Here is a 72,089-nt window from a genome sequence, read left to right on the forward strand (position 1 = left end):
CCTGTATCTGGGGTGGGGGGGTCTTGAGTCCTCCTTGAGGGTCTCGCCTTACCTCCTCACAGAGCCTGGGCCCGCTTCCCTCCACCGATATCAACCCACCCCTCAGAGCGAGGCCCCCGCTACTCTCTGACCCCTCAAGTGCAAGTCACTGGTCTTACATCCGGGCACCTGGGGCTTCCCTGGGTTGACAGCAGGGGCGGAATGAGATTCTGGCGCGGGGGGAGTTGGGGGTGGGGTGGAGTCTCTGGTGGGGTGGAGTGGAGAGTGGGGCCGAGGATGGGGCTAGGGAACCTGGGGCCGTAGGTCATGGTGGGGTGGGGGGGGCCAGCCCTCCCTCAGGGACGCCCCGCAGAGCCTGGGCCCTGCCCTCTCCTAACCAGCCCTGCCCTGGTCACACAGAGCTCTCACTCCAGAGTGCCCAGCAGCTTGAGCGGCAGACGGAGGGAGTGGGTCCAACCTCACAAGTCAGCCCCAGATCGGTCCCCGGGTGGTCCAGGGCTGGGAGCAGAGACGGCACTTGGTTCTCTATCTGGGGTGGGGACGTCCTCAGTCTTTCCTCAGCACCTCACCTTGCCTCCTCACAGAGCCTGGGCCCGCTTCCCTCCACCGGTATCAAGCCGCCCCTCAGAAGGAGGCGTGTCCCTTCTCTCTGCCCCCCAGTGCGCGCGTCAGTGACGTCACATCCGGCCTCCAAGCCTGGGCCTTCCCTGGGTCGACAGTAGGGGCTGAACCCGGTTCTGGCGGAGTAGGGGTGGGGATGGGGATAGGGGCCCTCAGTCATCCCTCAGGGGGTCCTGACCTTGATGCCTGGGTCTGGATCCCCATCCTCTGCCGATTGGGTCTGCTCCTCTGGGACCAAGTCTCTGACTCCCAGTCACATGAGGTGGCAGTGAGGGGAGGGGTGTGGTCGGGGTGACAACATTGCCAAGGTCTTCCAGGGCTGACAGGAGGGGCTGAGCTGGATTCTGTGGCCCCTCTATGTGGGGAGGGTGAACCTTCAGTCCCCACTCAGGAGGGTTCTCCTGGCTCCTGCTCTTTGGTGAAGTGATGGGTGGGAGATGATCTGTTCATGTCACCTTTGAGCATCTGCTCAGCTGCACGCATTGCAGAGAATGGCTGTGGGTCCAAGGCTAGATGCTCCCTGGGGGGCTGCAGCACCTGTGATTGTAGGACCTCTGAGCGAAGATGCACACCTTCCCATGGGGGCTCCTCCCCAGCCAGAGCTAGACTTTGCAAACCTTTTGTCCTAAAAGATTTATTTTTACAGGGAAGAGGCTGAGCAGCAGCAAGAGATTTGGAGAAGCCATGTGTTTTGAAGGTATCCGACATATCAGAGTCCAGATCAGTGATTTTCATATTTTAATCCTCATTCATATGGTAATAAATTTTACATTGTATATGTACATTATATATGTTATATGTACGTTTTGTTTATATACATACCTGTTTTAGACATCATATACATTTATGCTTATAGGTATATATACATGCATCTATATCTTTATATCATATATGTATAATTATCTGTACTTATATGTATATATCTTTAGATACATATTCGTTTGTATTTGTAGACTTTATACTATATATATGCACACATATTTTATTAATATCTACTCATAGTATGTGGGTTTCACACATACTTACTATTCTATTCCTAGTTCATTCTTTATATTCCATTAAAATAATAAGTTTTTGGAAGGCGGGTCTTCTCCTACTAAGTTTGTTTCAGGTGGCTGTTAGCAGAACTCTGGAGCCATAGTGTCTAAATCAACTCAAATTTCCTGGTGTCCTGATATTACCCCAGGGCGACTGGCACCAGATTTTGTGGTGTTGCCTCAGGCTTTGCGATGATATGGGGTGGAATGTTAAACACTTTCTCCTACCTATCCTGTAATCTGCCATCTATGCAGGGTACAGACCTCCTCGATTTCCCTGCTGCTCCCTGGACCCAAACACAAGTACTAGTTGAGCACAGTCTTAAGTCATCCCCAGGGCTTTCTCTGTTTTGATGTTGATGTGTGTGTGTATACACACACACACACACACACACACACACACATATATATATATATATTTTGTCTTTTCCCTTCTATATTTTTCTGGGGTTGATTTGGGGAGCAGAGCACAGCAACCTGAGCTTGGTTGTCACTTTGGCAATGACAGTTAAGGCACTCACTCTGTATTTAAGTGGCATTTACATCTTTGCCGTATTCTGTTCCCCATCAAGGAATATGGTATACAGATCCATTTACTTGAATTTATTCCCTGAGTCTATCAGCAACTTCGCACAGTTGCTTCCATAAAGGTCTTGTTAGGCTCTTCTTATTCACATTGTGGATTTTAATGCTGTTGTGAATGGTATATTTTCTATTTTCTATTTTATGCACTAAGTTCCTTTTGTGTGGCAAGGCTCTTGACTTTGCTGTAATGATCTTCTATATGATGTTTTCTGAAGTCTTTTACTCATTTGAATAATCAATGTGTCTATTCCTTTGAATTTTCCATGCAGACAATCATATAGTTAACACATACTATCTCTTTCTTTGCAGTCTTCGTATCTCATTTTCATTTTGTCATCCATAGCTCTGGCTCTTCTTCATTTTGATATTCACTGCAGATGTGGATGGTAATGGTGACAGCATATGTCAATGACTGGTCACTGCCGTGAATGGCAGAGCTTCTGACATTTCACATTTACCTATGCTTGCTGCTGATTTTAGGAAATGGAAGTTCCTTTTAATGTTAGTTTGCTAAACGTTGTTAATTTGTACTTACATAGAATTTCTTTCAGAGCCTTTTCCTGTACCCATTGTCATGACTGTTTTTTTTCTTCTAGTCTACCTTGTACGCAGGGAATTAGAATTGAATTTTTTGCTAACATTTAATCGTATTCTTATTCCATGCATACAGGTGGTTAATCCACTGTTGTGTTGGATATGTGATTATCTGTTTATGAGATGTGCTGCGATATGAGTGAACACTTGCCTCACAAATTCTTTTCATGAGTGCTTGGGTGCCTTCATCTGTTTTTGAATCCAGGAGAGCGAGCCTGGGAGAATGAGTTGAACAATTGCCCTTGTTTTGGATGCATTGGAAGAGTTGAGATAAGATGGTGATTCATTTTCCCTTGCCACTTGGCTGAACTGGCCTCCAAAATTTCCTGTCCTGGAATATTTGAGGGTAGACTGAACTTTGAATACACTTTCAGTTTGTGGATGTCCCATTGGTTTTACCCATTCACCTCTTCAAGGACATCTTGGTTGGTGATTATGAATAAACTACTATATACATTCGTGTACACGATTTTCCATGTGAGAACCCAAGTTTCCAATTCACTTAGGTAAAACCTAGGAGTACGACTGATGGGTCTAATGGTAAGTCTGTTTTACTACCTAAGAAAGGGCCAAAAGGCCTTCTAGAGTGAATGTAACATTTTTCTTGTCTACCAGCTATGAATGAGAATTCCACATCCTCTCCAGAATTTGGAATTCTGAGGTATTTGAATTCTATCCATTGTAAGAGGTGGGTAGAGGAATCTTAGTGCTGTTGACATTTGCATTATTAGTGAATAATTAATGGTGATCATCTTTTCATATGTGTATCTTCATTGGTGAATGTATATGTACTTCTGTGTATCTTCATTGGTGAATGTCTTCCAATGATTTCCATCTTTAATTGGATTCTTTGTTTCCAAATGGTTGAATGTTAAAAGTTTGGTATTTATTTAGCATATGAGTTATCAGACATCAGATTACTAATATTTTCTCTCCATCTATATATTTTTGTCCCTTTCTTCTAACAGTATCTTTTTTTTTTCTTTTTTTGAGACAGAGTCTCACTCTGTCGCCCAGGCTGGAGTGCAGTGGCGTGGTCTTGACTCACTGCAACCTCTGCCCCCCGAGTTCAAGCGATTCTCCTGCCTCCGCCTCCTGAGTAGCTGGGATTACAGGTGCCTGCCAATGTGCCTGGCTAATTTTTGTATTTTTAGCAGAGACAGGGTTTCACCATCTTGGCCAGGCTGGTCTTGAACTCCTGACCTCGTGATCCACCTGCCTCAGTCTCCCATAGTGCTGGGATGACAGGCGTGAGCCACTGCGTCAAGCTGAGATTTACAGGAAAACCAGGATTGGAGTGGTATAAGTTTGTAGGGAAGAGTTTTTGTTTTGTTTTGTTTTTTGAGACGGAGTCTCACTCTATCGCCCAGGCTGGAGTGCAGTGGCGTGATCTCAGCTCACTGCAAACTCCGCCTCCCAAGTTTACACCATTCTTCTGCCTCAGCCTCCCGAGTAGCTGGGACTGCAGGCGCCTGCCACAATGCCTGGCTAATTTTTTATTTTTATTTTTTGTATTTTTAGTAGAGACGGGGTTTCACTGTGTTAGCCAGGATGGTCTCGATCTCCTGACCTCACGATCCACCCACCTCAGCCTCCCAAAGTGCTGGGATTACAGGCATGAGCCACCGCGCCCGGCCAGGAAAGAGGTTTTTAAGTGGCAGCATCTTTGCATGATTCAAACTCTGGAGGCATATGTATAAAGTCCAAGAAATACATGTGAAAATTGTACTTCTTGGAAGCTAAGGAGCTCACAAATGATGAAATGTGATTCACACCAATTTGTAAATGAGCACCCATTTGTAAGTGAGCAGGTCGAGACAGGGAGATCTACCTGCAGACCATGGCTGGACTGTGAATTAATCCATTCCCATGTCTGCATTCTCTTATGGCCTCTTCCCACTTCTCCCAGGGCTCTGCCACCTACTGTCAAATTAAAAATCACAGACAGGTATATGTGTCGGTGTTGGGGCTGTCTGCACACCCTGATTTCAGAGCTGTTTTGATGTCTGTGCCCAGTTGTGTCTACGGTAAGAACTTGAACCTATTTCCTCAGATCATTCAGTCAAAGAGGCTCATTGATGATAGCATGTGTTCTAAGTTGAACACTCCAAGTCACCAGAAAAGGCTGCTCCCTTAGTTAAAACATGACATCTTTTAAATTAATTTTTGACTCAAAAAGAAAGAAAGAGAAGGAAGGAATGGAGGGAGCGAAAGAGACAGAGAGAGAGAGAGAGAGACGGGAAGGAAGGAAGGAAGGAAGGAAGGAAGGAAAAAAAAACAAGAAAGAAAAAGTGGGGGCATAGTGGGGGAAACAAGGAAGGAAGTAAAAAACCCCACCGGCTCCAGTACAGACATAAAAGCCAAACGTAAATCCTGTCCACTAGACACTAATGAGCACCCTCTAAACCGTAAACCTGTAGGACTCCTTGGTAGTATCTGTGACCTCCACAAGTAACAAGGGCACTTTTTAACCCAATGACAAAGCCAGATGTGATCTCATCTGTGTGTAAAGTGAAGATCCTGTTATATAAAGGCACCACCACGACAAGGTATGGCCAGCAACACAGTGACATTGTGAACCCTCGGCCATCAATGCTAGCACCACAATTGGCACTCAGCGAGCAACTCCAGGTAATTTTTTTTTTTTTTTGAGACGGAATCTCCCTCTGTCGCCCAGGCTGGAGTGCAGTGGCGCGATCTCGTCTCGCTACAAGCTCCGCCTCCCGGGTTCACGCCATTCTCCTGCCTCAGCCTCCTGAGTAGCTGGGACTATCTGCGCCTCCCACCACACCCGGCTAATTTTTTGTATTTTTAGTAGAGACAGGGTTTCACCGTGTTAGCCAGGATGGTCTCAATCTCCTGACCTGTGATCCGCCCGCCTCGGCCTCCCGAAGTGCTGGGATTACAGGCGTGAGCCACCACACCTGGCCAGCTCCAGGTAATTTTTAATGAGCAGAGGCAGGATGTCTGCGGGGCTCCCTAAAACCCAGCACCTGCTCGAGTATCTCCTGGGCATTTTTCCGGGGAGGTGTGTTAGGCTGAAGTCTTTATCATGCAAGCCAAAGATGTCGGAGGGGGTACTCGACTGCAAGGAAACAAAAAGGACGGAGACCATGAAGACTCTTTTGTGCAGTCAGAAAATTACTCATTTTGTGACACATTTATTGACCGGCACATTTTCTGCCCAAATGCTCGCCTCTATGTGCGCTGGTCTGCGTAGTCTGGGTATGCATGGGGCCATCGCTAGCTGGCATGTACTGTGATGTGCGGTGGCTGTGGGGGCAATGGTGGTGCAGAGCTAGGGGATGGGGGAACATGGCCATGGAGACAACAGGCTGTGCAGCCCCAGCAGCCACTAGGGTCACCGGCACCCAGAGATGGCAAAAGGGCAGCATGCCAGGCGCAGGAAGTCCTGTGGTCTCCATGGCAAGGGTACTGGGGGATGCTGTGGGAAGGGCCACCACAGGCCCGTAAGAATTCATCTGGGTGGGAGATCCGGGGACAGAGAGGAAGGGCTGCGCTGCAGGCCCAGGGACAGCGGCCACCGGAGTGACGTGAGCCTGGCTGCCCTCTGACCACTCGCCGGCCGGCTGGGTCACTGGAGTGTTGTCACTTGCCATGGCGGGATCGGGCACCATCACAGGACTTGCTGGTAGAGCAGAGACACTTCTGATTTGGGTGTTGGGACCCACCGCTTCCTGGTGTTGCGGCGTGACCTGATCATTCTCATTCGGAGATGTGTGATCTTGTTGCTCAGTGTCTGCTGGTGCCAGACAGGATCCAGCAGCTTCTGGCTTGTCCTCCTCCTGATGTCCTGGTGCAGACTTGACGCCCACTCTTCTCTTCATCCTCACGAGGAGGTGAGGGGAGTTTCTTTGAAAGTAGGGATGGCAGTAGAACTCTAACTATGAGTCCAAGTTTAAATAAAGAAAAGGAAACTGCAAGTCACAAGGATGAACTGCAACTCCCAACCATCTACGCCCCTGTGCAAGAGAACTCTACTGGCCCAGGAGGACTTTCTGGAAAAGGTCCCAGTCCCCAAAGGAAGCTGGGGACTCGCGTTCACATCATCAAGGTTTACCAATTTGTGGCAGGCCTTTCCGTCTTGGAAAAAGCCTCAAAATGGCAGATTAGGGTGGCCACGGCCGGCGGAAAGGGTCTTTGAAGTTGCAGACCAGGAGGGAAGATGATTCTGGGCCTCCCCCACAGTGTCAGCTGGCAACAGAATGCACCCCGGCTGGGCTGGAGGTCCTGGGCACTGGCTCTTCCACACCAGGGGCCCCACCTACCAAGGGCAGCGGGAGCATCTGCACCTCCTGTGCCAGGCGCCCTTCAGCGCTTCAACTTGAGCACTTCTCCGACACCAGCTAGGGTGATAGTGGTACAAATACCGGACTCCCCTGGCCTGCTCACCTCACAGGGTAAAGCGCTATGGAGTCAGGGGGACACAGCAACCACCAGAGGACATGGCTGGTCCCGGGTAGGAGGACATGCAGATACGGCTACTTAGCACCTGTGATATTTTACACACTCCAGAGGGGCCGGCACCATCCTCAGCCCTCTCTCCACATTCACTCTTAGTTCATGTCACCTCCACCCAGAGGGAGACATAGGCCCACAGTGATGGCCCCACACCCTGCCTGAGGTCACCCACTTCCCAGGAGGCAGTCCTGGGACTTCCACCCGACCGGGACCCAGAGCCCACAGACTTAACCCCTCCAGAGGCTTGTCGTTCATTACCTTATTCAAGATGGAGACCGGCCTTTGTGCGGGGAAAACGTGGGTGAGGGTCCTGAAAGAGCATTGACGCCGTTTTCGGAAGCCATACAAGTTTAGCTGGCGGAAGAAGCTCTTTATTGAATCCGTGGCAAACACTTTGTGTGCGACGTCCCTTTTGAGAATCTCCTTTTCAAAGAGTTTTTGATTGATCACTATAGAAGCCCCTCCTTCATCCCACCAGATGGATGAAAACTGATTGCTGCTGACCAGTCTCCACAGTTTCTGCGGAAAAGGGAGGGAGAGGAGATTGTCTTCTCCCTGGGGCGGGATGTCACCATCAGGGCGCGGCCTTCTGAATGAAGCCTCCTCGGCCAGAGCTTGGAAAGCGATTTCTTCTGTCAGCAGCCTGAAGTTAGGGCTCCCAGTGGACACTGGGTCATCCCAGGCAGGGGAAGGATCTGCTGGGTGAAGGTAGGTCTCTGAGTACAACTGGGGAGGAAAAGGCACCCTGTCCAAGCCATGACCCTGTCCTCTCGAATTTCTTTCTTCACAGAGAGCCACACTCAGTGATGGCTTGTCCTCCATCTGGCAAACTTACTAGTGCAGTGTGGCCAGCAGCACCCCTTGGCAGTCATGTAACCAGCCCCACGACATCACAAACGGGCTCTGACTGCTGGGGGGTGACATCTCCACAAACCCAGCAAGTTATGTAATAAAGGGCCAAGACAGACAAGTAGCTGCCCATCTGCATGTGCACATTCTAGTCCTCACAGTCATTTCAATGGGAAAGACGACACTAGTACACAGGAGTGTTGAGGGGCCCTGCCACACCTTAGGTGCAGACCTGGAGCGGCCCCCTTGTCCTAGAGCTCCTGAGCCAGGCAGAACCACAGCAAAGCCCTGGCTCAGGAAGGTCAGAGCTCACCGTCTGAGTCACGAGCCCACAGACACCAGCACGACTGACACTTTGAAGCACAGAATAAAGGGTAGGACGGTGCCCACGGGTCAGGCTGTAGCCACGCCACCCTTTCTACCCTGTCCTAGCCAGCGGCAGCAATGTGCTCCAAACAGATCCACCTAACACACCCCCACTGTCGGTCCCCAGCACGCAGATGCCCGAAGGCCACTTACGCAAAGGGCTTAGCTGACTGCCCCACCAGCGTCTCCATGCAGTCCAGTGGCGAGTCGGAGGCTGCCTTCTTCCCGCCTCTCCTTGGCCCGCTTGTGTCCCCCCACCAAGCAGAGACACTCTTCTACACCCCGGGTCTCTGCAGTCACATCGTGGTGGGGCATGCAGCTGTTGGCCTTCGAGCATGTCTTGTTTTCCTTGGCCAGTGTCTCCAGAGAAACGCACGTGGGTTTGTGCCCAGAGGTCCATCTCTGCAAAAGTTGTTCCTTTGGGATGTGATGCTAAGAGGTCACGGGAGAGGCGTTCCTCCAAAGCAGTGTCTGTGTCACACACTGTCCCCACACACAGGGCCACCTCTCTACAGATTCCCCTGACTCAATTCTGGGCACAGAGCTCAGGGACCTTCCAGAGACTTCCACAAACCAGTGATGCCTCCACGCTTGAGACATCCTGACCCCAGGGCCCAAGACGCACTGGCTCGGGGGTGACAGTGAGGGGTCTGCAAACAGACTGCTGATGCTGGTGTCTCGACCCGGCCGCTGCCAAGCTGTGTGACTTGGGCAGGTCACTTAACCTCTCTCAGCCTCTGTCTCCTCCTGGGGATAAGAGTAGTAGCACCTGCTTCCCAGGGCTGCGAGGATCCAGTGGGACGAATAGGAACTAGCAAGGCACCTGGCAGTTGGGTCATAGCTACTGTTGTCACTTCACAAGGCATTTTCTTGAACAGTAAGTCGGAAATCTCATGAGCCTGAGGCAGAATCCACCTGTGGCCTCTGGTTACAACCCACAGGACTGCAAATCCTTCCAGCCACAGCAACTGGTGGATTTCCTCGTCAATTGCCGCAAGTCATGAGCTGAACCCCACTTGAGTTTCAGTTCAGGCAGAACTCTAGAGACAGCTAGGGCTAGCTAGACAGCAATTGCAGAGCCTTTTGTTGCAGCATGAGCAGTCCTCAGCTGTTGACATGACTGGGGAGCAAACGAGGACCAGCAGCAGTAAAAGGACAGTGTCTGCTGCAGACTGTCTTAGCACCCGAGGAACACTCCAGAAAGCCTCCTAAGCAGTAACAAGTGTGGCACGGTGTAGCCCAGCCAACAGTGGCATCTGCGCAGCGTCCCCTCCTTCCCGCTACCCCATATATCCCTGGGAGCTGTGCACTCAAGGACTCATTCTAAAGGCTGTGTCCCAGCAGCCGCCAGCCTCACTCGGCTGCCTGTGCCAGCTACAGATTTCTTTCCTCTGAGGCTGGCTGAGAGGGCCATTCCAGTTTCCTGGGCCATCCAGCAAATAAGATACACATCGTGCACATGTAAAACGAGGAACCAGTTTATTGAACAGTTTAAGAGAGCAAAAATAGTGGCTTTCGCTACAATTTTTTACACACTGAGCAGGAAAGGCTAAACCATCCTGCTCCCCCGTACCCCAAGAAGAACAGGCTTGCTGGAGGCCAGTGCCAGGGGCGGAGTCATGTTCGCAGCAGAGTTGAATTAACCCCAAGTATGCCGGCGAGCAGTTGGTCGTGTTAAAACGCCACACTCTTCTCCTGGCTGGGAAGATCAGTACTCATTTTTTACCCTTTTTTCAGCATAGGACCTATTTGTTTTCGGGAAGGAGGATGTGAAACTTGTAGCCTCCGGCACACGGCGGAACCTGCAGTGCTTGGAGAAACGGCACGCACACGTGAAAACATCGTGCCTACCCCAAAGCGTTCTTGTTGCTGGCAGGAGGGAAGCCGGAGACTTTCCTAAGCATAATCGTGACCCGCGTGGCCATTTCTGCTCTCAGTGACATTCTCCAGTGTTCCGGCTTCAAGCAGCGCTTGTCAGGTTTTAGGCTAGCCACTATTCTGAGAACGTCAGAAAAGCATGGACCATCTCTTGCTTGGCTTTGCTGTTCTGGCAATAGCAGCTACTACGTACCTGCATGAGTTCCAGGGCAGAAGTGGCAATGTCCCAGGAAGGCATGGCACCCCACTGGGGCGGGGTGGGTGTGCCACGGGTGTCCACTTCTGCAGCAGAAGGCATGTGCCTACAGCACAAGCTTGTAAAAAAAATACTTGAACAGAATGTGCTGTACAGAACTAGGGGTTAACACCGCATATGAAGATGCTAAAACATTTGTATAAATACTCTGTATACAGGCATGGAGTCACTCCCGCAGAAAGGGCTCATCGGTGAGGCTATGAAAAAGTGCTGTCAGCATGCCCAAAGAGAAACTACTTCCACGGTAGGAACAGAAAAAAGGACTGTGCTGTGTCTAAACACGTGGTGCATCAGAGACATAGTTACAGTTCCTACTGACTGCGCCAGCTACGACCTGGGAGTGCTGAGGACCTGGGAGTGCTGAGCGAGCTGCAGGAGGTCACCCCGTAGAGAAACATTTCTAAACAACACTTTTGATTGGGATTTCAGCACCGTGTAGACAGATGTTCCTTTTGGGGACCTGGTAAGCAGCCATCCCCCCGTGGGTCTGACGAGGAAGAGGGGTACCTGGAGCCCCTCCCAGACAGATGGAAATCCCGCCCCTGTTCTCACACTCTTCCTGGCATCCACATCTGCTGGCACACACCCCTGTCACCTGCCACTTCCACGTCCCGTCGTGGTGAGTGGCTGATAGGCGCAGGATGCAAACAAGGCATGAGATGGACGTACCTGGAGACCCAGCTCCAGTACTGGTTCTGGTTTGTGGGGTGAACGAGGGGGCAGAGGAAGGTGGAGAGAGCGCGTCCCAGTCCACTTTAGCTCTGTCCCCGGAAGTGGCATCTAATCTGGCATTTCGATATTTAATTTGGGAGGTGGGAGCACATACTTCCCAGGGCTCTGGGTAATGACCACCCTGGCCTTCTTTCGAAACATGGGTGCGATTTTAGGAGGCTCCGGAACTGGGGTCTCTTCGGTTTCTTCATTATCTTCGTGATGGAGATCATAGGAAATATTTCCATATTCTCGTAGAAATGGGAAGATTTCAAGCAGAAACTGACAGAAATCTTTGCGGATACCAAACCACCCTGAAAAATAAGAATGTTTTGTTTCACACACGAGGCTCAACTGACCTTCCTGTTAACTTTCTTTCCATAACAAGAAGTTTCACTCCTACAACGTCATAATATACTTTATCCAGACTCCTGAGTCACAAAGCCTGAACAGGGCTTGAGTACCCAAAATGGGGGAGAAGTACAAATGCTAGCTCTGTGGTTCTCTGAGTGAGGTTCCCGGACTGGTAGGGACAGCGTCCCCGGGGTCTATTTAGGGATGCCGTTCTCGGGCCCCAGCCCAGACTTCCAGAAACTGAGTCGGGCTAGGGTGGACTCCAGCGGTCCCCTTTTTCTGGCCCTTTTGGGATTCTGCTGGGTGCCCAAGTTTGAGAACTACTGCTCCAGGGAGTCTCAAAATATCTGTGGTGCGTAGACTATGGTGTCTTCCGCTAATCTTCTCCAGCCAGGATAAACTCATGGATGACAGTGCCACCCCAAAACAAGATTTCCATCACCCTCTAGAATCTGCGAGGGCAGTAGTCATGCGTGGGTCCTGGCCAGGTGGGGGCCTGAACTCATGGAGCCACCTTAAAGCCACTTTCCCAGTCCCAATGCTACTGGAGTGTCAGCTCGGTGCAGGCCCTCCCTGCTCCCGGCGGGGCAGAGGCACAAACAGCAAGCATAGCCTGGGCTGCTGGGCTGCAGTGAGGCCCGGCCCCCAAACCCACTGGCTTTCCGAAGGGCAGTGCTCTGGGCTTCCATGCCATGGAGCTCACAGCCTCGCCAGGAAAGCACCCTCTGCAGAGATCATTTTGGCAGTGTCTGCCTCAGCAAGCAGATGGAGGGAATAGAGTGCTAGCAAGGCAAGACAGGCAAGGCTCAGGTGACGGCAGCAAGGATAGGGGGGAGGCAGAGGGGCCAACAGGGACCTAGGATGAATCCCAGGGTTTGGGTGGGAGATGTGGATTTTCCATCAAACCCTCACAGGCCTGGGAAGAATCTATCTTGATCCCCATTTTGCAGAGGAGGGCACGGGATCTCTAGAGAGGTTGCCTGCCTTGTCTGGTTCTACCTCAAATGGCAGCGTGCGCTGCGAGAAAAGTCCCAGTGCAGGCCAGCGGAACACCAGAGTTATGGCATGCCCTTCCCTTAGAGGGTCCCAGAATTTCCCCAGCCCTCGCTTTCCCACACAAGCTTCTAAATTGGGGCCCTCGGAGACTCATCCCTTCCTAGACTTCTATCCATCCCCCACCCCATGGTCCCACCCCACACACACACCAAGGACTTCTCAAATGCTGAGTACATACAGTGGTTTCCTCCCTTCTGTCCAAATGTGGTTGCCATCAGCGTGATCAACGAGAGCCAAAGGGGGACAAAAATCGGGATGCAGGAGAAGGCGTTGTGGCCATCCAGTTTGTGAACCAGCAGAATCTAAAGAGACATAGTCCCTGTTGATGCCAACATCGAAAATGGATAGAGGCGGAAGCCAGACCTCATTAGGCAGCTCCTCCCCACCACCCCACCCCAGCATGGGCTCCCAGAAGAGGGAGCATCAGCACCGCAGGAAAAGGCAGGAAACCACCCATCCATGGGGAAAACTCCAAATGAGCTTTTATGTCCCTCTTCAGAGCTCAGCAGTAGCCTCTCCACTTGAAAAGTTCCCAATGCCAGCAGTTTTATGGCAAACTCTTCCCAGTGTTTGTTCTAAGGAGTCAACAGCTCCCATTCTAGAATTCTCCATGCGACTCCAATACATAAATCCGGCATCCAACTCTGCTCTTCCAAAAGTGGAAACTGGAGCCATACAGAGGCACCATGGCTAAAAACGGTGCACTCTTCTCCCTGCCAGGCCCACACACTGCCCCCAAGAGAAAGGAAGGATGCTTTCCTTTCTCCAAATCTCCCTCCCAGAGATGGCCGTGTTCTCTCCCCTCTCCTGGAGTGGGCTCACTGTGAGCTTGACGGACAGAGGCTGCCTTTCCAGGGGTGCAGAATCCTGTCAGGGGAAGCGCAAGCTTCAGGGGCTGAAGAGGCTTCCCGTGGAACGCTTACCTCAAACGTAAGAAGGGGCACGACGATGGTCATCCAGCTCAGGGCCATGGTTATGTGTGTCCTGCGCTGCTCAGCAATCACATCCATAGAGCGCAAGAACAAGACGGACCACACGATGTAGTAGAGGACCACCAGGCACAGAAAAGACATGAGAATCCACAGCGGGACACACACAACCTGGGAGTGGGGGAGAGAAGAAGTCTCTTTAGAGCTTCCCACCCGGCCTCTGATGGAAGGCACCTTTAGCACCTTGCTGTGTCTCTGCAGTTAAGGCGGTCCCTCCCGCGAGCTGAATAAGGACGTTCTACCTCCCAGGACTGCTGCGAGGATCGCTCAGGACGGAAAAGGTATGGTATGTTCACTATGGGGCCTGCTGCCACCGTTTATGACACAAACGCTCAGTGACTCCTCAGTCCCTCCTCTTTTGGGTGACAGACAGCCCTGCATCTGGCTTCGCAGCCTCTACTCTTCCAGAGGCCCACCCTCTCACACTCGTTCAGGCTCCCCCAGGCTCTGCTGCCATCACAGCTTCCCAGGAAACGGGACACAGCTGTCACCCTGTGCACACACACAAGATCTCACCCCAACAGACTCTCTTCACAGCCAACATTCCCACAACCTGCTGAGGGTACTTTGGCAACACAAATGGGAAAGGGCTCCCCGGAAAGTGTGGCTGCCTGGGCTCCTAAGGATCCCTAACCTCACCCCTACCAAGTTAGTGAGCTTGACAGGTTGATGCTGGATACAGGCTGATGCTGGATACAGGCTGATGCTGGATACATAGGGCTGCCGGGTCCCTGCCTCCACGGCAAGGGTACATTCCAAGTATGTTGCTGTCGTACCAGGTAGACCTTGTCTCATCCACACACAAGCCCAGAGGATGAGTTCTGGGGGCGCCACTTGGCCAAGGCTCCCCTGTGACACGTCGTCACCCTCCTGCCCTGCCCCCTGGGACGACACTTCTCTGTTCTCCCTTTTTATTAATTATCTATCATACAGTAGGAAAAGTGACTGTCTTCCTTTAGTGTGCGTTCCCTGAGTTTTCACCCAAGTGTAGATTCGCACAGCCATAGACAGGATGTGGAAGAGGTCTGTCACCCTGCAAAACTTTCTTGTGCTGTCCCTCCACTATCACACTGTCCCACCATTAGCTCCGGCAAACACTGATCTGTTCTCCGTCACTGTACTTTTGTCTCTGCTGGAACTTTATGTAGATGACATCGCGAGACAAGACTGTTGAGACTGGCTTCCCGCCATCCACATAATGCCTCTGAGATTCATCCAAATTGTTCCCGCCCTGTATCCACAGGTGGACCCTCTCATTGCTGAGTGGTATTTCATTATATCAATGCCTACAGTTTGTTTACCCAACCCTCCGCTGCGGATGGTTTCCAGCCCTTGGCTATCACAAACACGGTGGCTACAAACACTAGAGTGTGGGTTTCTACCTGGCTGCGCCCTTTCACTTCCTAGGGTAAATACTTAGGTGTGGGGCAGCCACATCCCAGGGTAAATGTGCTTTTAACTGCATGAGAAACTGCCAAACCATTTTCCACAATGCCTGTACCATCTGCCTTCCCCCCAGTGACACTGGAGTGTCCCAGTTCCTCTGCATCCTCCTGGGCACATGCCCTTGTCAGTGTTGTTGAGTTTCGTCATTCTGAAGCCATGTGTTTCGGGCCCTCATCCTGGTTGTAGTTTGCCTTGCCTAACCTGTAATGACATTGAGCATCTTTTCCTGTGCTTTTTCCCCATGCATATATCCCATTTGCAAATTGTCAACTCTTTTGCCAATTTTTAAAGTAGTTGTTTCTTTTTGCATTTTTGAGTTTTTAAGAGTTCTCTGTATGTTCTGGGTACAAGTCAGTGTTTTGATGTGTGCTTTGCAAATATTTTCTCCCAGTCTGTGGTCTGTCTTCATTTCAATTTTGAGGAAGTCCAAATTTATGATTTCTTTCTCATATGAACTATATTAACAGTGCCATTTCTAAGTACTCTTTGCCTAATTGCAAACCCCAAAGATTCTGTCCTATGTTATTTCCTAACAGATCCATAGTTTCACATTTTCTTTTAGATCTATGATTTGAGTTGGCATAGGAATTTTACCCCTCCTGACCAGCCTGGAGTTTTTGATCGCAGGTTTTTCTGCAGAGTCCATGCACAGCCTTTCTTCCCCCTTCCCCGTTCTGTGATGAGATTCTCCTTTTTACTGAAGTTCTTTCATGGGTGGAATGTTTGATCTCAATAGCCTTTCTTCTTGTCTCTTGCTCACTATGGGAAACATGTACTCAGACTGCTTCATCAACTGGGATCTACAGAGGATGAAGGGCAGAAAAAAATCTTTCTTCTCATTTGTGGAAAGCACTAAAAATTACTAATCATTTTTTTTTCCCTGACAGTATCTTATACTAAAAAATTTGGTCTTGTTTGGACATGTTTCCTCCATGTCACAACAGAAACAGTTTTGAACCCAATGACCATTCTCCAGATACAGCACTGTGAAGTTGTAGGATGAGTGGCTGAATAAAAACAAAGACTTTGGGCAGAAGTGATTATTCCCATCTTTAAGTATGGAGTGTATTTAGCTTCCCTTCGTTTCTTCTCTGCTCCCAATTCTTTACTGTACTTTTTACTTTTTAAAGGTAACTATATTTAATACATAAAATATATTGTATGCAAAATTATACATCAAACAACAGAGAAAATACAACTGAAACAAAAACACTAGCATGACCTTACCTCCCAGTGGCAATAGAACTCTTCTGCCTTTAGTCTCCATCTTTTTTCCATGCATTTAATAGTGGAAACTATACTGTGTTCTCTAATTTCTGTCTTGCCACTTATCTTTCTGTCTCTGCATCCATCCACCCATTTATTCACGGTTAATTTCAACCAAATGCCCAGTAACTGAAGTCACAGTTTAGAAGCATGACAGATGCCACCACCAGCAAGAGTGTAAATGGGTATGGCTTTTTTTTTTTCTTTTGAGACAGGGTCTCGCTACATTGCACAGGTTAGTCTCGAACTCCTGAGCTCAAGTGATCAGCTCACCTCGGCCTCCCAAAGTGCTGGGACTATAAGTGTAAGCCACTGCGCCTGGCCAGGTATGGCTTTTGGAAAAGCAAGTTGGCAGTGTAGTATATGTATATAGGAATCTCAAACAGTTCCCAACCTGTAGCCCAGTAACACTATTTCTGGACTATTTCCTAAGAAAACAACCAAAAAAAAAAAAATTAAGGCAAAAATTTTAATGCATAAACATATACACTGCAGCATGATTTAAAATCATTCAGTACTGGCAACAATGGAAATACCATATTTTAGAAATAAGAGGATGGTTTGATACATGCACTTGAAGAATATTTTGTATCAATTAAACTTTAGAAGTCATGTTTATAAAGACCTTTTATTAACATGATAAAATGTTTATGATACAACATTAAAACAAAAAAATCAGGATACAAAACGGTACACACAGTTATATCCCAACTGTTTGTATAAAACACAGACATAAAAAACACTAACCATGTTATCTCCCCATAGTGGGATTATGGGTGACTATTAGGCTATTACTTCTGCTTGTCTGTCTTTTCCAAGCTTTCTACAGTGAATATGAATTACTTTTATAATATAAAAAGAAGTTTATTTAAGCATTTTAAAAGTTACATACAAGCCAAGGCCAGTGGATGATCTTGTCCAGTCTTAAGGCAATGAATATAAACTGGAGAATGTTGACAGAACACAGGATTTCTAACTAAAAATGAAGAGAAGAATCAGTTTAACAAAGTATAATTTGCATTTAATATTGCAGTAATTTGGTTAACACACTAAAAGACAATACACATTATAATACAGTGTAACTTGTATAATATTATGTTGCACTGGAAACTCCTGATTTTCGGTACCAGAGGGGCACAGCAGTACTACGGCAAGGGGAAATATGGCTCGGCCTGCTGCCTTGCCCCTCTGCTGCCTTGCCCTTTGTGGCCTGAGGCCTGAGCACAGATGAGAACCTTGTTTCCAGGTTTGCTGGGAACACAGGCTAACTGCAATAGACCACTAAGCTTCCTTCATGCCCCTACCAACAATACTGTCTATTCAAAACCATCCTTGTGCGTCCTCCTTCTCATACCTCAGATTTGCCCTTGGATCCCACCCTTTCCTTTCAGGCTCCTTGAGGACCTTGTCACATCAAGCCATCAATTATAGATTCTTTACTGTATCTTTAACCCCACCTATTCCATTGATCCCTCCTAGCAGCACAGAAATAACTCCTTCTCATTAAAAACAAAAAACCCCAAACCAGATAAACCCACCCCATCCTTTGATCCAAGACCCCTCTTAGCCTCAGGTTTCTCTCTGTGAGACAGTAATGAATATGCAAGCCCCTACTATCTCATTTACCATTCCCAGCTTCCTCCATTGTGATCTGGCCTCCACCCCCCATGACCAACAGTAGACAGCTTTCATCAAAGTCACCAATAACCAGGAGACAGCAAAAACACTTCAGCTGGCATCCTACTGATACTGTGGATGAGTCTTTCCTGTTTGCTCCCCTCCTCCTGGCCTTCTAAGATCCCACCATGCAGTCTTGGAGCCCTCTGGAGTGCTCTGGTAATTCCTTCTGTCTCCTTTTCCCCCTCCTTAAATGGTGATGCTCCCCAGAGCCACAAACAGTCTTCTCTCCCCATTAGGAAGACAGACACAAGAACACACATATTTTCACTCACCCGCTGCACCCTGGACTGGGGGAGAAGAAATTTCAACCAGACCCTTGGCTTCCATTATTACCTCCTTAGTGGTGAGTTCTCTCATCTGTCTCCAACTTAGCCTTCCTGCTGCATAGCAAACCCAGCTGTGCATATGCCACTCGGCTCTCCTAGAGGCACCTCAAATGAAGCCAGTCCCAAACAGAGGTCATTATCGCCTGCACTTAGAACCTTATCTCTCTTCTTTCTATAGCCTCCCATGTCACTTTGAGGCACAACAGTGGTCTCATTTCTCAAGTCATGAGCCCGGGAATCACCCTGTGTTCTTTTTACTACACTGTTGCATTCAGTCACCACATCCTGTCCACTGTAGCGTCCAGACTTCTCCTGAATCCCATGCCCACTTTCTATCCTGATGATGACTGCCTAGTGAGGCCTTCTTCCTCTCCATCCCCCTACCACTTCAGCAACCCCTTACTAACCTCCTGCCTCCAGTTCAAATGCCCTGCAGGCTGCAGGCTGCTCCTCACTCTGGTAAAGTACATTCTTGCCCACAAAATCGAAATCTGGGACCGGGCCCAGAGCTTCCCAAAGTTCTCAGTACATAGGTACATGAGGAATTTAGTAATTCCTCCATAGACCTCTAGGCCAAAAGAAATCCCTAATGTGGCTAGGAATGTCAACCGTTGCATTGATTTAAGTAATTACGTCTAACCTAGTAAGTATTTCTACTTGAAAAAATAATTCATATAAATCTAAAGAAAAATGTTAATATTATAACCAAAACTAATTCCCAGTGGGATGCGTGTGCCTGTCAGGTAGCTCACCATTTCCCACGCCTTGGAATCAGACAAGGTGCTCCCACTCTTGTCACCTGTTCTTCACCTGGATTTTCACACAGCACTAGCCTTTTGAGTTTTCAAAGCAGCTGCCGAAAACCCAGCTTCTTAAAGATACGACGTCACTGAAAGGAATGTAGTGTGGCCTAAAAATAAACCTGTAAACTATTTCAAGCTAGTAGTTTGTATGGTGTCCCAACAAATGTCAGGTATTACTGTTTTCCTCAAAATGTCCACTATCCCCTAGTGCCCTGCGAGTGCACTGGGGTGCCTGGGGCACTTCAGCACATGCTCTGCAGGCTGAGGATGTGGCCCCTATTTGGCCCAATCCCTCTGTAGAGGCTCCCTCTCATCTCAACTCCCACAGTTCCTTCCTTTCCACCTTGTGCTCCCGTCGGATCTGAACTGCCACAGTCCACTCAGCTGATGGAGTGTTTCCTGCCTCTAGGCTTCAATGTGTCCCAAAAATGCCATCCCTTTCCTCCCGACACAGGGCTCCCTGGCAGACCCTCAACTCCTCCTTCCCATCTCTGCATGAGCCTACTCCAAACCACCCCCTTACCAACGTAGGTACTGTTCTTGCGTCACAGGAGGAGGGAGCTCAGCTCCTGGTATGTTGTTTCTTCCAAGGGCAGGAATGCCAAGAGTGTGAATGTATGAAAGACTTACTTTCTGCAATTCAGGCCCAATGCAGTCCTAGCCCTTGTATTGGTTCCAGGACCCCCCGTGGATACCAAAATCCATGGATGCTCAAGTCCCTGATATAAACTGGGAATTCTAGGGAGGGTGAAAGTGGACCACCAGATACTCTCCCTCCATAGCTCACTCCTACCTACCAGTCATACCCATGCTGTGGCCTTTCCACCAGCATGAAAATCAGGGAATATCTCCCCTTGTTCAAGGCCAAACCCTTCCTGGTTCTCCGGGTCCCATTCTCCCTGAGTCCCACAGGGCCTTGCTCCATCACCATCCCTCTGTCTAGGTACCTTCCCCTCACGCCTATACCTGGGGTCCAGGCTTATATGCCTGACCCACCCTACGGCTGCTATGTTTACTTCCTAAGCCAACTGCGGTCTTCTTCCTTCACTCTTTATCCACACAGCTCAAAACCAGGCATCTCTAGCCTCTAGTTCTCCCCTTAACCCATCAGTATTCAGCTTTGGGCCCTCAGCTTCTGTGCAGTTATGTAGTTATGTGCCCAGGCTTTAGAGTTGGGCCGACTCAAATGGAATCCTCGTTCTGCCCCTTCGCATGTGGCCATGAACAAATGACTTATCTTCTCTGGACCTACCTCACAGGGTTGTGAATAGTTAATAAGAAAACTACTGCATGTGATGTGCCTAGCACAATGCCTGGCACACAGTAAGTGCTCAATAAACATTATCTGCAATTATTTTCATTACTACTATTACTAGTCCTGGTATTTTATTCATCTGCATATCCCCTATGCTTAAGGAAAAAGGACTTGGCATCCAGTAAATACTTGATAAATGTTTATTGAATGAATAAACAAACACATGGGCACATCAGTATAAGCTAACCAGAGAGCAGGGGAGGTGCTTAATCATGGGGTCTGAGGTGGGAAGATGGTCAGTTTTGAGTGTCAACTTGGCTGGGCTATAGTACCCAGTTATTTAATCAAACACTAAGCTTGGTGTTGCTATGAAGGTACTGACTGACTTTGAATAAAGGAGACTACCCTCCATAGCATGGGTGGGCCTCACGCAATCAGGTGAAGGCCTTAAAAGCAAAAACTGTGGTTTCCTGGAGAGGAAGAAATTCTGTGCCAGGACTGCAGTGTCAACTCCTCTTAGGTCTCCAGCCTGTTCACCTGCCATGGAGATTTCAGACTTGGCAGCCCCACAGTAATGTGAGCCAGTTCCTTAACTCTCTTTATATGTACATCTGTATCTAACCTATCAGTTCTGTTTCTGTCTGATACAGGATATGAAGCTGAGAGAAGGCTGATGTCCTGGGTGAAAAGCTAGTGTTCTAAGTGAAGAAAGAAAAATGGTTATTTCCATTGTCTTTTGTTGCCTTGTTGTCTCATGATGTAGAGTTGTTAATGATCAAACTCTTCCTAACAAAGGGTAAAAAAACTGACATCTGAATAACTGAGCAAAATATTTTACTTTTGAAAACATTCTTTTTTTTTTTTTCTTTTTAAGATGGAGTTTCACTCTATCACCCAGACTGGAGTGCAATGGTGCAATCTTGGCTCACTGCCACCTCCACCTCCTGGGTTCAAGAGATTCTCCAGCCTCAGCCTCTTGAGAAGCTGGGATTATTGGCACATGCCACCACACCCGGCTAATTTTTGTATTATTAGTAGAGATGGGGTTTCACCACGTTGGCCAGTCTGGTCTCGAACTCCCGACCTCAAGTGATCCGCCTGCCTTGACCTCCCAAAGTGGAAAACATTCTTAAATATATGAAATCTCACCTCTAGTGACCTGTCATGTCGAAAGCCCCAAACACAAGCTGCAACAGACACCGGGGAAACAAAGAACAGCGGCATGAAGACCAGGAGCCAGAAATGGCTTCCTCTCTCGATTCTGTCACAGACTAGAACTTCAAACATCAACAAGAGCAAGTGGATGCCCACTGCAATCAACATGGCTTTAAACTCCACACATGTTTCTCCTTCTGCTCTAAAAAGGGAGAGAAGAAGAAAACACCCTCATTTCAGAATCTCCATTATAAGCAAGCAGTTCAGGGCAAATACCAACTTATACTGATACTTTGAATTTTACTTGAAAATTTGACAAAAGTAAGGGAAATCAGGTAGAAAGCTAACTTAAACCTAAGCTTTGGTAGGCAATCTCTGAAACATCGAAGAACTACTACATAATACCAAATGAACATTACAACCAAACCAGAATTTAATGTTTTAACTGTATAGGCATATTCTCAAAAGTAATAGCCAGTTATTTCCCTGACAATGTACATAAACACTTCTGTTCACATCTTTAAATTCAACAACGAGTTACTTCCAAGAGTATTCAAGCTGATTTGCTTCTGCTGCTAAAACCAGGCAAATACCCCTTAAGTCTCACGATCCTCATTTTTCAATGAATTAAAAACCATGTAAACCATCCTTCACACAATATTATAAAAATAACTCTAGTTCTATGAACAAGTGCCAGTTATATTTCAACAAGATGGTAGTAACTATTGTTAGGTGCTATTTTAAAATGCAAATAAAACATATAAATGATTTTCATTTTCCTTTCTATTCCATTAAGATACATTAACACCTGCAGATGAAAGAGAAAGAAGAACAAGAGTTAAAACTGTTCTCAAACAAAATCAGTTTAATTAGTTAAGTATCATACACAATAAACTTAACAGATCTACAATTGAGCAATGGTAAGGCCAGCAATCAGGAAACGGCTCTATAATGCATTTGAAAGGCCTACAATGTTTATTCAAAATACAGATGAACATTTATGATATACATGTATTGTGGGTGATAAATACACCAGAAGTTAGATCACAGAGAAAATGCTATCAGAGGTTATTCCTGTAGGACCCAACCGTGTTCCACTGGTTAATGTTAACACGAGAATGACCACGCCTGTACATTCCTTATTCAACCCCACATACACAATTCCTTTCCTTGCTCAAAGCATCTTAAATAAGACCAACAAAGAGAAGTTTGAATATATTCTAAATATCAATTAGTAGAACCTAAATGTTTATTTAACTTTGCATTCTTTGAGAAGCAAACATTAGATTATCTGAAATATCTCATAAAAAAAAGAAAACATATACAGCCACACAGGCCATCAATCTTTCAAAACAAAATCTAAGAACCTTGAAACAGCTATACATGAATGTTCCTCATCTGCCAAGGCTCTCTGTGTAACTGTTTTACAGTTCTTAGACATGTATGTGATATGGAATTTACATGATCTGAATCATTTTTATATTTAGTAAACAAAAATTTAAAAAGTTGATGTAGTGGCTGGACGTGGTGGCTCACACCTGTAATCCCAGCACTTTGGGAGGCCAAGGTGGGTGGATCACCTGAGGTCAGGAGTTTGAAACCAGCCTGGCATGGTAAAACCCTATCTCTACTAAAAATACAAAAAATTAGCTGGGCATGGTGGCAGGTGCCGTAATCCCAGCTACTCAGGAGGCTGAGGCAGGAGAATCACTTGAACCCAGGACGTGGAGGTTGCAGTGGGCTGAGATCACGTCATTGCACTCCAGCCTGGACAACAAGAGCGAAACTCCTTCTCAAAAAAAAAAAAAAAAAGTTTCAACTTTACACTTTTCCCACACGAGCAGCTGCCTTCTGGGAATTCCTGTACTCCTCATCTTCCCAGTGAAGGTTCATAATAGCCTCCCAGTCTTAAGTCCCCCTTTTTCCCTTTATGTAGTTACAGTCTCTGTGGCAGAGAAGGGAAAGTCTCTTGCAGGTCCCAGCACCACCAGGCTGCATGCTGGTGTGAGCCAACTCCCAAGAATTTGGGCCAGCAGAGGTATCCAAGAGCAGGGAGGGCAAGAGTTGGAAACAGTAAAGGGTACTCCTCTCCCCTGCCCCCAAAGGCTCTGCTTTCCTTCTTGGCATCCAACCCTTGACTTTCCTCATTCCCCAGCTGCTGTCTCAGGGACTCATGGTCTCCTGGCCAAGCCACCTCCCTTACACTACTAATAGTCCTAAAGCTCTGGGACTAGGAGGGTGGGACAATGGGAGCCCCAGCTTCAAAACTGAATTGGAGACAGATCTTTCATGACCAAACATAATATGAGTGTCTTTTCCTAAAAACAGGGTGGTTTCATGCTGCTTAGTCTAGTATGGCATACCAGTTCTGTATTTTGGGTACATTTTGGATTATACAGGCATTTGTGAGCTGGCTGGCAACTTACCCCCCAAATGGCACTGCTTTTGTAAGAAACTACATACCAAAGACCAAATTTTCAAAAACACAGAAGAGATCTGTTAGCTTATACTATAGTTCTAAGACCCCAGATAGGCAGAAAATAAAATGGTCCTTACTTCATCAAAAGTGAGAAAAGTCAAGATATTGCTCCCTCATGCTAGAGACCAATGAGTTGTATAAAGCAGTATTACCGATATTGAGGATTTCGTGCCCAGACTCCAGTTCCAACTGAAGCTCCAACAATGACCATTAACTTCCACAGCCATATTGGAGCGAAGACAGCCCAGTAACTCCACTGTATGATGCCATCCAAACGAAGGGCCAGCAGCACAGAGAACAGCAGCAGACAGGCATAGATGAGGAATTTACTAGGAGAAAAGTAAAACGATTAAAGAGGATTCACTTTCACAAATATGTGATACTGAAATGGGGAGCAATAAGAGCCATATTTGTCAGCATGTAAAAGGAGTCACTAGCTTAACCAATCATTTATTGAAAAGGTCTATGGGGCAGACATAATGTGTTAGGAATAAGAGAAACATAAAGAAGTCTAAAATAAGTCTCCTGCTTTCCAAGGCTTCCTCATAGAAGGAAGACCACACAGAAACATATAATACAGCATGATGTTTGTGACGAGAGCTTGGAAGAGGAAATACAGATTGTGTCTGAGGCACTCAGAAGCAGAGAGGTGGTGACCCTGGAGCTGGTTCCAGAGGGCAAGCAGAAAGCTGCCAGGCAGGAAAGGAAGTGAGATGAGGAAGTATTCCAGGCAGAAGGAACTAGCTATACCAAGACACAGAGACTGGAAAAGGCTGATGTGCTCTGAAAATGGTCAAGTTCTATCACTGACTGATTCTATTTCTAAAAAGGCAGCCATCTGTCATATTCATATGGCATGAACATTTTAGTATATGTATTATACTTTCTATGAATGAATAAATTACACATACACACATGCTCACGTCTCATATAAAAGGGAATCGCTACTGAAGATGTCCTTGAAATAATTAGAAATTATACTCTTGAGGACCTCTATTTCCAGCCTTGATTTAATAATGGGAATATAATTTACCTTCCCACCTAAATAAGAAACTTGATAGCATCTACAAAAGAACAGTTTTCAGACATTGACAACAGGCAGTGGAGAACACGTGAGAGGGAGGAAACAAAGGAGGTAAACCCCACTATTGCCGCAGTTTGCAGATCAGAGGCAGCTTCCAGGCTGCAGCAAGAAAGTCGTTAAAATTCAACCCTGTCAATAACTATATTAAATATAAATGGCCAACTGAAAGACAAAGATGATCGGATTGGATTAGTAAGCAAGGCACTATATGCTGCCTATAAGAATCCCACTTTATCTATCTATAAAGACACAGACAGATTAAAAGCAAAAGGAAAGAAAAAGTTATACCAAATAAACACTAACCAAAAGAAAGCTGGAATGACTATATTAACATCTGTTTAAGTCTTCCATTGCTGCTATAACAAATTACCACAAACTTAGCAGCTTAAAACAATGTAAATTTATTATCTCACAGTTCTATATGACAGAAGGCCAGATGAGCTTGGTTGGTTTCTCTACTCAGAACCTCACAAGGCTGAAATAAAGATGTCGGTTGGTGGAATGCTTATCAAGGGACTCTGGCAGAATCCACTTCTAAGCTCATTCAGGTTGTTGGCAGAATCCAGTTTCTTGTGGTTGTAGGACTGAGGTACATGTCTCTTTGCTTGCTGTCACCCTGCAGTTGATCTTAGATGGTAGCGGCTTCTATTGGGTCCTTGCAAATAGGCCCCTACATCTCAAAGCCAGTAACAAGCTATAGCATACTGAATCTTTCTCATGCTTGGGATTGTTTTCTCACTTCTTCTGCCATATCGCTTCTGCTTCCAGTGAGAGAAAGTCCTCTGCTTTTAAGAGTTCATGTGATGAAACTGGGTCCACCTGGTTAAGCCAGGCTACTCTCCCTATTTTAAGGTCCATAACTGTGGTAGGCAGAATTCTAAAGAAGTTTTCCAGGATTCCTGTGCCCTGATTATTCAATCAAACAGTAATCTAAGTAATACTGTGAGGGGACTTTGCAGATGGAATTAAGGTTACTAATCAGCTAACTTTACAATAGGGAGATTATACTGGATTATCCAGGTGTGCCCAGTGTAATCACATGAGCCCTTAAGACAGCAGAAGAGTAAGTCAGAGAGATGTGGTGGAAGAGAGATGAGGCAGAAGTCAGAGAGATTCCAGACTTGAGAAGGATTCAGCCTGCTACTTCTACCTTTGAACACGGAGGTAAGGAACCACGAACCAAGGAATGCAGGCAGGCTTCAGAAGCTGAGAATAACTCACAGTTGACAGCCAGCAAGGTAAAGGGGACCTCAGCTCTACAACCCCAAGGAACTAAATTCTGACAATAGCCCAAATGTGCTTGAAAGCAGATGAATCCCTGGAGGCTCCAGAAAGGAACAGAGCCCTCCTAACACTTTGATTTTGACCCTGTGAAACTAGGCAGAAGACCCATCTGAGTCATGCTGTACCCGGACTTCTGACCTAAAGAACTGAGAGATAATAAGCTTGAGTAGTTTCAGTAATTTGTCATGGTAACAGCAGAAACTAATGCTAATAAATATATCTTCAAAGTCCCCTTTGCCATGTAAAATAACATATTCACAAGTTTCAGGGCTTAAGGCCTGAGTATCTGTGTATTTGTGGGGGTGGGGCATTCTGCCTACCACAACATAAGACACAGTATATTTTTGAACAAGGACTATTTCCAGGGACAAATAGAGGCACTTCATAATGATAAAGGGGTCAATTTGTCAAGATCTAACAATCATAAATGTTTATATGCCTAATAACAAAGTTTCACAATACATGTAGAAAATACTGATCAATCTAAAAGGAGAAATAAAAAAAATCAAACTGTAAATGGAAATTAACATTCCTTTCTTACTAACAGAACACAAACAGAAAATTACTAAGGATATATATGACTATAGCAACACTATCAACCAACTTGACCTAATTAATATTAATGAGTTCTTCCCAACAAAAGCAAAATACAGATTCCTTTCAAAAACACATGGAACATTCACCAAGACAGATTGAATTCTGGGCCATAAAACAAGGCTCAACAAATTTAAAAGGACTGAAATCACACAAAGTAAATAAGCACAATGGAGTCAAACTAGAAATCAACAGTAGAAAAATATCTGGAAAATTCTCGAAATACTTGAAAATTAAATGCCACACTGCTAAATACTCCATAGGTCAAAGACTATGAAGAAAATTGAAAAATATTTTGGATTAAATAAAGGCAAAAACACAATATACCAAAATTTGTGAGATACACTAAAGCAGTACTTAAGGGAAATTTTAGCATCAAATACTTACATTAGAAAAGATATCAAGTCAATAATCTAAGATTCTATCTTATGAAAATAGAAAGAACGTGGAGGTAAGGAACCTCCATGTAAGAAAGGGAAGGAAATTTTTAAAAAGTAAACAGAAAGAACAAACTGATAAATATAAGCACATTAATCAATAAAATACAGTAAAAAGGCATTAGAGAAAAAAATCTATGAAACTAAAAGCAGTTTCTTTGAGAAAATAAGAAAATTGGTAAATCTATAGCCAGAGTAATCAGTAAGAAAGAGTAGGCTCAAATTATTAACATCAAGAATGAAAGCAGGGATATCACTACAAATCCTAAAAATACTAAAGGGATAAGTAGGGGATATTATAAACAACTTTATGCCAGGAAATTTCTTGAAACAAAGACATGGAAACTGCAATTCTAGTTAAAACTTTTTTCACAAAGAAAATGTCAGGCCATGGCAAAATCTACCAAACATTTAAAGAGGAAATAGCAGCAATTCTTCACAAACTCTTGCAAAAAAGATGAGGGGGGAACATTTCCCAATTTATTTTATGAAGCCAGCATTACCCTGATACCAAAACTGGCCAAGAAAGAAAACTACAGACCAATATCTCTCATGAACAGAGATGCAAAGATCCTCAAAAGATTTTAGCCAACTGAATTCAGCAATATATAAGGATACTACATTATGACTAAGTCTGGTTTAGCTGGGATTGCAAGATCACAATCCTGGATTAATATCTGAAAATCAGTTAGCAACCTTCGTGGTATTAGTAGGCCGAAAAAGAAAAATCACATGATCATCTCAATAGTTGTTTAAAAAGCATTTGACATAATTTGCTACCCATTCAAGGTAAAAGCTCTAAACAAATTAGGAGTAGAGAAGCATCTATGAAAAACCTGTAGTTATAATGCTTAATGGTGAGACTCAATACTTTCCCCTTAAGACAGGAAACACGGCAAGTTTGTCCACTTCAACGCATCTATTCAACATTGTACTAAAGGTCCTAGCCACAACAATAACATGATAAAAAGAAATTAAAAGAATATAGTTTTGAAAGAAAGAAGTAAACCTGTCATTATCTACAGACAACATGATTTTCTGTGTAGGAAATCCTAAGGAATCTACGAAAAAGCTAGTAGATCTAGTAAGTGAATTTAACAAAATTGAAGGATACAAGGTAAATGTACAAAAATTATTGCATTTCTATATAGTAGCTATGACAAATTGGAAACAGAAACGTAAAAATATATATCATTTACTGCAACTTTCCTATAAATTTAAAACTATTCAAAAATTAAAAGTTTATGAAAAATCCACCATTTACAATAGCATCACAAATATAAAACAGGGATAAACGTAACAACATATATGCAAAACCTATATACTGACAACTACAAAACACTGGTAGGACTGTGGGGAAGCTAATAAACAATAGAAATTTATTCCTCACAGTTTCAGAGGCTGGAAGTTGGAGATCAGGATGCCAGCACGTCTGGGTTCTGGCGAGTGCTGCCTTCTGGGTGGCAGATGGCAGACTTCTCACACCCTTCACATGGTGAAAAGAGAGTGAGCTAGCTCTCTGGTCTCTTCTTATAAGGACACTAGTTCCAACCATGAGGGTTCCACGCTCATAACCTAATCACCTCCCAATGCCCTGTCTCCAAATACCATCACATTGGGGATTAGAGTCAACTTGTGATTTTTGACGGGACACATTCAGTTCACAACTGCCTAGAAAAATTAAAGATCTAAATAAATGGAGAAATATACTGTGTTCATAGAACACTCACTACTGTTAAGATTTACATCCTCCGTGTATTAATTTCCTATGGGTGCTGTAACAAACTACCACAAAATTGGTGACTTAAAATAGCACATATTTATTATCCTGTGGCCAGACGTCCAAAAACGGTTTCTCTGGGCTAAAATCAAGATGTCAGCATGACCTACTCCTGGAGACTCTACGGGAGAATCTATTACTTGTTTTTTCCAGAGCTGTATTCCCTTGGTTCATGGCCCCTTCCTCTATCATCAAAACCAGCAGCATAAAATCTTCAAATCTCTCTGTTTCCACCACACTGCCTTCTCTTAATGTTATCTCCCTCTTTTAAGAGAACCTGTGATTGACTGCATTTATTCCCCACTTGGATAACCCCATCATCTCAAGATCTTTAACAGGTTCCATGGAAGTTGGTATCTTTGAGGGCCATGATTTAGCCTACCACACACACCAAATTAACCAAATTATTTTAAAGAATCAATGCAATACCAATGAAAATTGGAAGCCAGCAGGTTCTTCTGTAGAAATTGACATACTGACTTTAAAAGTCATAATGGAAATGCAAAGGACCTAGAATGGGCAAAACAATTCTGAGAAAAAACAAAGTTGGACAATTTATACTATGTGCTTTCAAAGCTTACTATAAAGCTACAGTAATAAGCACAATGTAGTACTGGCATAAGGATAGATATATAGAACATACTAGAGAGTCGGAAAACAGACCCACACATATTGAGTCAGTTAATTTTCCACAAAGGTGCCAAGGCAATTCAATGGAGAAATAATTATGTTTCAATAAATGGTGGTACAACTGGATAAATGAGGAAAGTATACCTCGACTCTTAAACTCACAACATATACAAAAATTTATGTAACATGGATCATAGACCTAAATGTCATATACACAACTATAAAATGTCCAAAACACATATGAAAAAAATACTTGCAACCTAGGGTTAGGCAAACATTTCTTAGATGGGATATGAAATTGGACTTCTCCAAAATGAAAAACTCTTACTCTCCAAAAGATATCTATCATTAAGAAAATGACAGCCAAGCCACAGACTAGACGACCATACTCTGAAAACACGTATCTGACAAAGTAATCTGTATCCAGTATATAAAAAGGACTTTTACAACTAAAAAAATAAGCAAACAAGCCAATTAAAAATGGCCAAAAAATTCAGAGACATCCCATCAAAGGCGGCATACAAAAAGCAAATAAGCACACAATAGATACTCAGTATTTTCAGGTGTTAGGACAATGCAAATTAAAACCACAATGAGATAAGATTACACACACACTAGAACTCTTACATATGCTGGTGGGAATGCAAAATAGTACAGCCACTTTAGAAAACATTTTGGAAGTTTCTTATACAGTTAAGTGTATACTTATTCTATGGCCCAGCAATCCCACACCTAGGTATTTTACTCAAGAAAAATGAAAACATATGTCCACACAAAGACTTGTAATCAAATATTCAAAGAAGCTTTATTCATAATTGCCACTGGTAACAACTCACATATCCATAACTGGTGAATGGTTAACCCAATTTTGGTATATCCATTCAATGGAATACTAATCAGCAGTAAAAAGTAACAAACTATGGGTGAAAAGAACAACACTGATGAATCTAAAACACACTATAAGTAAAATAATTCAGATTGAAAACACAAGATACTGTACAATGCTACTTATTTGACATTCTGGAAAGGGCAAAACTCTAGACACAGAAAACAGATCAGTGCAGTTACAGATAAGGAACAGAGAAAGCTTAGATGTTAAATAACTTGTCTAAGAGCTCAGAGTTGGGAGTCAAACCCTTTGACTCCAAAATCCTTTTAATTCAGTATTATACTAAACAAGTTTTACACTGATAAATGAACATGTTCAGAAAAGCATCTGAATAAGTATCTGCTGAGCAGCTAACGGGTCTCCACTCGGGAAGATTAAGGATAGTCTTTATACTCTTTTGCTTATGATATCTGAGTTTTCTGTAAGGTACATGTACTATTTTTGTACTATGAAAAATAACACAAGAAACTTCGATTGGAAAAAAGGGAGGAGGGTTGTAAGAAGATGGGACCTACAAAATTAAACTCAGAAGCAAGCCTCTAAGAGAGAAAACTATGCTGGGAAGACCATGAGATTCAGAGGGGTTGCTAACAAAAATATACATAGCATCACTGTGTCATAGTATTCTTACCCGTAAAGTTAGGGCAATAATATGTACCCCATAAGGTGGCTACGAATATAAGATAATGAGTATAACATGTGCTTTGTATAAAGCACTAAGTCAGTGGCTCTCAAAGTTTTTAGTATCAAAAATTTTGACGTTTAACTCTTAAAAAGGACTCCGTTTCAGTCTTAACAATTACTGAGGATCCCAAAGAGCTCTTGTTGATGTGGGTTATCCCTATTGGTATTTAATATTTCTGATACAGTGGTTATTCAAAAAATATCTACTCTTTTTTTTTTTTGAGACGGAGTCTCGCTCTGTCGCCCAGGCTGGAGGGCAGTGGCACAATCTCGGCTCACTGCAAGCTCCGCCTCCCGGGTTCACGCCATTCTCCTGCCTCAGCCTCCCGAGTAGCTGGGACTACAGGCGCCCGCCACTGCGCCCGGCTAATTTTTTCTATTTTTAGTAGAGACGGGGTTTCACCATGGTCTCGATCTCCTGACCTTGTGAAAAAACTACTCTTTAAAGGTAATAATAAACACATTACATACTAACATAAATAACATTATTTAAAAACATTTCCAAATCCAACACAAATTTAGTGAGAGCAGCAGCACTGTTTCTACAGTTTAGCAAAATTTTAAATGTATGATTTCATAGAAGACGCCTAGATTCTAATATCTACATTGACATTCATTCTGTTGCAACACATTGTTTTGGTTCAAGTATATGAAGAAAATCTGGCCTCACAGAGATGTGTAGTTTGTAGAGGACTACGTGCTCGCAAAGGAGACGTTCCGATAAGTCCTGCTCTTGCAAACGAAGCAGGGCGTTGGGGGCTTGTTTATGTGTAAACATCTTGAAAATCCAGAAAGTCAGGGAAAGGTCAGAAAAACAACAATGTGTCTTGTGACTTGGCAACATTCCACAAACGACTGTATAAAATAAACCAGAGCGCGCCATTGGAGGCGGCCGCCATGTTTGTCTTGTCTTGTGTTGTCTTGTGTGTTCATTCCTTTGTTTAGGAAACACGCGGACCCCAACAGTAGTTAGAAAAGAACTTTTTTAATAGCTCTTTCAGATAATGGTAGATATTCAACAGGACACTGAAACTCAACAAGTGGTAGTTTCTTAAAGGTTAACTGCGATGTGGAATCCGGAATCATATCAATGACCTTTTTGTACTCTGCTACACTGAAATCCACTGGTCTCTCTTATACTTTCAGTGAATCTTTTATCCCAGCATTATTATATAATACAATGTAGGTTGACTGGAAAATATTGGTTTACTGAGTTATAAAGGGCTGTCAAATGTCGACACATTTCATATACAATAGCAAAAAAATATCACATTACTTACCATCTCCACCGACTTCATCAGAAATATTTTAAGTACTAGGAGGCTGTCAAACTCATGGTAGTAGATACAACTTTTCAAAAATTCTGGTTTCCCCATGAAAGATCAAATTTTACCATTTATAAAAAATACCATGAGTTGTTTTCCTTGAAGGTTTGCTTCTTGCATTTTCAAAAAAATGTCTGTCAAACACCATAACACAAATAACCACAGTCTTGTCTGTCAGTTATCCTTCCAAATAAAAATGATACTCCATGAAAACAGCAGCTTGTAACTCAGGCACACACATTTTTCCTTAAGTCAACCACTGCATTTCAGCATACAACAAGCCTTTATGCATTCTTCTCATTTCATCACATGGAATATTAAACTAGATGTGCATTCAGGGGTCAAGATTAAATGAGATTAATATTTTTCTGCTTTATCAAGGACATTCGTAAGTGAAGCTGGCATTTTTTTTAACTGCAAGTCCAGCATGTGGTGGTGAAGAATCCAGTGACAGAAGACTAGTGTAGCTGGTGCCACTGTCCTGATTTGTGCTCTGGCACCAGCTGTTTGACGCACCACTTTTGCACCACCAGTGCCAATGTCGACCAAGGCAAAGAATGTCTTAGTATTATTATTATTTTGACTTTGCGGATACCTGGAAAGGGTCTCAAGGCCCACCTCCAAGGTCTGTGGAAAACAGTCTGACAACCAGCGTACTCAATACACATTAGTTAATATTATTAATACTCGAAAACAAAAACAGGCTTTTACAAGCTGCTACAAAGAGAGGGAGAACATTTAAAGAAACCAAGATAAAAATGACTTCATCCCTTAGACTTTGGACAAGAAGAGAGCCTGTGTCAAGGTGGGGTGGAGCAGGATTCACAAGTTAATAGAAATGGAGTTATCACCACAAATACAGTGCACAATTAGTAGAGGCAGAAGTTTTCTCTCTTAAAGCAGAGGGGAATATTCCAAAATCTAAAAAAACAGAGCCAATTTGTCAACTAAAGCCTGTGGCTACAAATATAATTATCAGAAACAATGGACTTGAAAACACACAGACTATTTAAAAGAAATTAGTGGATACAAACATTAACAAATGCTAAGATAATGAAAGACACAGGATTCATATGTAAATTAGATAATAGTACAGGTAATTTTTATCCTAAAGGATTTTCAGACTATAAATAAAAAAATAGACTGCTGGTGGTGGTTGGGGGGGTAAATGCTGTAAGCTAACTTCATTATCCTCTGTAAAAGTTTCCTTATTTAATAAAAAACGAGAATAGTGGAACTAAAGGAAAGGGAAGTACCAAAATGTTTTAAATGCTGGAAAAGTGATTATTTTATGTGGTTTTTGACATAATTTAAAGGAAACTTAAAATTTTATGTCTATTACATGGAAAATAGAAAAGAAGATAAACTTACAAAAGGACACACAAAACATAATTCATGATTCAAATACTAGGGTTAGAAAAATATACATGGGCTGAATGTTCTTTTATTAATTTCCTACTGCTGCCATTCAAAACTGCCACAAACCTAGTGGCTTAAAGAGCATAAACCTAGTGGTTTAAAAAGCATAACCCTTACAGTTCTGGAGGTCAGAGTCCAATATGGGTCTTGCTGGGCTAAACTTAAGGTGTCAGCAGGACTATGCTTCTGAAGGCTCTAGGAGAGAATGTTTCTTTGCCTTTTCTAGCTCTAGAGGCTGCCACATTCCTTAGCTCATGGCCCCTTCCTCCATCTTCAAAGTCAACAATGAAGAATGCAGTCCTTCTCATACTCAATCACTCTGACCTCCTTTTCTGTCTCCCTCTTCTATATTTAAGGACCCTGTAAATACATTGGCCCTAGCCAGAGAATCCAGAATAATCCATCTTAAGGTCAGCTGATTAGCAAACTTAATTCCATCTGCTACCTTAATTCCCCTTTGCCATGTAACAAAACATATTCCCTGGTTTCATGGATTAGAATGTGGACATACTTGGGGGTCATTATTCTGCCTACCACACCTCTATAAAAAGAAAGCTTGCTTCCTAGATTAAGAAAGTAAATCTGTTACATTCAAGAGTTACACTTGGAACCAAAGTCAAAAGTCGAACCAACTATCAGAAATCAGATGACAGAGGTTTAGCACGCCTGGATGAAGATAAGAGCAACAATTTACTATCTTTAAAATGAGATAAATTAGATTTCAAAGCCAAAAGTATTAAAATGCTAAGAGGACTAATAAGGAAAACCTAAATAACAAAAACCTAACAGCATGACCATGGAATATAGAAATAATTTTAGAAGTTTTCTTTTTTTTTTTTATTTTATTTGAGACGGAGTCTCGTTCTGTCGCCCAGGCTGGAGTGCAACGGCGGGATCTCAGCTCACTGCAAGCTCCGCCTCCCGGGTTTACGCCATTCTCCCGCCTCAGCCTCCCGAGTAGCTGGGACTACAGGCGGAGCTTGCAGTGAGCTGAGATCCGGCCACTGCACTCCAGCCTGGGCGACAGAGCGAGACTCCATCTCTAAAAAAGAAAAAATTACTAAAATACAATTGAAACATAAAAACACCTGGGCAGCTGCCAAAACAAAACTCAGAGAAAATGTGTTCATTTCAAATGTTTAAATAAAAGTAGAAAACAAAGAAAAAAAAAGAGGCAAAGGAAAACTAGTAAACTGAGTTTCTAAGAAATTTGGGGAAAAAGCCAAGACATGAAAATAATAAAAGTAAAAGTAGAAATATAGATATGAAAATGAAACTGATCAGTAATCCCAACAGCTGGCTTTAAAAAAAAATTAAACTACAAAGCTGATCAAGTAAAACAAAGTAATATAATCAGAAAATTCAAAAGATGTAATTCATACACATTCCTAGTTGGGGAAAGAGAATAGTATCTTAACTATATCAATATATTTGGAAGCAAAGTCTAAAAGGTGACTGCATAGCCAAAAGGAAACATCAAGCCTGATTTGCAAGAGAATACACAATAATGTGCAAAAATACAGTGATAAGAAAATGCATTTACAAAAATAAGTTACGGTCATAGCCTAAACTACTTTGAGTTACTTTTCAAGAAATATTCAGACCAGATTCCAAATATAAAAATAGACTGCTTAATTCTCCACAAACCTGGGAGAATTGGGAGGTTCCGGTTTAACATTAATCACTACTTCTTAAAATGCACCTTTCCAGTTACACCTTTAGAATGGATTTATTCCACTCTCATTTGAATCTGTAGTGTTAGTATATTATGAATCACTAAGTAGTGTTACCTGGTGTCCTCTCTGAAATTTATATGGAGCTTTCTGCTCAGGCTCAAATTCCCTCTCTCCAGTTTGCAGGGTTGGGAGAATAGGTAGAGAGAAAAGGAAGCAGGGAGGGAGAGAATATACATAGCAAAGGAATGATGACTCTGACTGTAAAAGTTCTCGTATCTGTTTTCTGCATATCATAAGAATGCAGCTGGACTCTTTTTAGACCTATCAGTTTTTTTCCAGTGGAAGCTGCTGGCTTCCCTGGAGCACATACACGCGCCTTAACACATGCCTGCATGCACGTACACACGCACAGGCACATACGCACACACAAACTTTGGATGGCACATCCCAGTTTACAGCTTGACAGCATGGCTCCAAATGACAACCTGACATTCTCACAAACTATCAAGGGAATTGCCCCTCTTACACCTTATTAACCAAATTTAAAGTCTTTTAGTGGAGATTTTAGCTGGTTTTATTAAGATGAAAAATGTTTAAGAGCATTTAACCAGTAGATACAAAAAAGCACAAAAGCCAAATAATAGCAGAGCCCACGCCAGTAGGAAGATCTGCATTTAAGTTCCTCAACTGCTATTCATCAGCGGTGTGGTCTTGGGTGAGTTATTTTCCCCCAGGTCTGTTTCCTTATCTGATTCCTCATATACTGATTCATTAAGACAAGGGTATGTGAAAGCACTGTGTAAATGATACATTTTACCCATTCTAGTTTTAGCAGTACTATGAAAGACAAAAGTTCTGCCACACTGTAAGTAACAATCTTGTTCAGTAATCATTGTTGTCACTATTAGGTTGGAGCTGACAAAGTATGAGTCTCCACTTATAAAGCATCTATCTCCAGAGTTCGAGGCTTTTGTCTTAAATTCCAGTCACCTTGTACAGGCATGACATATCAGGCAAAATAATTAAAAACTCAAGCTCCATATTAAAAAGCTTAACTTCTGGAGTCCTAGGAAACTATCTAAAACTCCTTCAATTCACCGTCTCTCCTGTACAACAAAGATTTCCCAGTGGTAGATGTCTATTTGTACTCAACATCCACTCATTCAGCACCTAATTCAGCACCTCCCAATCCTGGCCCTTAAAGAACACAGCTAAGAACAATGTGTGTATAATTATCAAGTAAGAGGAATGATATTTTTAAAACTAGAAATTATACATTCAAATGAGATTTCTCTCCTTTAACCAGTCCCCTTGGGAGGCAATGCAGTAATTCCAATGGTACTTCATTACTCAAATCATCTTTGAAGCTTTTTTCTTGGAAGCACCTTGAGAACCTGCAGTCTGATCTTCTGACTATCCCAAATGGTACTACATTTTCACTGAGGGTGGATTCGAATTTTGGAAATGGCAGTCAGTCAAAGCCAAGGTTAGTGAATAGGATGTGTGATCAAACTAGGTGGAACTATTTTGGTTGAAAATGATAGATGATCATAAAGCAATGAGATGGATCCTCTTATGTGATATGTAAACTGACTTTAAAGGGAATTCCAGATGAGTAACAAGGAGTATGAACGATGGAATAGGTTTATACATTCTCTTTCCCCAAGTAACTTCTTTGAATGACAACACTCATTTGGATGTATAAGCGCCACTAAGAGGTTTGTTTTAATTACTTACAATTCGTAAATAGACAGTTCCTTAGTATACTGGATCTACAATGTCATGGGGGAAAGGAGTTGCCACTTAACAAGAAATACGGCATGGCATGCAGGAAAGAGCACAGGCTTCATGAGACTGACGTGGATTTGAATCTTGACTTGGATTCTCCCTGTCTGAGAAACTTCAGGGAAGTCACAAGCTGTCAAGACTTTAAAATAAGGCTGATATCTAATTTTGCAGGGTTGTTGTAAAGATCATGGATAATGGATGCAAAGCCCCTACATTGGGCCTGGCATGTGGTGGGTATTCAAGAAGTCACAGCTATTATTAACAGCAACATCAGTAAAATCAAGACCATTTTCTGATTGTAGGTGGCTTGAGAGGACAGAACAACAAATAAGCAGTCACTTGAGTGGTAAGTAGTTCATTGACAGTACTGACAGTACACTTGTGCATTGGATACTGCTTTCTTAAAAACAATAACCTGTAAAAAACATTTGCAGTAACTAACACTATATATTTTTAATTCACACGACACATGTCATCTGCAGTGCTCGTACCACACGGACCTCTTCACTACCTGAACATACCAGGCACTATCATGACCCCATGCCTTTGTGTACTTTGTCCCTTCTGAGATACAGAAAGGGGCCAGCCCCTCCACACCTACGGGTATTTCTCATCAGGTGGGACAAGAGACTGAGAAAAGAAACAAGACACAGAGACAAAGTATAGAGAAAAAACAGTGGGCCCAAGGGACTGGTGCTCAGCATATGGAGGACCCGCACCAGCACTAGCCTCTGAGTTCCCTCAGTATTTACTGATCATTATGTTTACTATCTTAGCAAGGGGAGTGTAGCAGGGCAACAGCTGGGGAGAAGGTCAGCAGGGAAACATGTGAGCAAAGGAATCTGTATCATGAATAAGTCCAAGGAAAGGTATTGTGCCCGGATGTGCACATAGGCTAGATTTATGTTTCTCTTTACCCAAACATCTCAGTGTAGCAAAGAGTAACAGAGCAGTATTGCTGCCAGCATATCTTGCCTCCAGCCACAGGGCGGTTTTCTCCTATCTCCAAATAGAACGAATGGGAATGGTCAGCTTTACACCCAGACATTCCATTCCCAGGGACAAGCAGGAGACGGAAGCCTTCCTCTTATCTCAACTGCAAAGAAGCCTCCCTCTTTCACTACTCCTCCTCAGCACAGACCCTTTATGGGTGTCATAAGGCCCTTCCTTTCCCATGAGGTCATATCTCAGGCTGTCTCAGTGTGGGAAAACCTTGAACAATACCCAGGTTTTCTTGGGCAGAGGTCCCTGCGGCTGTCCGTAGTGCACTGTGTCCCTGGTTAATTGAGAATGGAGAATGGCGATGACTTTTACCAAGCATACTGCCTGCAAACACATTGTTAACAAGGTACATCCTGCACAGCCCTAAATCCATTAAACCTTGATTCATTACAGCACATGTTTCTGTGAGCACAGGGTTGGGGCTACAGTTACAGGTGAACAGCATCTCAAAGCAGAAACAATTTTTCTTAGTACAGATCAAAATGGAGTTTCTTGTCTTCCTTTTCTACATAGATACAGTAACAATCTGATCTTTCTTTTCCCCACAAGATACCCTTCCAACTCTCTGGTCTGATGACAACTCTACAATTTTAGCTCAAAAGTCTGGCTCAAAAGACTAGCTCAATTCAAAACCTAGCTCAAAAGTTATTTCCATTATAGACTCTTCCCTGCCTGCTCGAGACAGAACTAGTGGCTCTGCCATTTGTACTTCCAAGACATTTGTTTTCTTTCTCTGTAATGCCTCATACTCTATTGAATTCTTATTTCCCTTTCATTTCTGCTTCTTCCACTAGGCTTATGCATTGAGAGGAGGACTATATTCCATTTATTTTTGTACTTAGAGCACCTAGTACATCGCTTGGCATGAGATAGGAACCTAGGAGATGTTTGATGAATCAATGTTCTAAATATACTTTGCAAATAACTATTAGAGGCCAGGTAGCTGCCTTTAGTGAACTATATTACCAGCAATCGCATTACTTTTTCCTGACTTCAAACAAGGTACAAGATAACTTATATGGACTACAGAATGTCTTTTGAAGATGCAGCATATAGAAGTTTCCAAACACTACTGATCTCATCAGTACCCCATGCCCACATGACGGAACCCATGGAGCAACATTTCTCAGCCTTTGTTCCAGTCTAGCCCACCTGAGGGATATACCACACTCTCATCAGGAGCTCACCACACAGATGACTAAGAAGGCCCAGTAGAGTTCTCACAGCCTTCCAGTGCCACATGGCTGCGAGGGTGGAAGAGCCTTCTCTGAACCAGCAACTCCCCCAAAGTAGCAGAAAATTTCAAGGCTCCGTGGTGAGTACAGGGAGCCCACCTAATGCTACCTACTACCAGATCCCTACCACCCAAAATGCCTCAGAATCAGTTTGCCTATTCTAAGAACAGGGCTCTTTCACTGTTAGGAAGCCTCAGGCATTCAAGGAAGGACTTGTTTGTGGGTCCAGTACATCTGTTTCAGCATGTGTTAACCTGCATAACTAAAAAGCAATTATGAAAAGAAGTTCATGATCAACCAGTTCTGTGCCAGATGGAAATAGGCAGAGTGGGTCAGCTGGCAGCCCTGTACATCTGAGTGTTGACACCCGTGAATCATTCTCTGTCACTGCAGTTTCCAGAGCCTTGCCAACACGGCAATGGGTTCAGACTTACCAAGATCGAAAAGGTTGGAAAGGGGATCTGGAGCCATGACCCATGCCTTGGGACCCACCAAACCATGACAGTGACTATTTCTGTAACAAAGACATACTCTTCAAAGTAAATATAGCCATATTCTGCCTTAGTGCCATGTTATTTCCCATCTCTCCAATGGAATGGCTGCACTCTGAAGGTGGGAAGAGTGTGAGAAGAAAGAGAACCAGGCCACAGACCACCAGGAAAGCAGTGATTGAAGGCAGCAGCTCTAGATTTCTCTTATAGGCTCTGGAGAGTTATCTACTTATTTATTCAAAAAATATTTATTGAGCCAGGTACTATTCCAAGTATGTAGGCTACAATACTGACACAGTCACAACCTTGACCCCATAGAACTTAAAGTTTAGTGGGGAGGCAAGTATTAATCAAATAAGAATCCAGACAGACACAAGGGTACAAATACGTACTATGATGGAGGAGTAGTAAATACTACAGGAACCGTAGAAACAGGGAGCAGTAAATCTGGTCAGGGAAGTCAGGAGAGCTTCCCTTAGCAAGTGCCAAGTGAGGATAAATAGCAGTTCACTAGGTCTAGAGGAGAGGAAAAGAGAGGGAAACATTCCTGGTAAAGAGAACAGTAGGTGACAAGGTTCTGGGGTAGGAGGGAGATATTGAATGAATACAAAATTAGAGGCAGGGGGCAAAGCAGTAGCATCAAGGTTTGAATCCCCAGCATAAGGTAACTTCCTGTGTACACCCCTCAGTTTTCTTTCTAGCTATTGGGAAGGCCTTCCTCAGCATTCAAGGGGACTTACAGCACATTGTCAAAAACTAGGAGTGCTCAGGAGACATGAAACACTACCAGCTAAAAAAACAAATCTGATTTACCAATAATACCTGGCCAATGTCCCCTTGAAATATCTGTAAAATTAAGGAACTCACTACCTCTGGCAACAATGAATCAGGAAAATGGCACAGTATAAAAGACCTTTAAACTTTTCAGGCAGAAATACATTTTAATCCAGGTAGAATTAAGATATTGATAAATATGTTGATAATTACTATAAATCTGCTTAGATACCAGGTATTTCATTGTAATTTCATATACTAATTTTTTTTGGGGGGAAAGGGCTAAAGGAAAAAATGGTTAAAGGTAATATCAGTGCAGCACTATTTTGCTTTGGTAACTCTGTTAGCCTGTTTGATCACTTGAGGCAGTTTCTTGTGGCTTCTGAATTATCTGTCACCTTGCAAACAAGTCATGTAGCTTTCTATTTGTAAGGCACTTTGTAATCAATCATTAATTGGCCTCCTTACCCTGCTGAGAGATTATACTCATTCTACAGATAAAACAATAGATGAGTGAGTTGCCCAAGGGCACAAAACAATTCAGTTTTTACTTAACCTTCTTATCACCATCTCCAAATAGAAGACACACAAGGCTTGTCCAGCTACAGCACCAACCCTACTACCCTGCAGACCAATCCTAACCCCTTGATGCAGCAGAGGAACGGACTGCAGTTAGTTCTGTTACCTCCTCTATGCCTTCCAGGCCAGCAATGATAATGTCTGCACTGTGTTAGAGACACTGGCACTGCAGACCAGAACATGAACTCAAAGTGGAATAAGAGCACATAGAAAGTCACAATGACTCACAAGTTAAAATGTCACCATCCCTAGGGAGACTGCACCCTCAACATACAAATACTTCCCTAAAACTTCCTTTCATCCTCAACAAGCAGCCAAGACAGCGGTCCCCAGAGTTGGCCCCCATAGTACAGCACTGCACAGTACTGGAAGGCATCTTAAGTGTACAAGCCCTTCTTCACCCCTATGCTGAGACCGCCAGCATCTAAAGCACCTAGCATAGGTTACAGCACACAAATGTTCACTGAGCGCATGTCTTCCCAACTAGCAAATAAGGGAAACGCATACTCCCTTCGGAGAGCAGTGCACTTAAGTGATCAGTTAGGCCAACTCCTTATTTTACAGAAGGGCCAAAGAAGGGCAGAGAATCACCCAGTTACCTATGGCCTGGTCTCCAATCCAAGTCTTAGGGCTCAGTTTAGTTCCACAAACATTTTATATGCCAGATACGGTGGGTGGGAGGCGCTGGGGACACTGAGATGAGCAGGAGATGGTCTCAACTTCAGGGAGCTCACAGCCTGGGGGAAAGAACAGTTACAAAACAGTCGGGCAAGTGCAAGGACAGGCGCTTGAGTTCTTAGCCAGTGTTTTCTCCACACTGTCCACTGGGTGTTCCCCAGCTGGAAAAGAAGGCCAGCAATATCTACTTCCTGCAAATAAACTTGTAGTGAAGACTGATGAGAAAATGAGTATGGAAAATGATCAGGCTTACCCAGAAATGCATTATATAAGGCATTGCCATACCCTGACACTGACTCCAAGTATTCAACACTGTTGCAGGTATCCGTTCAACAAAGAAGCAAACAAGAGAGGGATGGGCATAAACCCAAGGAAAACCCCAAGGACTGCGCGGAACTGGAGGAAACAGCTGGAGTGGGGGTAGGGGTGTTGGGTCAAGTGAGACGGCCCTGACGCGGAGAATGGAGGGCCCGCAGCGGGGTAGAAGAGGATGGAACCGAGAGGAAGAAATTGGGACACCAATGAGGGACAGCAAGCAGAGAGGAATGGGGCTCCCTTGGGGCAAGACGGGGCTCGCGGCCGGGCAGGGGCTGAAGGCACCGGGCACGGGAGGAGGAAGCGGGCGGGCGCCGAGGCCGACTGCTTTGCCTGGGAACAGCTTGCACCCGCAGGGAGGTTCGGGCAGGCGCCCGGGTCCTCGGGCTGCAGCATCTCGCCCGCCGTGTCTCCCCGGAGCCGAACACCAGCAATTGCCCGAGCCCGCAGCGCGGACTCCCGGGGACGCCAACGACGCTGCCTCACCTCGGGTTGAAGTCCTGGAAGAGGCCCCTCAGGTTCATGGCGGAGAACTTCACCGCGGCGTCCTCCTCCTCCCCCGCAGCCCGTGCTGCACAGCCTGCGCCTTACAGCAGGTTCATGGCGCCAGCTCCAGCCGCGTCCCCGCTGCTGCTCCCGCTACTGCTCCCGCCACCGCCGCCGCCGCCGCCACCGCCGCCGCCGCCACCGCCGCCACCGCCCGGAGAAACCTGAACCACCGCCCCCTGCCCCTCCTTCCGGGCTTCCGTACGGCGGCCGCGCATGCGTCCGGAGCCCCGCCCAGAGCGCACAGCGCTGAGAGGCCCCCATGCCTGGGTCTGCACGCGACCCGCCGAGGAGAGGAGATGGCAGGGGGATGGAGGCTGGGAGTGAGCAGGGCCCCGAGGAAGGGGATACTGACGGGCTGAAGGCCTGCAGGAAGGGAGCGCGCCGCCGAGGAGTCTGGCGGACAGGTCTTGGCAGACACTTGTCACCTTGGCCCGCGCTACCTTCTGGAGATTTTCCCCAGTGACAGCTGAGCTCTGGGAGTGGTGACAACGAGTGAGACGTTGCGTTTTGGCGATGTCATCCCAGGCTTCACCTGTGACATCTGTCAACGACTCCAAAGTTTGGGTCCCAACTTCCCTTCCAATTCCCAAGGCAACATGTCCAGGTATGCTGGCTATTCCCAACTCAAGCTACCTAGCCCCAAAGTCACTTCCCGTCCCAACCGCCTTCCCCTCCTGGGTTCCCTTTTTCCCTTAGCAGCAGGCCTATTCGTAGGGGGATATTCAAGCAGGAGACGTGGAAATCATCCTCATTTTTCTAACCCAATTCAGAGCCTCCTTGGATCCTGTCTAAACTTTGTGGTCACTTCACACTGACGTCTGCCTCCACTCCAGGCTGCCCTCCTTACAGGTACCAGATTCATCTTCCTTGGGCAAGTCAACATCTTTGAGTCTCAGTTTTTCTCCTCTGGAGAATGGAAAGATAAAATCCTCTTTTCTAAGCGTGTTAGGAAGATTCAGTGAGATCATGTGCATAACACACTGCTTGGTACACGCTAGGTGTTCAAAGAATGCTGTTGTTATCTGGTACTCTTTCAGGTGTCAGCCCCTCGAGGATTTTGTTTGCTTTTGGAATCCAAGAGCAGGACAAGCTCATAGCAGGTGACCTAGTTTACCATCTTCACTTCGGGCAGATTTAAGTTTTCATGAGCACAGCAATGTCTTAAACATTAGTCTAGTATCATTATGGATAGTAGTCATCCTTTGTTGCAATAGCAGAGTTTCACAAATGACAATTTTATACTGTTTAGCCCCAAGGGCAGCTTGAGAGAATCACAACTGCTATAGTCATACTTGGCCTTGATGTATCACCTTTCTTCTGAGAACGTAAAAACATATCATAAGTGGTAATTAAGCTTCCCAACACCCACTGGGTAATGGATATTATTATATGAGCTGATTTTAAGGATGAGTAACCCAAATCAAGTTTTCATCTGCTGAAGCACCAGGACCCTGTCCCAGACTTTTTCACCCATCTTCCTTTCCCATCATCTGGGTAAAGTCCAATGTGTAGCCCAGAGGAGGTTCTCAATAAACACTCAAATACAGACGAGGAACTAAGGTACAGAGAAACTTGTAAAACAGACCCTGAGCAAGCCAGCAAGTAAGGGTGGAGGAGCACAGATGCAACTCAGGGTCTAGCTGAACCTGAAGCCCACACCGTTAGAAAGAGATGCTTGCCAGTGGTCAGATTGGACAGCACCATCTTCATTACCAGTGACCTTGCCCCAAGCAGGCATGAGAAGATGGTCTGCCAGTTCAGACACTTGAATAACAGGCACCGTTGTCCTTTCAAGAGCTTCATAGATAGAGACCAGGCAGGCTTCTCAGAGTCCAGATCCTTGAGGGCAGATGCTATTTTAGTGAGATCTCAGGGAGTCCTGGAGCTGAACCACCACTCTACAGGCCCACAAGTTCAGTTTTAGCAGTTCTTCCAGAGTTGACCAGGCCCTAGAAGCTATCTAGCAAAGGCAACAGGGCACTGATGCACAAATTACTTGTCAGAGTGTTCTTTAGCTCTGACAAGGTAAATTGCCAAGAGGAACATACGAACCTGTCTGTGAGGAAATACAGGAAGAACTGGACTTTCCCGAGGCCTTACATCCCCAGTCTTCAAGAGGTGAATTACCTGGACTGCTTCTAGAAGCCCAGCCCGGTACGCTACTGGGGAAAAAAAAGCCAGAAACCAGATGTCCATCTGGTCCTCTCTCCAGCAAGTGCAAAAGACCCTACTGACAACCCGCTGCTCACTTCAGAGCCCTCACTCAGTGTCCCACCCTAGATGGAGGTCCAAAGCCTCAATGACCTGTGTAGACAGACCCACAAATGATCCTGACATTAGAGAAAGATCCTGGGCCATATGCAGGCACCAGGATTGTTGGGAAGCTTAATTACCACTTATGAAATGTTTCTACGTTCTCAGAAGAAAGGTGACATATCAAGAGTAAGTATTACTAGTGGAGAAGATGACACCCACATCTTCTCCACTAGCAGAGTTTGACTTTATCTTTTTCTTGACTTGCCACAAAATTCCAGGGCTATCTTACTAGGGGCTCCCAGTGTTCTTCACTCAAAGGCAAGAAATGGCTCTGGATTGAAAAAGCATGACCCCCAAATAAGCCAGAAAGCATATTCTTGTGACTTTGGGGTGGGCTTAGGTTACAGTGTTCCAGAAGCATTAGTGTATATCTGACCATGGTTTTAAAGACTAACTTGGATTTGTACCACCCTTCTGATAAGTTGGTGGCTTGACCAATTCAATATTCACATTAGCTCCAATGTGGTGATATAGGATGGCTGTCCTCTGAAGAGCAAGGCCCTGGTGAAGAGAATCCTGGTGCATTTAGACACTTGGACTGGGGAGACCTGGCATAGGGGAATAAAATGGCAGTGGAACAGCTCTCCACACCACCAAGGCTCCTTCCCTGGCTGCAGCAGTAGAATGGAGAGAGTGTGGAATTAGTAGATTCGAACTCAACACCAGCTTCACCCTTGCTCCAGTGGAGGGAGGGCCCGCTGGGATCCAGTCCCTGCAAGGTCTATGGGACTATAAAGAGCTTCTGGGAGGTCAGATTGACAAGTTCTTTAGCCAGGAAACATGGAGGTGCCAGCCTGCAAGGCTTTCTCAGTCTGGAATTCCCCACTCTAGGTTCCCTAAAGTCCACACTTTGAATGCCACCAGTTAGAGAATTGCTGAAGATGCTGGGAATTAATCCACCTGCAGAATGCAATCTCCCCCTTCCTGACAGAACCCGTTGTTTCAGACAACTTTAGCCTAACTTGGATGCACATTGAGATCTCCCTGGGAGGCGAGTAGGTCTGGAGTCTAGACAGGGATTTGGTTAAATACAGGGCTAGATTTAGGGGCTTGGAGAACTGGAGGAAGAGATTGTGGGGAGGCAACCGAAGGGACCACAGAGGTAGTAGCTATAGTTCTGCTTGGACTAGCAGCAACCCCCATGGCCTTCCAGAGCCCAGAAGGAGCCACCTCCTCAGGGAGTCTTCCCTCAGGTATCAAACTACAGTTACTGAGAGAGAAGAGGGAGGGAGGACAATCCCAAGGCCCCAGTGGACCTCCTGTCACCCTGGGTAGCCCTGGGAGTGGGTGGTTTATCATCCCTCATGGAGCAAGCTTTCTACTAAAGGAAGCAGGGGCCATTTCCTGTTGGAAGGCAGAATGGGGAGCATTTGCCTGGGCCTGCAAACCACCACGGTATCCCTGTGCTGCTTCTCTGGACCTCTCCTGATGCCAGGGTTTCCAGGAAGCCTTCCCAGCTGTGCCACATTCCTCCAGTGTGCGGTGTATGCAAAGCCCAGGTCAAGTGCATGTGGCCAAGCACATGGGGCAGACAAAAAGGCCCATGCTTGCCAAAGGTCACCAACCAGCTGCCCACATGATTCCTTTTTCTGCTTGTTCCCAACCTGCTCTCATTCTTGAATCTCCACTCACTGCTTGTCTTTCTCCCTTTGTGTTTCCACATTGGATTTCTGACACATTCCTCTGGGGCCCTCTGCCCTACTAATCAAATGCACTCTTCCTCATCTTGCCTTCCCCTAATGGATCCTTTCATCTTGGGTAGGCTGTAACCTACACTCCTTTAGTCGCATTCATCTGACATATATCTTCCAGAGTGTCTGCTTTGTGCCGGGCGCTGTTGAAGGCACTGGGAACACACAGATATGAATAATGAAAACACAGCATTGTGCACGATAAGCATTGGGGATGTGGGAACCGCCAAGCTGAATCTGAAAGAAAAAATAACATTGCAGGGTAGGAAAAGAGGAAATGAGGTTCCAGGCAGAGTAAACAACAGTTGTAAAAGCACAGAAGTCAATGAGTGGAGGCAGGTGCACCATTTTGGAGAACAGTGTTGTCTGCAACCATCCTCCCTTCCCTTCCCACCACCCCACTCTGCCTACAGGCAGCTGTGCGTGTGCTCTCTCAGCTCTCTGCACTTGGAGGACTCAGTTCTAGAGTCCCATGATGCTTCCCACTATGACCCTGCATCCTTGGATCCCGGTATGCAGTAGGTGCTCAGGCAATGGTTATGAAATGAATGCTGATGTTGGACAGTCACAGGGCACAGACAAAAAAGCAGTTCTTCCTCATCCCTTGCCTCAAACCAGGCAACTTGTGTCTGCAGAAACAATGGCCATTTCTTTCCAAGTTTCTAATATCTGCAGACATTATCTGTGGGTACCCACATTCCCATTTTCCTACCAATCATTGACATGTTGAGGTTTTTTGTGTCTTCTTATAAAACAACTTATACTGTGCTTGTACAGTTCTAAGATGTGTGATGAACCATCTATTTAATAACAGATATTCAGGGGAAAAACCCTGCACGAATCAATGTACTTATGCATCTTATGATCTATACTCTTTCAGAAATATTGCCATGTACAGGAGAAGGTGCATCTTAGATGTTCAGCATTAATTGCTCCTTCTTATTGATCATGAGAAGGCCTACTCTGGGCCATCTAATTGTTCTTATGAGTTGAATTGTACCCTCCAAAATATACCCTTCAATATGCTGAAGTCCTAATCCCCAATACCTGTGAAGGTGGCCTCACTGGTCATAGGGACTTTGCAGCTGTAATAAAGTTAAAATGAGGTCATTGGAGTGGGTCCTTAATCCAATATAACTAATGTCCTTGTAAGAAAAGGGAAAATGAAACACAGACCCAGAGAGAAAACAGCCATGTGAAACTGAAGCCAGAGACTGGAGTGATGCTGCCACAAGCCAAGGAATACCTGGGGCTACCAGAAGCTGGAATAGGCAAGGAAAGATCTTCGCCTAGAGCTTTCAGAGGGAGCACAACCCTGCCAACACCTTGATATTGGGCACTGAACCTCCAGAACTGAGAGAGAATTAATTGGTGGTGTTTTATACCACACACTTTGTGGTACGATACTTTGGTATGGCAGTCCCAGGAAACTAGTGCAATCTTAACCAGTGCTCTGAAGTTGTGCTATGGTTTGGTTTGGCTGTGTCCCCACCCAAATCTCATCTTGAATTGTAGTTCCCCATATCCCCACGTGTCATGGGAGGGATCTACTGAGAGTTAATTGAATCATGGGGGCAGTTACCCTCATGCTGTTCTTGTGATATTGAGTGAGATCTCACAAGATCCGATGGTTTTGTAAGAGGCCTTTTCCCTTTTTGCTCAGCTTTTCTTCTTGCTGCTGCCATGTGAAGAAGGATGTGTTTGCTTCCCCTTCTGCCATGATTATAAGTTTCCTGAGGCCTCCCCAGCCCTGCAGAACTGTGAGTCAATTAAACCTCTTTTCTTTATAAATTACCCAGTCTCTGGTATTTCTTCATATCAGCATGAGAATGGACTAATTCACCCCATTTTTCAGATCTGGCAGATCACTAGGGGTCAGGCATAGAAAAGGTGCAGCCGGAACAACTAATCTTTTATAGCCTGTATGAGTCGGGGTTCTCTAGGGGGACAGAACTAATAGGATATATGTATGTATATATATTTAAAGGTGAGTTTATTAGGTATTAACTCACACAATCACAGGATCCCACAATAGGCTGTCTGCAAGCTGAGGAGCAAGGAGACCCAGTCCAAGCCCCAAAACTGAAGCCCTTGGAGACCAATGTTCAAGGGCAGGAAGCATCCAGCATGGGAGAAAGATACAGGCTGGGAGGCTAGGCCAGTCTAGTCTTTTCACGTTTTTCTGCCTGGTTTATATTCTAGCCATGCTGGTAGCTGATTAGATGGTTCCCACCCCAATTAAGGGTGGGTCTGCCTTTCTCAGCCCACTGACTCAAATGTTAATCTCCTTTGGCAACACCCTTACAGACACACACCCAGGATCAATACTTTGTATCCTTCAATTCAATCAAGTTGACACTCAGTATTAACCATCACAGAGTCTTACCCAAACCACTCGGAGGTGGCTTCCAGTTCATTATGCGGGCATAATTATGTCCTCAGAGACATAATTCCTCTTCTAGCTGCTTTCTGGGAGGAAATGGAGAAAAGGAAATTGGAAGTATTATTGGCTCAAGAGAGGTTTGCAGTTGACAAGTAGGTAACCCTAGGCTGATTCAAACCTTGAAAATGATTGTGTGAGCAACAATAGTTTTTTTTTTAAAAAAATATCAATAGTTTTGGAGGTATAGTTGATTTTTGGTTACATGGATACATTCTTTAGAGGTGATTTCTGAGATTTTGGTGCACCCGTCCATCACCTGAGCAGGGTACACTGTGCCCAATATGTAGTCTTTCATCCCTCACCCCTGCCTATCCTTCCCCCTGAGTCCCCAAAGTCCATTATATCATTCTTACACCTTTGCATCCTCTTAGCTTAGATCTCACTTCTAAGTGAGAACATACGATGTTTGGTTTTCTGTTCCTATGTTACTTCATTTAGAATAACGGCCTCGAGCTCCATCCAAGTTGCTGCAAAGGCCATTATTTTGTTCTGCTTTATGGCTGAGTAGTATTTCATGGTGTCTATATACCACATTTTCTTTATTCACTTGTTGGTTGACGGACATTTAGGTTGGATCCATATTTTTGCAATTGTGTATTGTGCTGTTATAAACATACGTGTGCATGTGTCTTTTTCATATAGTGACTTCTTTTCCTCTGGGTAGATACCCAGTAGTAGGGTTGTTGGATCAAATGGTAGTTATACTTTTAGTTCTTTAAGGAATCTCCATACTGTTTTCTATAGTTGTACTAGTTTACTTTCCCACCAGCAGTGTAAAAGTGTTCCCTTTTTACCACATTCATGCCAGCATCTTTTTTTTTATTTTTAAATTATGACCATTCTTGCAGGAGTAAGGTGGTATCTCACTGTGGTTTTAATTTGCATTTACCTGACAATTAGTAACAATGGTTTTTAAATAATCATGTGGAGGGCCAACCTGCAAGTACAAGCTGTGACAGAGATAATTTGGAATGTGGCTCCAGCATTCCTCAAAACTATGAACTTGGGAGGCCAGGAGAAGGCACAGTGTGGAACCTTTTCTTTGGCATTCAGGGTGTCCAGCCAGAGGACTGTCCCTCACAAAGCTTTGGGGTGTTGGGTTGAATGCAAGGAGGGTGGGCCTGGAAGATGTCTTAGAAGCCTCCCTCGTGGTCAACACCCACAGATCCATGTATTGATCCTGGCCCCAGTTCAGTGACTCTGACTTTTGCCCCAGCCAGGGCTAGAACAAGTTCTATCTGCACAGTTCCGAGATGTGAGATGAACTACCCACGACAACAGATTTTCAGGAGAAGAAAGCTGTACCAATCAATGCACATGTAGAATCTAAGACAAATATTGGTACAGAAACATTAAAAACAATAAATGGAGGCATTTAAAACAAATATACATGGATAGGAAGATTCAGTATTGTTAAGATGTCAGTTCTTCCTAACTTGATCTATATATTTAACAAAATCCCAATTAAAATCCAGCAATTTATTGTGTCGATGTCAACAAAGGCAAGGGCTGACAAGAGCCAGGCAGGAGATCTGCTCCTTGCCAAGGAGGCTGGAGTTCAGAGTAGGGTGTTAGCCATGGCTGGTGGAACAGGGAGGTTTCTGAGGGAAGCGAGACCTTGTCTGAGAGGCCTCCCACCAGCCCCTCAGTGGGCAGGCTCAGGGCATCTGGAAACCCTCAAGACCTATCCACGGATGGGCACAAGGAGGCTCCCATCTGCTTCGCCCTGCCATGGTCAAGATTGGCTCTGTCCTGTGTGATGTGTGCCCACACTGGGGGCTGCTGTGGAGGATGCTGGACGCTGTAAATGCTTCCAGGGGAGGCTGTGGGGATGTGTGGAACATCCTAGCTGCTCCAGCCCCGCAGTCCTTAGGAAACACAGGGTGAGCACTCTCCACACACATTGGCTCTAAGAAGGGACATGCAGTGTCCCTGTTTCCAGCAGTGTCCTTGCTTCCAACCTGGAGTGCCACATAGGCATCTGCCCCTGGCCATTCCCAAGAGCACCTGGCTCATAACATGGTCCAGCCTCGTTCTGCTCCCATGCCCCTCTTCCCACAGCCAGCCCAGGGCAGTACAGCTGGATTTGGCAGGTGCTCCTCCTCACGTATCTCCTGGGGTGGCTGTTCCTCAGCGTGGCCTAATCCCTCAGGACCCCAAAACCCTCTCACACCAAGCTCCTTTCTAAATCCTAATGTGGGTCTAGGAGTATTCTGGGGACCACGGAGTGTCCCGATGTTCACTGCCCCCACCATCCACTATAGCCTTTAGTCTTCTTTAACTGCCTGTGTGGGGATACAGAGGCCCTAGCTGCCTCTGCTAGGACACCCCAGCCACACATCTCTGGATCAACCTCAGAAAGCAAAACCTCATTGTCACCCATTTAAGGTAATCAGTTAATCAAAAGCCAGGCATTACATGGGGGATTATTTGAATAGTACCTCCTAATCATAGTGATTTGTCACTCATCACACTGCAATGATTATTATTTACCAACCACTAGGAGACCCGCCAAAAACTTCATCATCTCCTGCCAGTTCTACCACAATATCTTGGAAGGGGATTCCTTACTGGGGAATTTCAAATGATGATATTTGCGTGTTAACATAATCATCAGATCCTATCTTGGGCCCAGTGGTGGTTAGTAGAGATAAGAATGGTAAAGCTGTAAACAGGGCCAACTGAGGTCAGGTATTGGGGAGTATGGGCTAGTTTGGGCACAGCAACAGGAGAAGGAAACCCCTGGTCTCAACTGAGATTTTGGCTATTTTGGCCACTGCCTTCCACCCATACTGAGGAGGACAACACAACTTTCAGAAGCCTGAAGATTGCAGGTAACATGAAAAACTTCCTATAGTCAGCATCCTGTAGGGTGATTCCTACCCACGGCCTTAAATGCACAGAATCTGGTTTCTCACATCTAAGGAAGCAAATGTGTATGACAACTCCTAGGTGTAGTGTGATCTGTGTTCTGTGTTGTTATGGTTTGAGAATGCATTGCTTCTGCAGCACCTTCAATAGAAATGACTGTCACAAAATAATGTGTCTGCTCATATTTCAGTGGCAAAGAGTCATCACATGACCCTTCCTAACTTCAAAAGAACTGTGATGTTCCCCTGTGTTCAGGAAGGAAAGGAGGATAAGACATAGATGAGCACTTGTATTCTCTCCCATAAACTGTTTTGCAGATGTCCAACATAAAGCAACTACAATTAATCCTTGAACAATGTGGGAATTAGGGGCACTGACCCTCCATGCAGTCAAAAATCCACCTATAACTTTTGCCTTCCCCAAAACTTAACTAATAGGCTATTGTCGACTGGAAGCTTTATTGATGATGTAAACAGTTGATTAACAGGTATTTTTGTGTATTATGTGTATAATACACTGTATTCTAACAATAAACTATAAAAAAGAAAATGTTACTAAGAAAATCATAAGAAGGAGAAAATGTATTTACTATTCATTAAGTGGAAGTAAATCATCACGAAGATATCATCTTCACATTGAGTAGGTTGAGGAAAAGGAAGAGGAGGGGTTAGTCTTGCTGTCTCAGGGCTGGCAGAGGAGGAAGAGGTAGCAGGGGAAGCAGGAGAGGCAGGCATATTCAGTGTAATTGAGTGAAAATAAGTTGTAATTTTCTTTTTCTTTTATCTAAAAATGTTTCTATACGGTACCAGTCTTTCTTCCACTGTTTGTTTTCGTTTCACTGCCCACATCACAGAAGGGTCCATGTCATAAAAGGAGTCAAAAGCAGTCTTAAAAAATTGGAATCCTTCTGCCAGATTGTCTAGTGTTAATTTTTTTTTCCTGGCGCTGTTTCTTATACATCTTTTTCCTCATGATCTGTCACTGGTTTGGAAACGCTGATCTCCATCAAGTCACTTTCCGTTATTTCCTCTGGCATGGTGTCTATTAGCTCTTGAATTTTTTCAAGACTTGTATCTTGAAATCTTTTACACTCCATCTTTTGGACCATATCCGCAACCTCTTTCATTATTTCCTTATTTGTCTCTGTCGTAAATCCTGTGAAGTCATGCACAACATCTGGACATAGTTTTCTCCAGCAGAAATTTATTGTTTAAAGTTTGATGGCTTTCACAGATTTTCTATAACAATAATGGCATCTTCAATGGTATAACCCTTCCAGACTTCCACAATTTTTTCTCTATGGGAGTTCTCTTCCATAGCATTGACAGTCCTTTCCATAGAGTACCATGTGTAGTGAACCTTAGAGGTCCTTATCACCCCCTGAGTTAGAGGCTGAATTAGAGACCTTGTGTTTGGGGATAACTTCGATCATTTCAGCACCTTCAGTGTTGAACTCATTGGGTTCTGGGTGGCCAGTGACATTGTCTAATATCAAAAGAACTTTAAAAGGCAGTCACTGCCAAAGCACTTCCTGTCTCCAGGGACAAAGCATCGATAGAACCAATCCAGAAAAAGTGTTCTAATTGTCCAGGCTTTCTTGTTGTACAACCCAAAGACTAGAAGCTGGTGTTTTATCTTTCCCTTTCAAGGTTTGAGGGTTAGCAACTTTATAGATAAGGACAGTCCTGATCACAAACTTGACTGCATTTGCATAAAACAATAGAGTTAGCCTATTGCTTTGTGCCTTAAATCCTGGTGCTCACTTCTCTTCCTCTTCCTCACTAATTAATGTCCTTTGTGGCATTTTTTTCCCCCAGAGTAGGGTATTTTCATCTGCATTAAAAACCTGTACAGGCAGATATCTTTTCTCCTCAATGATTTTCTTAATGACGTCTGGGAACTTGTCTGCTACCTCTTGGTTAGTAGAAGCTGCTTTTCCTGTTTTTTCAAGCCAAACCTTTTTCTAAGATTATCAGACCATTGCCTCTAGCCCAGTTTAGTGCAATACTTGTTTAGTGCAATACTTTAAAACTTGAATAACACCATCGGATCTATACAATGTGCCACTAGTGATGCTAGAATTCCTGCCAATAAGCAGAGAAAAGAAATAACATTACAAGAAAAGTTGAATTGCTTAACATGTACAGTAGATTGGATTTGCAGCTATAGTTGTCCACTGCTTCAAGATTAATGAAATCAGCATAATAAGCATTGTAAAAACAAAAGAAAAAAGAAAAAGAAAAAGAAATTAATGAAGCTGTTTCTGCAGCTACATCAGCAGGTGTGAAAACCTTGCACATTTTGTGAAACACCTTTTTATCTCATATGGAAAATGCAGCCTTTATGCGGTGCAGAATTGCCACAAGAAAGGCATACCTATAGATTCTAATATGAATCCAGAAAAAGCCAAGTCATATGATATATATAATATATGCCATATACATCCTATATGAGATATCATATATATCATATATATCATATAGGTCCTATATGAGATATCACATATGAGATATATCATATATGTCCTATATGAGATATCATACATGAGATATAGATATATGATATAATCATATAATATATGAGATATATCATAATATATGATATATATCATTAATATATGAGATATATCATAATATATGATATATATCATAAATATATGAGATATATCATAATATATGATATATATCATAAATATATGAGATATGATATATAGGATGTATATCATACAGGACATATATGACATATATCATACAGGACATATATGACATATATCATATAGGACATATATGATATATATACACCTGTGCTTTGCCCAAATGTGTCCATACTCCCCAATATCTGGCCTCAATTGACCCAGTTTATATATGTGTGTATATATACATACACACATATATATTTCATTTTATTATGTATATATTTAAATATATATATATTCACATAATAAAATTATCAAACCATCCTTTGCTGGCATTATATTCTCCAGTGTTATATTCTTCACATTTCTTTTGCTTTAAGTTATCATATAATCACTTGGCTTTTTCTGGATTCATATTAAAGTCTATAGGTATACCTTTCTTGTGGCAATTCTGCACCACATAAAGGCTGCATTTTCCATATGAGATAAAAAGGTGTTTCACAAAATGTGCAAGGTTTTCACACCTGCTGATGTAGCTGCAGAAACAGCTTCATTAATTTCTTTTTCTTTTTCTTTTTTCTTTTGTTTTTACAATGCTTATTATGCTGATTTCATTAATCTTGAAGCAGTGGGCAACTACAGTTGCAAACCGAATCTACGGTACATGTTAAGCAATTCAACTTTTCTTGTAATGTTGTTTCTTTTCTCTGCTTATTGGCAGGAATTCTAGCATCACTAGTGGCACATTGTATAGATCCGATGGTGTTATTCAAGTTTTAAAGTATTGCACTAAACATGATGAAAAATGTGTGAGAACCATGAGAGATCACTTTTTACTGCTATAGGCAATTTACTGGAGAGACAAACTCCTCACATGGAGATAATTAGCATACCATGACTTTTCAAGCAGATACAAGAACACTTGAGCTCACTGCAATAGCAACAGGAAGTGGCTATGAAATTATTACAGTAGCACAGCTTATGCTACAGTTAATTCTATGTAGTTAAGATTTAATACTACATCTCAACATTTGTTTACATTTATCTTGACTGTGAATAATACCATGTATGGTCTGTAACTTTTTGTGTGCATAAATTTTGATAAATTTTAACCTTTTACAATAGACTTCATATATTTTATGGTACTAAATAACAAAATAGCCTAGTATCCACGTATATTTTATTCATTCATGACATAACTCTTTTCTTTTTTGTGTCTCTAGGCTATGCAGTTTGTGAGTTTTTTGAAATTGTTGCAAACTCCAAAAAAATTCCAATATATTTATTTTTAAAAGTCTGTGTATAAGTGAACTCACACAGTTCAAACCCATGTTGTTCAAAGGTCAACTGTATTATAATTTATTACTACAGCAATCCTCTTCATTTCTGGGAGGAATTTCTGAAAAGGCCAGATTTGCTTCAAAATTCCCCAGCTTTTTCAAGTACCTACTTATTATGTGACAGATGCTTCAAATACAGGATCACATCTAATTTTCAAATAATTCTAGAAATCTCATCAAGGGAAGGTTCACCTTCTTCACTCAGTGGCACATTTCCGCACTTCCCTTTGCAATAACCTCTAATCTTAGTAGGTTGAGATTTTTACCCTTTTTGATTCATGGTCAAAATTTTACCTTGTGGGTCTTTGTTACTGTCCATATAACTGAATTTACCTGAAGACTTGTGCAAGTGCCATTAGGCACATTGCAAGCAAGGATTTTCCTGTGGAGAGGTACAAAGACAAGAGATAGTAGAAATATAGTTATTTTTTTCTTTTTAAATCAGAGCTAGCATGTCCAAAAAGGAAGCATTTTTCACCTCCTTGGAGGGTTCCAGGGTTTTTAGAAATTCCGCTTCAGTAGATTTTTTCTTCCTACAGTGGTTTACATTGTCTTTCTGCATCTACAAGCTTTGATGTTTGACCACCTAGGTAAGCTTATTAACCTGTGTGTATTCAGTGGAAAGTCTAATAAGACATTTTATTAAAATCCTACTGCAATATCTAGATGCTTTCAAAAACCTTTCTCTAACTTTACATTTCAGTAACAAGAAGGAATACGTTGTGTGCCAAATCAGACCCTACACCCATTTGAAAAAGTTTCAGAGTGTATTTTGACTCTCAGGCGTATAACCAGGCATCTGAACATCACTGTCCAAGTGAACTTTTATGTCAAAGAGGCTGTTGCCATTAGAAGAGTTCCAGGGTGAGCAATGTGACAGCCACAGGACGTTTGCAGGAAGCAGGCATGCTCTATGTCAGGGGGAAGGCAGGTGATTCTGGGCCATTCTACTGGGAGCAAGGCACAGTTTTCAGACGATCATTTTCACATTCTTACTTTAGGTCAGCTTTTAGTGTCTTGACCTCAGTATTCTTCTTTTTGTCACCTTAGAGACATTCTGCAATGCTTACTACAAAAATGAATTACAAGTCAGAAGGCAGACCTCAAGCTGGGAAGAATGGGAATAGCATGGTCTCTAGATGAATCAGGCCAGGGATCAGCGTGGTCTCTAGATGAATCAGGCCAGAGATCTGGTGCCAGTCTGTCACTCACTAGCTATATGATCCTGGGAAATTACTAAGCCCAGTGAGCCTCAGCTTCTTTATCTATAACATGTGTTTGGTACTTTTTATAATAGACTATTAGAATATAAGAAATTTATTAAAACACTTGGCACAGTGCCTGACATACATTGCATCTTTAATAAGTATCATTTATTTCTAATATTATTTTGACCCCAGATTTTGGAAAATATTTTTGTTTTCCAGGACATCTCAGAGAATTTGCAGTTGAATGGGAAACAGAATTATCACTAAAAAATGCTGCTTAGTAAATGTCCCTTGAAGAGGATTCATTATTTAATTAGGTGTTAGGGAGTCTTCCATAGCTGAGTGCAACTCACTAACTTTAAGATCCTAGAATTTGGGTCACAAACTCCTTTCTTCCCTCCCAGCTTCTGTTTCATTCAAACCACTATTTTTCATTCACCTCATTCATATCATCCCCACCAAAAGTATAGCCATTTCAGTGGAGTCAGCTGTACACCAAACCAGGCAAAAGAGTACCTGGCCAGTGGCTTCTGGGCCTCCCTTCCTGGGAGATTCATGCTTATCTCTTAAGAAATTCTTGCAGATGGCAGATGTTGGGTATCAATCAGCTACCTCTTACACTGTGTTCAACCACACTGGGACAAAAGTGCAGGACACCTTCCATTCCTGCCCCTGATGGAGACTCCTCTCTGCTACATCCACCACCCAAAAGGAACTTCTCAGAGCAGTTTTTCATTCCAGGCTTTTCTCTTACCCTCTGAGACTCATGGTCTGAGATGCTGGCCCTTGTCAGCTTCATTATAATCAACTCTTCAAGAAGGAACTACAGTTTCCCAAAGATCAAAATGCCCCAGCTCAGGGCATTTAACTTCACCATTCTCACCCGGAGCCCCACACCCTCACCTCTCTCTTACTTTTCCTCTGAGTCTTAGAGGACATCTCACCACCATAATTACATGACTGCAGCTCCTAGACTCTACAACTCTAAGGGTAGGGGTTTCTCTGGCTTATTCTAGTAACTCCACTATAATCCAGAGCCTTCCAAAGAGGAGATGCTCATAAAAGTTGTGGAAAGAAAGAGTCAGTGAGCAGGTCTTTTAAGTTGTAATTTCTCCTACAACCTTGAAAAAGTGAAGCAAATCCAGGTATACGTATATGTTTCAATTTTATAGAACAACAAATGAAAATGAATAAAAAGGCTAGAATTAGCACACTTTTCCTTTTATTTCTCTATTTTATGGCCCCATCAATCTTACTGATAATTTCTTACATTTGCCAAGAAAATATCTATTCCAATGCCATGGTATATTGTTCTAAGTCACAAAGCAATATGGAAGGTTTCCCAGTATGTCTCACTGAAGGCAGCAGTGATCAGACTGGAGTGGATGCTACCATCACATGAGCTACAACAGGGAGGTGCAGCCAGGGCTGCACACTCCTTGGAACCAGTGTGAGGCAGGGACAAGTGGGAGCCCTGCTCCTTCTGAGTTGGTGGAGTGGGAGCTCCCTGGGTGCAGCCACAGCCACCCAAGTTGCAGCTTTGGATACAGACCTCCCGCTTCGTGGAGCAGACAAGAGCCTCACTCCCCTGGGTGCAGCTGCAGCCACCCGAACCATGGTTGCAGACCCAGACATCCTGCCCCATGGAGCAGGCAGGAGCCCCACCCCCCTCCCCTGGGCACAGCTGCAACCGCCCAAACCATGACTGCAGATTCTGGCATACCTGCACTCTTGGGGGCCCAGGAAGGCCCCCACTGCTCTGGCAGGGTCAGAAATGCCTGCTCCTACTCCTGGCTTCTCCCTGCTATCACTAACCACTCCAGACTCAGAGCAAAGTTGAGCCAAGCCCAGGTGCTGTCACAGCCTGGCTGGGTGTGCACACACTCGGGGCAGTGCTGACACATCAGCCCCCTGCTGGCTTGGACCCCTATGGAATTCGGCCACCAATGAGCATAACAGGGAAGCTGATGGGGTGGTGAGGGCAGCTCACAACTGGCCTGTGGGCATCCCTTGGCACCTATGGCCTGGGCTCTGTGAATGACAGCAGGAGGCAGACAGGTTCCTGGGCAGAAGGGGGTGAGTCCCTGGTGAGGCCCCACCTTCAGGCCAGGGAGGGCCTGAAGTCTGGTGACTGGGCTGCCTGTCCTGTGGACCAGAGTGGGAACTTGTGGTGCCTTTTCTGGGCCCACACATGGCCACCTATGTACCAATTGGCTTGCACTTCCTCCCTTCTGAGGCCCCAAAATCCCCAGGCTCAGCCAGAGGTGAGCAGATGTCAGGACAACCAGCTTCAGAGAGGAGCTATCCACTCTAGGGCCTCCTCTCTGCTGGAAGCGGCAGAGACAGGAGGACTTGCCTGCAGAGAGAAGCTTCCCACTCCAGGGTCTCCTCTCTGCTAGAAGCTGAACACTTGTTGGGACACCCTGCCTGCAGGAAGGAGCTGCCGCCTGCAGGAGACTAAGCTGTTCTATTGCTCATTAAAGCTCCTCTTCATCTTGCTCACTCTGCATTTGTCTGTGTACCTCGTTCTTCCTGGTCATAAGACAAGAACTCGGGACCCATTGAATAGCTGAGCTAAAAGAGCTGTAACACAAACAGACTGAAACATGCCCCTTGCTCACCATGTTGCGAGCAAAGAGAAGGAGATAAGAGCTGTGGCTGGCCCATCAGGGACCCCAGACCTGGGAGCTCCCTGAGCCAGGGCTGTGACTCCCTCTTTGGGGCGATTCCTGGCATCTCCAAGCTTCCAGGTGCCACCATGTTCTGCAGTGCCAGATGTGGAAGCTGCTTGTGGTGTACCTGGCCCAGCTGCAGGTTTGTGGAGAGCCAATACCTGTGCCAGTGTCTAGAGCTGCCTGCCCCACTGCAGCAGCTGGCATGTCGGACTTTGTACCATGGCTGGACCCCACAGTCACTCACACAACCCTCGCCATTCCACACCTGACTTGCCCTTGGTGGGAATGGGACCCAGACTGGTAGTGTGAGCTGGGCACAGCATGCTGGGTTGAGTGACCCAAACAAGCCCAGCAGGTCCAAGCAAAATTCAGGCAAAGGTGCCACTGGCCACAGAGGTTTCTTGCCAGAAAAATGATACCCCAAAGGTCCCATAACATTACAAAATAACAAACTCTTATGCATGAAATGGATTAGTAAAAATACATGTGTGATTAATATCATCCATAAACTTAGATGCTGAAACTAAATCTTCTGTTAAAAGGAACAAATTTGAAAATTACTAAAAGGAAACAAAGATAAATCTCCAATCACTCAATAGCAGGAAACCAAAGATGGTATGCAATGTGTTTCCTTCCACCCACCATGACCTCCCTTACCAAGAACTCTGACTGCTCTCTTCAAATACAGAGTGAAGAAAGGGCCTGATTTCACATGGGGTAGGTTGTGCCCCTGGAACATGCACTGTCCCTGTCCCTAAACCTGCCACCTACTGGCCCTGGGTGCAACTTGTACTCATACTCCTTCTTCCCCCTCTCTCAAAGCCTCTTCATACAGAGATGGGTAGGAGGTGGGAAATGTCCTGTGGACCTTGGCCACATACTCCAGTACTTTCATCTTGTTGGTTTTAGTGTGGGCTCTTCGACTCCACAGTAACTCATAGTGTGCAGGATCACTACTGGGCACCTGGTGATACTCCAGGTAGTTTTCCTGCACCCAGTCTGGGGTGAGCAGCTCCCTGGGCTTCCCATAGACACTGTGCTCCCTCCCAGCATACAGCCCCATCACACTCAGGGTCTCCCATATGACCTCTTCAGGGGTGCAGCTGCCCTCCATTATAATCGTGCACAGGACTATTATCTGGAGGCCTGCTTTGGGCTTGCTCTGATCATCACCCAGCAGGCCATCATAGGAGAGGCCCAGGGAGGTGACAAGGATGTAGGAGTGGCCAGTAGTATCCACTTCCTTCACGTCAACAAAAAAGACCAACCACATGCACTTCAAGATCACAGCAAAGTAATCCTTATAATTTTTGATGACACTCTCTAGCATTTCTGCCTTCGTGATTGTCTCCTTGACTCAATACTTACAGAGCAGGAAATGAACCAACTCAATCACCTGCCCATTAAATGCTTCTTGGAACAAGGTCTTCAGGTCTGCTGGGTCTGGTGAGCTGCCTGGAGCCTCCTCTTGGTTGCTGGAGCCCTCATTGGATTGGTTCCATAGAGTGTTGTTAATGGTAGTCAGGGAGGTGGAGGCTCCCTGAGGACTCTGGGGAGAACCAGGTGACCCAGCAGCAGGCACCCCCTCCAGGGTGCCCACTGTCAGATGAGAGGAGAAGGAGGCAGCCTCCTGCTCTTCAGCCAAGGGAGCCTGCACACCCACCAGGCCCAAAGCCTCATCTCCTTTGGCCTCAAAGCCTTCCTCAGGCTTGCAGTGCTGATTCCTCTGCTCAGGAGACATGATGACTCTGGTCAGAATGGCAGGTGGGAGTGTGGGCAGGAGCTGGGCAATGGGGACCCAAAGGCCTGAGGAGAGAGGGAGTCAATGAGGTACCTCAGCTGAGAGCCAAGCCTTGGATGCTCTAACAAAGTCTGACTTATGGATCTTTTCATTTGGTGCTCCTCTGGGGCCTCCTGGGGCACCTATCTTCCTAGCTGGCCTATTCACTGAGAACTTGGAGGAAGTGAGAGTGTTACAGTGGGTAGCTAGTCAGGTATGAGCAGGGAAGGAGAAGGCTCCCCCGGCCCTTCCACGCATGAGCACATGTGCGCGCATGCGCGTACACACACACACACACACACACACACACACACACACACACAAACTAGGAATGTTGGGTGACCATCAGGCTATGGTCAAGTGGTTGTTAACTATTTCTGTAAAGTAATAATTGTTCACAGCCCTTGCCAGGGGAAGGCAGTCTCCTAATAGAAAACACTTGAATTGGATCAGCAGCTTCCCAATAAGATCTCAGGGCTGGGGACAAAGTATCACAAGATCTCTGAAGTAGGCTGATAAGGTTTGGCTGTGTCCCCACCCAGATCTCATCTTGAATTCCCATGCATTGTAGGAGGGACCCAGTGGGAGGTAACTGAATCATAGAGATAGGTCCTTCCCATGCTGTTCTCATGATAGTAAGTCTCACGAGATCTGATGGTTATTATAAAGGGGAGTTTTCCTGCAAACGCTTTGTTTTTTGCTTGCTGCCATCCATGTAAGACGTGACTTTCTCCTTGCCTTCTGCCATGATGGTGAGGCTTCCCCAGCCACATGGAACTGTAAGTCCAATTAAACGTCTTTCTATTGTAAATTGCCCAGTCTTGGGTATGTCTTTATCAGCAATATGAAAACAGACTAATACATATGCCAACATAAAACCCCAAGTCAAGAAGTCAAGCTGTGCCTTTGGTTTCTCAAGTTGCCCACTTGGCCCTCTTCCAGGTTATACTTTTCTTGTTTCCTTTTCTTCATTTCCTTACTGTTCTAAAGCTTTTTTTTTTTTTTTTTTTTTTTTTTTTTTTTTTTTTTTTTTTTTTTGCCTTGTTCTCTCCTTCTGCCTTTTGCCCCTCAGTCGAATTCTTTCTTCTGAGGAGGCAAGAACTGAAGTTGCTGCAGGCCTATAGTGATACACCACCAGTAACTCAGGGTAACTTGGGTACCTGCCACCGCTAACAAGAGGGCTCGTCAGGGTGCAGCTTGTCAGCAGAGGCCGAGGTTCCAGCACTAACAGTAGGGCAGGTGGGGTTGGCACTTTGAAGTCCCCTCTGTTCTGGGGCCAGTGGAACCCTTTGTATACATTCAAAGTAAACACCTCACCTTGCCTGCTGGCAATACCTGGGCCTCCTCTGCTCTGTGACCTCAGGACACTGCCTCAGACCAAGGCCCAAACCTCTCTGAGACCTGGGAGAAAGAAGTGAGGGGGCGCCACACGGAAAATTCTACGTGGGATTCCCAAGGCTGACAGAAGGAGTGGATTTCAGGGGTGCCTCCTCTGTCTGAGTGTCCTCCAGGTGTTCAGATTTATTCCTGGCAGGGCCCAGCCCTTTCCCTCCTGCTCAACTGTGGATGAGTTTTATATGCCAAGGCTACCATTTCCTGGGACCCCCAAGGAGAAAGTGGGGGACAATGTCCCTTCTCCACAGGCCTGCCTGGGGCCTCCCAGGACTGATAGCAGAGGCAGATTTCCTAGGTCAGGGATAACAGGTCTGCTGAGTCCTCTCTTAGGGCTCTAGGTGACTTCTCTCTTTGCTGGCCTGAGGCTCTACTTCTCATATTATACCCCTCTCATCACTGGCACCCCAAAGACACAGCAAAGATGTGCCACACACAGCCAACACTCCCAGGACCTCCCAGGGTCAAAGTCCCCTGAGTCCTCCCTCTTCTTCCTCCTCTTGATCCTGTCAGGGCTGAGGCTCACCCCTTTGTGGACCTGAATCTATATCCCTCAAATTCCCAAGGAGGCGCCTCAGTCTCAGACAGAAGCGGAGTAGACCCCCTGTTCTGGGTTGCTGGGTCCCCTCAGGCCTGCCTTGTCTCCCAGCAGGGCCTGGACCCCGAGGCCATGCTCATGATACCAAGCCCGTTCCCTCCATCAGCCCCCAATGTGAACATCAGGATCCACATGCCTGGCCACCATGCCTGGAACTTCCCAGGGCTGAGAGCAGAGATGGAGTCTCACTCTGTGGGATCTCAGCCCTCCCTCAGGGTCCAGACCTTGATGTCTGGCAGGCAGAGCATGGGTCCTGCCCTTTCCTAATCAGCTCTTCCCTGGTCACACCAAGCTCTGTCTCCAGAGTCCCCTGCGACTTAAGTGGCAATGGAGACGGGAGTGGCCCAGGCTGAGAAGTCTGCCCCCAGGTGGTCCAGGGCTAGCAGCAGGGGTGGCACTGGGTTAACTGGGGTCCTTTATGTGGGGTGGGGGCATCCTCAGTCTTCCTCAGTGTCTCACCTTGCCTCCTCACAGAGCTGGGGCCTGCTTCCCTCCACCAATCTCAAGCTGCCACTCAGAGTGAGGCTCTCGCTATCCTCTGGCCCTTGAGGCCAAGTCAGTGGCGTGATATCCAGCCCCCAAGCCTGGGACTTCCCTGGGTTGACAACAGTAGCGGAACTGGATTCTTCCAGGTGTGGGAGTAGGAATGGTTATAGGGGACCTCAAGCTTCCCTTAGGGTCCTGACATTGATTCCTTGCAAAGCCTGGACCCCCGTCCTCTGCCAATTGGGTTTGCTCCCTTCACACCAAGTCTCTGACTTCCAGTCCCCTGAGGTGGCAGTGATGGGAGGTGTGTGGCTACCGCAACAACATTGCCAGGATCTTCCAGGACTGATAGAAGGGGCTGAGCTGGATTATCTGGCTCCTCTATGAGGGGAGGGTGGACCTTCAGTCCTCACTCAAGAGGATCCTCCTCTTGGCTCCTGGCTCTTTCGATGCAGTGATGGGTGCAGATGCTCTGTTTCTGTCACCTCTGAGCCTTTGCCCAGCTGCACCCCTTGCAGAGAATGGCTGCGGGTCCCAGGCCAGGTGCTCCCTGCAGAGTGGCAGCTTCTGTGATTGTAGTGGCCTCTGGGAGAAGCCGTGCACCTTCCCAAGGCGGTTCTTCCCCAGACAGAGGTCGAATTTGCAAACCTTTTACCCTAAAATATTTATTTTTACATTGAATAGGCTGACCAGCAGTTAGAAATCTAAGGAGTTCTGCCATTGGAATTATCTAACATTTCATAGCTCAGTGCAGTGATTTTCATTTTTAAACTTTCATTCAGCATCAGAAATCATACTTAACCTCATTATGCCTGTTACATTCTAATGCTCAACACTCTATTTGTAACCCAATCTTTATGTTCAGTTAAGCCAGTCTTCACCTATTAATGTGGTTTTAGGTGGTTATTAGCACAGACTGGAGCTACTACTGTTTCAAACCAGACTACTGGCACCTGTGGTCTCAGGTGCCACCTGACATTTTCACAGTGGAATAGGGGCAAAAGTTTAAACATTTCCTTCTACACATCCTGTCATCTTCCTTCTATGCCAGCTATGGACTCTCCCTAACTTCCCTGCCACTCCGGCCACTTCGATTAAAGGTACCAGTTAAACACAGGCTTCATTCTCCCCCAGGGTTTTGCTTTGTTGTTTAGATTTTGTTGTTGATACTATTTGTTTGTTTGTTTGTTTTTTATTTTAATCTTTCTTCTACAGCTTTCCGGGATTGATTTTGGGAGTGGAGGGCAGAAGTCCAAGCCTGACATTCATCTTGGCGGCTAAATTTTAAGCATTATATCTGTAAATCTTGAATGAGAAAAATTGATATCTTTTCAATAGTCTGTTCCCTATTAAGGGATTTCGAATACGGCTCTGTTTATTTGGGAACTTTTTGACCTGAATCTATCAGTACTTGCATGGTTGTTTCCATAAAGATCTTGTACGCTTTGTCTGTCTCCATTGGATAATTCCTAGATTTTGTTGTCATTGTGAATGGGGTATTTTCTATTACCTGTTCTGAGTGGTTATTTCACTGGGTTGCAAGGATTTTGATTTTACTGTAGTAACCTTTTGTATGCTATTTTTCTGAAGTCTGTTATTTGACTATTCCATGTGCAAATTGCTTTGAATTTTCTAGATAATCCTATTGTCATACCAAATATTAAATCTTTCTGTTTAATATTCATACTTATTTCTTTTGATATCCATATCTCTGGCCATATGTTACAGTGTGGTTTCCAAAGATAGAGGTTATAGCATAAGTCCATGACAAGAACTCTTCTAAGAGTTCATATTTAAGTATGTTGTCCATTGATCTCAGGAAAAGAAAATACCCTGCTAACCTCATTTTGCTAAAAGTTTTGACCATGACCTCGTGTAGAATTTCCTCCAGAAGCTTTTCTGTACCTACTGTACCTATTACAGTGGTCCTTTTTAAAAATCTTAATTGATAATGTAGGAAATTACAAATGAAAATTGTTTTATATTAAATGGTATTTTTTGTTCCTTGGACACGATCTGTTAATTCACTTCTATGTTGAACACACTACTAATTTAATTAATATATTTGCCTCTGTGTGAGTGAAGTTTGGCTCAGTGTTTTCATGGTGCTGTCCTGCTCTGGTATTTGAATGAAGAACAGTTAGCCTGGGAAAATGATTTGAATAATTGCCCAACATTTCATATGCTCTGGAAGAGTTTACTCAAGGTGCTTTTGAGCTTTACCTGATGATAATGTAGAATTGGCCTCCAAAGCTGCCTTGTCCACATTTGAGGATGGCTTGAGTTTAGATTAGTTTCACTTCTTATTGTTTGGTTAAAGATGTGAAGTTCTTTTTGTATGAGTTTGTTCATGTACTTATTTTCCTAAAATATTACCCATTTCACTTAGGATTTCAAATTAAATATCATATTTATTTCAAAAATATTTTAATTACAAACATTTAAACATAAACACACCTAACAGTAGAGTAAATATTATAATTAATCTAACATACCAGACTTTCAGTATCAGTAATCTTCAATTCATGGCCAATCTGGTTCTAATTATACCCCTACCTACTCCACATAGCAGAAACTGAAATAATGCGGAGCAAGCCCGAGACACCATGTGATCTCATCTCCAAATACGTCAGAGTGCATTTCCAAAGATAACTACTCTCTTATAAAACGTAAAGCCAACATTATTATCTTTCCTAAACATTTAAGCAAGTCATTAATATAATGAAATGTTCACTTATTTGTCACGTGTATCTGGTGGACATATGCTCCTGTTAAAATGCAGTTTCTTTGAATCGGTTTGCAAATATGATCTATACATCGTGTTTATGTTCCTACTAGCCACCTTAAGTAATTTATGGATTCCCCTACATTATCTTTTTTTGAAGCTCGTTTGTTGAAAATGAAGACATGCTTTGTGTTCTGTCCAGTTTCCCATACTCCGGATTTTGCTGAACACAATACTTCTCTTCCTGCATTACCTATCTGTTTTTCCACGTTGCCTACTTTTTCCATTAAAGCCTCTTAAATTTTTAAAAATAGTTATTTTAAATTATCCACCTCATAATTCCAAGATCTGAGTCATATTAGAGTCCAGTTCTGTTGATTGCCTTGTCTCTTCAGACTATGTATTTTCTTACTCTTTTGCGTGTGTGTGTCCCTTGCAATCCTTTTGTCGAAAGTGCACATGTTGTGTGAGGTCATAGGAACAGAGGCAATTAGATCTCTACTGTGTAGGAGTTGGGCTTTATTTCTTATAGCTATAGATGCCAGAGGCTTCAAATTCCTCTAGTGTCCTTGTTTTTGTCTTTCGTTTTATTAATTGTGGCAAATGTGTAATGCTAATATAAGAGGATGGTAATAGGGAAAACTGGGTGTGGGGTATATAAGAATTCTCTGTACTATCTCTGCAATAATTCTGTAAACCTACACATTTTCTAAAATAAAAAGTCATTAATAAAGAATGACTCGTTGGACCCTGTTGGAAGGAACAAGAATAACCACCCCTCACATTGAGAATTGACTCTGCAAGAGAGAGAATAAAACATTTATCCTGCATTTCCTGTACTAACTGTATTTCAGGGTGACACAATAGCTACAGTTGATGAGGAATGTTTCTTCCTTACTGGAGAATGCCAGCTGAGGAAAATGCAACGTATGAGAGAAAAAGAAAACAAGTATTTGCAATACCCAGCAATGCAACTGATGCAATCCATGCTAATCAATGGATGAAACATTGTTGAAAGGTTGATGGCACACTCTACAATGGAGGAACAAGGATGACGCACTCTATAATGGAGGAACAAGGCTGTCTCCACCTGAGCCCACTGATCAGAGCCAATACGATCAAGGGTTGGACAGCCAGAAGTTGTATGCCTCCTGCTGGAGTACAGTAGGAAACACGAAGAGCCTCCTATGTGTACCTTTCCCCCCAACAAAAAGCCATATCTGCTTCTGGCCTCCACCTGAGGTGAACTTTGAAAGACAGGAAATCCAGTCCTGGATTAAGACATCTGGCCGCTCATTGAAGACACGGGATCTACTCTGGAACGAGCACTAGGTGTCACCAGAGAGCCTTCTGCTTTGTTCTGCACCCAGTCTTTACATATGCACCATTGTCCTGCCCACTGCAGCAGTGCCACAGCAGCAGGCCAGCAGCCTTGCCTGTTCAATGCCAGCGGTGCCTTCCATCCCCTTTATCCTGAGAGAAAGGTTTCTGGACCCCTAGGCCTGTATTCTGTACCCAATCCTCAGCTCAAGTCAGTAACCTGGAATGGAAACCTGGATCCAATAAGCCAGTTCATGGTACAGTGCAGCTGACCTGGCTCTGAGGCAGTCCGTGGCTCAGAGGATCAGGGAATGCCCTTTACCTGGCTCACCAGACCAGTGTCTCTAGACCCTGCCTTCTACACTCTGTTCCAAGGCCCTGAGCGACTGCATGTCTTTGTTCTCTTCTACACATTTGCTCTTATAATACTGTTAGCATTCCTTCCCAGACATCCTCAGTTCTGTCTGGAAATATCTGTTCTGTGAGGCCTTCTACGAATACCGTTGTAAAAACTGCAATCCCTCCTTGACCCCAATTGCCAAGACTCCTTATTTAGTTCTCTCGATTCAATTTGTTTCCGTAGCGTTTGTCACCATAACACTTCCTTCGCCTTTCACTTTGTTCCACAGTTCATTGTGTGCCTCCCCCTCCCCTCCTGCTAGAATATAAGCTCCACAGAAGCAGGGAATTTGTTCAATGCTGTATCCTCAGAGCTTAGAGCAGTGCCTGGCAAACAGTATATGCTCAGTACTCAATTGTGGGATGCATGAAGAACTACAGCTCCATGGTCCTAGTAGTTGCAGCCTCTGCATTGGAGCCTCGTGGCATTTTCAGTCCTCCCAACCACCCAACGATCAAAGATTAAATGCGTCCCAGCATCTTCTTATTGTTGAGTCATGGAACAGGTAAGCAACTGAGCTCTAGGGACTCCAGAGACCTGCTGTCCCGGCGCCTGGTCTGTGCTCCTGGCATCTGGGGAAGTCAGCCAGGCAGGGCTACAAACATCAGTGGCTATCTGAACACTCTCTCTTGCCAGTAGGCAGCTGTGGCCCTTGTCCCAATTCCCTGCTCCTCTCTCTGGTCGTTTGGGTCTGCAAGCAGCCAGTGTCAAGGTCTCACACGTCCCTGGGTTTCAGCTGGGCCTTAAAGGGATTTATGTAACATTCAGTTCAAGTAGCACATTCCCATTGATTCTTGGACAAGCTCTAGACAGAAGTCCCATATCCACCCACGACTTTGATGCTACTTCCCTGGAGAAAGTAGGAAGGGTGGCCAACGTGGTTTGCAAGGTTGCATTCATCTGGAAAGTGCTCCATCATGATTTCTCCCCAGTGCCAGTAGACAGGTGCCATCCCTGCCTTTGTACACACTGTTCCTTGCTTCTCAAAGTTATTTGAGGAATAATTACACATTCTCCGAGAGGTAACGTGACGTGATTTCATTCACTCATTCATTCAATATTCATCCAGCTCCTCATATGCTCCAAGCACTGACCTAAGTGCTGGAGATACTGTATTCACTATAAAAAGGGCTTTCCACTCCCGTGGTGTTCTTCCTAATAATGCATAATCATGCATCCGCTTCTAATCGTGAGAAGACATTAGACCCGCTGAAGCTGAAGGATGTTCTACAAAAATCAGACTAGTATTCCTAGAGTCCTCCAAGACAGATTTGATGCCAAGATGGGGAAGAAGGGAGAGTATGTTGGAGCCCTAGGTCCTTGCAGACATATTCTGGAGATACACACTGGGGTTTGGGAGCACAGCAGGAGGGACTGTGGAGTGTGCAAAACCCTCCAGGGAGAGGTCAGGGGAGCAGTGCAGGAGTTTGAGGCTGCACAAGAATGACATGACCCCCAGTGGGAAGAGCACACTACTCACCCTCCTTCTGAGATCAAGCATTCTCTTCCCTTTCCTTTAGCCATGTGACAGGGACTGGTCAGGTGAGGAGAGGAGTGTCACAGATGGGGAACCGGCACCAGATCCTCAGGGGATGGCAGGCAAGAAGCTGGGGCTCCTGAAGCTCTATGAGGCAGGTTCCATAGAAGGAGACTCGGGAGTGCTGGGTTTCATTCTCACATCCTGAGAACACATCCAGAGACATAAGTCATACACATTTGCTCCCTTCTATGTGAGATACCAGATTCTGTACTTTGAAGCCGTGGGCAGGGATGGAGGTCTTCAAAGGAGGCAACACCCCATAGGAGGCTGACTCCAGGAATTCCTGGGTTGCCATCTGCACCCTTTGGGCCATGAAGCATGACCCATCGGTATTTTAAGAGCCATGATGTGTCCTTGAAGTGGAGGCTGGCAGCCAGCAGTCTTATGCCCTTGTTGGGATTGCAAGTTTCCTTCCCTGGGGCCCATAGTTGTGTTCTCATGTCCCCCCTGCTGCTGTGTCCACACTGCCCCAATCGGGCCTCAGTCTGCTCAGCTTGGGGCTTTGCCCTTCCTGTCTCCCCACTAACTACTGCTCAAAACCTGGAGCCTATGCTCATATGCAGTTATCACTGTGATAAATTCCCTGGTAAGGATCTCCTTCCAAGGTCTTGTGGTGACAGAACTGGCAGGAGATGATGAAGCCTTTTGGTGAGTCTCCTCGTAAATAATAAGCATTCTGATATGATGAGTGACAAATCACGATGATTGGGAGATGTTATTCAAATAATTCCCCATGTAATGCCTGGCTTTTGATTAACTGAACACCTTAAATGCGTGACTATGAGGTTTTACTTTCTGAGGTTGATCCAGAGAGGTGGGGCTGGGGTCTCCTAGCAGAGGCAGCTAGGGCCTCGGTATCCCCAGACAGGCAGTTAAAGAAGACTATAGGCTGTAGCAGATGGTGGGGGCGTTGAGTACCGGGACACTCCGCAGTCCCCAGAATACTCCCAGATCCACATTAGGTTTGGAAAGCAGCTAGGTGTGAGAGGGCTTTGGGGTCCGGAGGGATTAGGCTGTGCTGAGCATCAGCCACCCCAGGAGAGATGTGAGGAGGAGCACCTGCCAGATCCAGCTGTACTGCCCTGGGCCGGCTGTGGGGAGAGGGACATGGGAGCAGAAGGAGGCTGAGGTGAGCTGGAACCCTGGACCAGGTCATTAGGTGGGTGCTCCCAGGAATGGCCTGGGTCAGACCCCTGTGGGCGCTCCAGGATGGAACAAGGACATTACTGGAAACAGCGACATCACATGTCCCTTCTTGGAGGGCGCCA

At 44.7% G+C, this 72,089-nt stretch overlaps 2 protein-coding genes across 3 annotated transcripts; both read right to left on the reverse strand.

Annotated features, from left to right (window-relative positions):
• Positions 1-1,291: 1,291 nt before the first annotated feature.
• On the reverse strand, positions 1,292-9,896 carry LOC119620870 (heat shock transcription factor, X-linked-like). The gene is given in 3 exon segments (XM_073013372.1): positions 1,292-6,070; positions 6,073-6,742; positions 7,578-9,896. Coding segments are annotated over 3 exon segments (1,269 nt in total). The 5' UTR covers positions 8,142-9,896; the 3' UTR covers positions 1,292-6,035.
• Positions 9,897-9,996: 100 nt separating this feature from the next.
• LOC103232723 (transmembrane protein 185A) lies at positions 9,997-43,577 on the reverse strand. Of its 2 annotated transcripts, XM_073013373.1 has the most exons (7): positions 43,339-43,577; positions 24,341-24,517; positions 21,704-21,911; positions 17,383-17,466; positions 13,713-13,889; positions 12,968-13,091; positions 9,997-11,693 (listed from the first exon to the last, which is right to left on the reverse strand). In XM_073013373.1, exons 1-7 carry the CDS (start codon positions 43,374-43,376, stop codon positions 11,449-11,451), a joined length of 1,053 nt encoding a protein of 350 aa, XP_072869474.1. In that variant the 5' UTR covers positions 43,377-43,577; the 3' UTR covers positions 9,997-11,448. The 2 variants fall into 2 exon arrangements, with proteins under 2 accessions (XP_072869474.1, XP_072869475.1); XM_073013374.1 differs by lacking the exon at positions 17,383-17,466 and having other exon boundaries at positions 43,339-43,520.
• Positions 43,578-72,089: the final 28,512 nt, after the last annotated feature.

Source organism: Chlorocebus sabaeus, chromosome X, assembly GCF_047675955.1.
Source record: "Chlorocebus sabaeus isolate Y175 chromosome X, mChlSab1.0.hap1, whole genome shotgun sequence".
Classification (NCBI taxonomy): Eukaryota; Metazoa; Chordata; class Mammalia; order Primates; family Cercopithecidae; genus Chlorocebus; species Chlorocebus sabaeus.

Bases quoted from the DNA above. Each gene is read 5' to 3' on its own strand.
- LOC103232723 (XM_073013373.1), bottom strand. From the start codon at position 43,376: ATGAACCTGAGGGGCCTCTTCCAGGACTTCAACCCGAG. The intron at 24,518-43,338 runs GTGAGGCAGCGT...CTTTTCTCCTAG, and splicing joins TTCCAGGACTTCAACCCGAG to TAAATTCCTCATCTATGCCT. The intron at 17,467-21,703 runs GTGAGATTTCAT...CTTCATTTTTAG, and splicing joins GACATGACAGGTCACTAGAG to TTAGAAATCCTGTGTTCTGT.